The sequence below is a fragment of the Tachypleus tridentatus genome, chromosome 11, assembly GCF_004210375.1.
Source record: "Tachypleus tridentatus isolate NWPU-2018 chromosome 11, ASM421037v1, whole genome shotgun sequence".
Lineage (NCBI taxonomy): Eukaryota > Metazoa > Arthropoda > Merostomata > Xiphosura > Limulidae > Tachypleus > Tachypleus tridentatus.
In genome coordinates, this window is record NC_134835.1 from 57,765,187 (window position 1) to 57,837,275 (window position 72,089).

Here is a 72,089-nt window from a genome sequence, read left to right on the forward strand (position 1 = left end):
TATTAAAATTATAAACAAAACGTTGTGCAATTTAGGTTAAAACTATTAACTTTGAGTTTTTTATTGTTACTGTAAAGTTAATTTTACGTTGCTTGCTTGTTCATCACTCCAAAGTGCCCTATGATCACATAGTGGCCTAGAAATTCACTCTCTGTTGAGTAAAACTCGAATCTTGATGTCATGTGACATCTAGCAACGTGCTCTCTGGTAGCTGAAAACTTCCATCATCAAGTATCATGGCGGCATGAGAACTTCTGGCTATCATGTGTTATTGCATCTTAGTAATATGCCCTCTGTACCATTTCGTGGAAACTATGGATACACTTTAGATTTTATTTAGAAAGGAATTAAAGCAGTGAATCGTAACATTCTGATAAAACTATATTCTAAATACAATCTAAATATTAATATAAGTTAATGAATGATTAATATTTATACTACGTTTTTGCATAATGTCATGTTTGAAAAACAATGTTTGATAAGGATGCATTATTTCTGAGAGAAGTCACAGTTAAGGTAACGTAAAAAACAACAACAATCGTCTTTTAACTATTTTAAACAATACCTTGCAATACTTTTAAGTATCTTAGAGGTACTTTTCAAGAAACTGCAAGTAAAAACTGTCTTTTACGTATAATTTCATTGACAGTGAGAATGTGATTGTTTAAATACTCATTTTTTCAGGATATTATGTGAGTTTATAGACGACTGGTTTCACTTATTCATTTACCCAGACACGATAATCCACATAACTAGTTACACAATAATAGAAACTCAAATTTTAGGATTATTTTATTTTTTTCAAATGTGAACAAGTGTAATTTACTTTAACTTTTTATGCGCTGTATTGTCATATTCTTCAGAATTAGAACATTTCATTGGTTTTCATACAATTCGAACAGGTGAATAGCATATGCAGTATCATTATTATTATTATTACACAGTAAAACTAATGAAATAGTAACTTTCGGGTAAGAAGTGATATAGATTCTGCATGTTTTAGTATATTACCACTAGTTGTCGAGGTTTGTAACAGATAAGGTAATTCTAGTAAAAATAATTGATGCTCTTAACATTAATCGTGCTTTAAGAAATATCTTTTCAGCTAGATTTGAAGTATTATATAATTAATACTTAAAACCGTCCGTATACGATGATGTGTTTACTGCAGAAACTGTGGTTATAATAAATGATATATTTATGAAACGTACAGTTATATTTGTATTCCTCATTTGTGTAGACTAGTATTATTTTTTTATTACGAAATTTACTTCCAAAAATTTACACTTAATACATTTATCATTATTATAAAATGATATTTTCTCGCCAGTTTGAAGTATATGGTTACAAGAAACCACAAAAAAATCCTAAGCGAGTGTCCAGCACGGACAAATATAATTGTTTAATTATTAACTTAATACTATCCTTACATTTAGTGTTATGCTACGCACACACACGTATACATATGTGTATGTGTGTATATTTCTTTTACAATAAAAAAATTAATTAATTATTAATTATTAAATAATTAAGTAATAATGTAGAAAGTCAGTTTATTATATTTTGCTCTTCGTTTCTCGAGAGCAGTCTTATGTCGACCTCCTGATAAGATACAACATGTTTTGTTGTTACAGTTGATCATGATAACTACATTACTACTGACCGTAACTCAGATATTTGTAGCTTCATCTTTTAATCTATTTTAATTGAGTCATTAAGCATTACATATATATATATATATCATAACATTTATAATGTCAATAAAATTCAATATTTCAATATGAATTAAAATTTATAATTGCAGTAATCGGGTAATAATACCATTAAGGTGTAAAAATTTAGATTGTTAAGTTTTAAAGTAGGTCAAATCAATGAATTTACTTTTAGCTACATAAGTGCATTTAGTTTCATTTGCGTAACGTAGTTCACACCATAAAAGGTGTTTTTTCATGTATCTTATCATATAAGTTCATTATTGTGTCTGTAGTATTTCAGTCGTCCTGATAAGCCTTGGTATTAAGAGAAAAGGCCTCGTCAGCACTGAATATGGTAAATACAGAATGATTAACATATTATTAAATATTTCTTTTTGCTTTGCTATTGCTGTCTTTGAACCAACAAAACAATTAGTAAAACAAAACTAGAAAAGACGTAGAGAAATACACACTAGGTATTATCTTTTTGTTGTATAGTAACAACGAAGAAAGCAGAAAATCAAGTTTAGTTTTTGTTTCCTCGTTTTACGCATTACAGTTAGTTTAATATAGAGGGCTCTCAACTTTCTTGATTATCACATATCGTCTGATCCGGTTTTTACCTGCCCTATAGATAGCTTTAGAGCATTTCAGGGAAGAATCACGAAACTGTTAAATATTCTGTTGGTAAATTAAATGTCGAATATTATACATAACTTAATTACTGAAAGCCTCACAAGATGGTTTATTACTCTGGAAGAGCGTTTTGTTGTATTGCCTAAAAAGTTATTAAACTTCAGGTAAATTTGTGCTCTGTAACCAGGCTTGCATTGATAAAAAAAGGCCGAACTGGTACTAATAAAAACCTTATTTTGGAGTATTAGGTTTTACTTGTGCTTTATAAGAAACTAAAGGAGATTTTAAAAATAATTTTTGTCTTCCGCCTAGTTTATGGGCAAATTTAACGGAGTTACAATGTTAAACTCCAGAGTTTGATTCCCCTTGATGGACAAAATCTAACTAAATAAATGACCAGTAGTGCAAGGTTAAGTATGACAGTAGGGGTCTCTGTCGTATAAAATACAAATACATAATAAATATTTTCAATATTCATCTTGTGACGGATTTACCATTATTTTATGTATTTTAACATCGATGTTTGTTTCAGTTAAATATATATATTTAGAAATGCATGTAACTTATATTATTAAATCGTTATTGCGAAATTCCAGCCTATTCACTAAAGCTGTAAAAGAGTCTCTAGTGTAAGAATCAACAATGATATATATGTTACACGCCAGTGATCAACAAGTATTGTTGTTTTAACTGATATTTCTAGGATCTCGCCTAACGCTTATAAACTAGCGCGATACGTCAAGAGACAGTATTCACTAAAGTTGTAGAAGATTCTCGAGTGTAAAAATTAACAATGTACTGTGTGTGTATGTAAATACTAGTGAGTGTGTAATTCTATGCATATTGGCAACAGTTTCGACAAACCAAGACAATTATGTCTAACTGAGGAATTTAAACTTTGTGCAAGTGATGACCTCAAAACTTATTTGGATAAAAGGAAAGTTGAAACACTGCAGTAAACAATTGCTCTTTCCTATTATTACACTTTAACACATAACGCTAATTTCCATAAAGTTTCTGTCATCTCAGCAAAAACCTATATTTATTCAATACATTAAAGTTGAAGGTTCTTTTAAAAAATCCACCTCCTTCAGTTCGAAGTGTTTATACAGTCGGGATAAAACCTCTTTAATATAATTAAGCCTGTTTGCTATTAAAGTAAACATCAAAACAAACCTTGTCATGTTATGTCCGAGTGTCTGATAGTTGGTCTTTGAAAAAGAGAAAAGAAAAGCACACAACACCCAATACCTTTCTGTCCACATATGGTCGTAGTTTCACCAGATCACCCTATGTTGTTGATTTGGCTATCGATAAAAAGACTGACGTAGTTAGAGATGAATTTAGGCCTTTTGTGTCTGTTGGTTATGTGTTTTTGACAAATGACATTGCTAATCCCATACTCATACTATTTTATGCAATACTGGTGCGACTCTATTATTGTTGTCAGATAATGTATTGTCTTTAGATTAGACTTTTCCCACTGATGAGTCTGTTATTGCTCACGATATTGAGGGTGACTTTGTTAATGTTTCTCTTCATAACATTTATTTAACATTAGATTTAGTTTCAGGACCAATTGTGGTTGGAGTAAGACCTACTTTGCTAATTAAGGATCTATCATTATTGTTGGAAAATTATATGGCTGGGGGAGAAGTTGTTGCCAAACCCAAGACGGTTATTGATGCTGTTGTTGAAAAGAATCCAGACGTGTTTCTCTCGTGTGCTGTGACTCGAATTCAGGCTAAGAAATTAAGCCAAATATAAATGATATTATAGATCTTTTTCAAACATTTTTTGAACCATGGGAATAACTGTCTTACTGGCAATTCTTTGGGCAGTGGCAATGATGGACATGGTTCAGCTGGTGAAGAAGTGAACTGGTCGCCGAAAAAGAAAATGATCCGCAGATCTCTTCACTATTTAAATATGCATTCCCATAAAATGAAATTTAGAAATTTCTAAATGATCATTTATCAAAAATAGTGTTCTTATGAGAAAATGAAGACCACCAGATGTACCATTTTCAGAAGACTGGGTTACAGTTTGCTGAATAGTTGTTCCCAAAGCATATCGTACTGAAATATTTTAAAAGTTGCCCATGAACTCCCCATGATAAGTCATACAGGTGTTAACAAAACATGTGAGAGAATTATAAGACATTTCTTTTGGCCAAAAATTAGGAAAAATGTTTCTCAGTTTTGTAAAACTTGTCAAAGGTGTCAATTGATCAAAAACCTAATGAGAAAATTCCTGTTGCTCATTTGAAATTTATTCCATCTTTCGAAGAACCCTTCAATCGTGTGATTTTTTGACTGTGTTGATGCACTTCAACGTGCTATGTAATTTTATGATTATAAGGTTATTTGTATTGATTGTTTTTTATACTTTCATGATTATTGAAGTGGTAAAATCCTTTGATAATAAATTATATTTACTATATTGTTATCAATGTATGTATATATATATGTATATATATATAATATCTTAGTTAAAACTTGTCCAACTCCAATTTTTAATTCTCTAAGGAAGAAGGTGCGATAGATTTGTCATTATATATTTAATATCGATGTTTGTTTCAGTTAAATATTCATTTAGAAATGCACGTAGCTTATACTCTTAAATCGGTATTGGAAAATTCCAGTCTATTCACTAAAACTGTGAAAGATTCTCTATTGTAAGAATCAACAATGTACTATATGCGTATGTAAATACTACTGATTGTTAATATTGTTGTCAACTGAAATTTTGAGAACCTTGCCTAACGTTTATAAACCGACTCGCCAAGAGACAAAATATATTGTTAGTTTGCTACAGTTGTTATACCATAAACCTCGAAAACTACAACTGTGATTAACGCTTAATCGTGATTTTCAGATATTTAACGAGGAAAGTTTATAGATTTTGAACATAACAAACACTTTAATTTCAATATATATTACCATCAGATATTATAATTTCTACTAAAACTTTATATTGCTTCAACGGTAAAAAATGTGCGTGTAATAAGCGAAGAGGTAGCTAGCTACCCGTTAAGTGAACTGTACCCATATCAACTCGAAATTAATTTGCTCATCGTGAACCATCAAAAAGATATTTAGTTACAGAGCACATAGAAGACTTAATATTGTTTGCAAAACTTTTGTATGTAAATCATTATTTGTAATAACCATTATTATAAATTGTATTAGTATATTAAAATATATTTGTATTAAGAAAGAAAGCCGTGTATATAAATATTGTTAGCAAATATAAATTTGACGCACTTCTACATTTGATTAATTTATAAATTTAAATTACAGTTTAACTCAGTTTCCTGCTATTTGAAATCTTAATACATAACATAATAAATTGAAGACTCGTATATGATAAATTATAACAAATGTGCTACTTCCCACAAATATATCTTGAACGTAATAGGATTGAAAAACAAAGGAACAAGGATTAACATGGGATTGGGGACAATCCAGAGAGAGACTTTTGGTAAGTCGTACCACAGCCGTGGTAAGGAAGGTGTGGCAATGTTTAACAGTTGCTCATTCACATGCCTCAAGCAACATCATCAATAAGTATCTCCATCTGGCAACAAGGCCAAAACAGTATGGGCTCACTATGACAATCTCACTTTCAGCCATCACATACCTCAAGCAGATGTGTGTTCATGCTATTCCACGTGAAGATATACATGTTTACCCACCTGATACAGCACCCATGGATTTCTGTGCGATTTAACTTTCGAAAAGGAAACTAGGAAGCTTCGCCACGATACATAGTATGGACTATGGAAACCACAGAGAAGAGTGGTATGCTTTAAACAGGACAGCCTCATGACGAAGTATTTTCAATGGAAACTGTGTTGCAGGGCTATTGTCGACATGTACGCTGCAAGGCTCTAAAATTGTTTTAATATAACGTACTCAATTCTTTGCAGTTGGACCAATAAAGGTACGCATGAACTAAAAACAGATCACTGCACACACAATACGTGATAACCGTGCCTATTAATTCTCATGATCTAATATAGACCATCTATTTCAAACTGACCAATGATATAGCACAGAGCATCTAGATTAGTACCGAGCGCAGAGGGGCTATGCTACATATCAGGAATAACAGACTTTCTGGTTTTCAAGAAAAGTATAATAATAATATAACTTTAGCTAACATTTACAGAAAGTCAGAGTTTATGATTTAAATAGTTATGTTTGTAAAGTTACATAATATTTAATTGAAAGATGAACAATATTTTGCTTCGCTGCTGGCACATAGTATCTGGTATAGATATACAGGCTGTGTAAATATTCTAATTAATATTCCATAAAGTTTTTCCTTTACTTTTGAATTTTTCTCCTTCATCTCTTTCCTGCAATTGTATTCAAAGATATAATTCGCTCATTGTCATATAACTGCGATACTAGTAATCATAATTATTCCTGACCAAGAGAGTCAACTAACAACAATTATAGGACCAGTATATTTCTACTTATTTTATCCTGCATATTCAAAGATTCCATAAGATTTACGTAACACTACGAAAACATTGAACCCTAATTAAACACTGGGTTCACACATATACAATGAACTTATTATTCCATGCATCGTGATACCCACTTATGTAAAGATCAAGGCGATCAAGCGCTTAAACTGTCGGAGCAGTCTGAGGATAAATTTTAAAATAACACATAATTCTAGAAAAATATTTCTCCTTTTAAAAATATATTGAAGTATTTAAAGAAACAAATGGTGAAATTTTATAAAGTAGATTTTACTACGCTCAGAAGAGAGACCATAAATAAAGATTACAATATTAGGTGATCTTTAATTGGTTATTGATTTTATCCAAGTTCTGTAAACCTTCATTTAATTGGTAAGATAAAGTTAATATCAATAGGAAAGTATCTCAGATGATCTAATTATTAAAACTTTCACAGATTCTGTTTAAGTGTATGAAATTTCTACTTATTATAGCTAAGAATTATTGACCAAAGAATCTAAACTGTAAACTGCACAAACAATTGAATAATAACTTACTATACTTTAGATATAAGTTCATCACTTATCTAACTCAGTTTTTTTAATGTCAATGAAGCAGTTGATGATCAAGCATTCGCCTCATCACATTACATTTCATTACAAAGGACAGCGAGAGAAGAGTGTTTATAGGTTCTTCGGTATCAATGACCATTGCTCTAAGAGGGATGTTTTCAGGCTAAGTTTGGCATCGTTGGATGTGATGCACCCCTAAGAGCATTTTATGCAGGATTGATTGGATTGACATCCAGTGAAGTCGAAGTTCATCTCTTTTTTGTCAGTATCCTCTTCTCGAAATAATATGTCAATCCAAAAGTAATTAGGAAGCATATTTTATCAAATATAAGGATCAAGTTAGGGCTAGTTGTACTGGAATATAACATCAAAAATGTGATCTATAAAATAGATAATTACTAATAATATCATTTCATAAGATATCAAGATAAGTATGTCCACTATTACTTATTCCTTCTCACACAACACTTCTACTATCATTATCAATGTTACGAACTTCTTTGGAAGTATTCTGGAGCCGGTTGGAAATATCTGGTTGAATTGTAACTGAACAATTAAAACAATATTGCTCCATATGTAGTTAGATCTTTGAAAACGTCATAGATATCATTTCACTGGGAGACGGTTTGTGCGTTACTGTGAGTGAAAGGTACCTCACTAGGAACGTGTTACATAGCCTAGCTTTTTGAAGTATTTTCTAGCCACCTAGCGTTCACTTAAAGCTGAGAACATCTAATTCAGACTCGGAAAAGGTTTCTAAAATTGCGACAGACCATATAGACAAATAACAGTTATTTACTTTCGTCTTGGATTATAAGACAATAATTGAGATATTGTAGCCGATCTCTAGAAATGTGCTGTAACTAATTAGTTTCCACTTTCTCAGTAGCTCTCCAAATGGATGATATACACAAATGTATATTTTGACGTTGATGAATAGTTTGGAACACTTTAGTTTCTATAGTTCATTTGAAAGTGATAAATGAAACACGATTGTGCGAAACCACTATGTATATAGAATATATTTGCTGAGAGACCAATGGTTTACAGTTAAGGTACATGAATGATCATCGGACTTGCATAACAATGAACTTAGGTCGTGCTTAACACCTTTATATAAATGTATTTTCGCTTTGATCCATATTATTCTTTAATAGTTTTTGTATATGCAACTAAGAGAACAGTATTTAATCTTTCTCTGCAAAAGTTTACATACACTGAGCAGAAAACAACTCATTATGCAAGATATATTTAAACAATCATATGAAAATGATGTTAAACAATGTTAAATGAAAGCAATAATGAAAAAAGAATAAGACTGTAACACTTTATTTTTAAAAATAACTTACATGACATATTGTGTAGTGACAACATGTAATTTACCTGTTTAATTTTTTTCTTTTATATCTTCTCTCAGTCTGAACGCTCCTGTACTAACCTCTAACCTCGTCTGAAAACGTACCAAATGAATCTATTATTATCTCTGGTGAATTCAAGTTAATTTTCAAAGCGAACGAAAAAAAACTGAGCACTTAGACAACATATTTATGTATGCGCAGGCGTTTCACAGAATAGCATATACAATCTATAAAAAAAAGGAGCAAAAAGTAAATTATACAATGATTGTAACATATATAGGAACACATTTGTTTATGAGAGAATGACTTGTTTAAGGCTTGTTTATGAAGTATTACTCTGCCCAATAAAAGCCACAAACCGCATATTTTTAAGTAGTAATGATGGATTTTTTTGTCCACGTTTTATATTGTCAGATATTATACTACTTATTATACCTTAAACAACGGTTGTGTATATGATCGAAGTCGTTAAACAAAGTGTTGAGTAACTACACGCTTGGTAAGTTCAAGTTATCAACATATTCAACATGTTCTCTCATGCTTATATCTAACGAGCGGTGTGTTTATTCAGTGTAATTTCGGAAGCAAGTACTGCATTTTACCGAATTTTAGAGTTCTTCACTAGTAAACAAAGAAAGGATGTGTTGTGTTGTTACAGTGTTAACTTTGAGTAACATGCTTGGTTTTTCAGTCACATAACTGAGAAGCGACTTTGATAACTCGTTTAAGTTTCCAAGATACACTGGGATTGATAGATATGGTGTAATTAAATCGTACAAAGTAGAAAGTTCGCCCCTTTCGTCCGTTCATTTTATTAGGTCCGAATTTAAATTTATATCTTGGAAACATATTATTCACTTTCTATGTTTTTCAGAACAGCATTTACTATGAAACAGATGTTTTTATTTCATCACAAATTTCCACAGAGATATTTGTACTTTGTCTGCTGCCGAAATCGAATCCCGAATTCTAATGCAATAATATACTAAGCGGAACCACCAGGAGACATATGAACATATTATTTAAGTGAAATGAGACAGGCCATATTTAGTCATTTAGGAGCTAAGGATCGTAAACTACTTGAAGGTAATATGACACATTGGTTAAGTTCGTAGAAAATCACTGCCATTAGTTATCATAGCTTATCATTAAAATATTGTCTAGAAAGTTAATCTAGTAGTTACGACTAGAATTTTCTATACTTATTTGTTAAACATTGTTGAAGCAAATTAGAAAAATAAAGAATATAGTTTGTTCTCTAAACCCTAGAGGTTTCATCTATAACTCCGGGTGTATATTAGTGGTTAGCGTTTCCATATTTTGGAGCCGTAGATGGTCTATAAGGGTTGCAGCCAAATCTTATTATTCTATCAGTGAAGAATAGTTCAAGAGTTGTTCGTAGACGCTATGAAGTAGTCGACTTCCCTGTAGTCTATCGGTTAAAAATTGATTAAAGACAACTGTGTGTAACAGATCTTATGCAGATATTTCTGATGACAAGTAAACACAATTTATCTTTAAACCTATATTACGAAGGTTGTCCATCCTGAGTTCTAAACCACTATTAGTTTAATACTTGTTAATTAAGAAAGAAATAGAGAAAACTGATAAGAAAAGCTACGCTGAATTTATCGCCTACATTACACCTTTAGTTAAACTGGCAAGATATAATGGTTCAGTTTAACAGGTAACATGTTAAAGAGATGATTGATGCGACTTCATAACAAAACTGATTAAATACATCTAAACCTGTGGTTATTATTTTACTATTTCTAAGCATTGTTATGACAAGAAACGTACCCTATCTAAATGTGGATTACATTTCCTTTGTTACAGAAATAAACAACAACAACCAGAAAGTAGTGCTTCGAATTATTCAGTGAAGAAACAAAATAATGTCTAAAAATGACCAATAAAACTATTCCTGATGTTAAGGTGTGAAGTAGATTCTGCCATCTTCTACATACTTCTAGTTTTCTGTATCAATGTTTTCCAGCTTTTGCCATATATTTCAAATAAATATGTATATATATATATACTAAAGTCATTTCATAAGGTATGTGTCATGTTTGGCAATATATTCATGAAAGTTGCTATTAATCTTTGATATGAACTATTTTAGGCAGCTACCGATTCCCTTCAATTAGAAACAATTTATTTTAAAGATATTTAAATAGTTTTGTCATTTACGTGAAATTTTGCAAACCTACAAAACTAAGGTTCTGTTATCAAATACAAAGTTCAACTTTAAAGTTTAGTTTAATTTAACATGTTAGAGGGCCCTCGGTTATCACAAAAAATCGATCTCCGTACTTTGGATCGTGCTAGTCAAATCACATTATTTCGTTTAAGTTGGCGGTGGGTGCTGTTAACTAGATGTCTTATTATTCGTCTATCAACTGAAAATTAAGGAAGGCTAGTATAAACAGAGTATAAATTTGATCGAATATTCGAAAAATATTATATTTTAATTTAGATATTCACTCGGTCTCCATTTTGAACTTTTAAGTTATTCTGGTGTGCTAGTCTAATAAATAACTAAATCGCTTGAACAAGTACATAAAGATGAAATACATATGGGGAGCATGATGACAATATATCACATGATATTTTGTTGACAGGACAACAGTGGTGTGTTTTGCAATTTGTTCTTTTTCAATTTCGCGCAAAGCTACACGAGGACTATCTGCGCTAGCTGTCAATAATTTAGCAGTGTAAGATTAGAGGTAAGGCAGCTAGTCATCAAAATTCACCGCCAACTCTTAGGCTGTTATTTTACCTACGAATAATGGGATTGAACGTTACATAATAACGTCCCCAAGGCTGAAAGGATGAGCATGTTTGGTGTGACGGGGATTCAAACGCGCGACCTTCAGATTACGAGTCGAGTGCCTTAATCATCTGGCCATGCCGGAACCCGGATTTTAGGCCACAAGTTTCTAAATCAGAATATTTGTAATAGAATTCTGGTTGGACGAACAGTGTCAGTGAGTTTGATTACGTTTTTAGTTTACGCACTCACTTATTTAAAAAGAAACGTAACAGTTACAAGTATATATATAGAATATATAATTTAGATTAAATAATAAAACATGGAAAATTATGAACCTACAAGGAAACTAAAAACCAGAAAAATTAGAATGTATTTTTTCGTCAGTTGAGGATCTCGACTTTACGTTTTTTATTTGTATCGAGAAAAGGTAACGTCAGCTCTTGAACTTATAGTATTTGTATACCGGGCAACATCATCCAAAGTTATGACGAATGATAGAAAACATAATTGTTTCAAAGGGTAACTAACATCGAATAGAGGGTTTACATTTTTTTATTAATAGTATAAAGAAGCATATGAAAAGCTTATTTTGCATCATACATGCTCTTATTCACTATTCTTGTTTGAAAAGTTGTGGTCTTTCCTTCAAGTCTTGTTTGCAAATATCCTTATTCGTTTTCCTTTTCATTGGTGTTTAAAAATAAACCATAGACCCACTTTCCGTGTAATATTTTGAACAAATAACACCTATTGATATACAGTGACAAACAAACAATAAGGTCCTACTTATGTCTTTGACCTCAAAAACACAAAGAAAATTATTTGCTAAGATTGTTGATCTCAATGCTTTAACAGATGAGATTCAGAGGAAGTGACTACAAGTATGAACAGCTTAGAAACCAAATGTAAACAGAAGGACATAAGACAGCTAAATCTTGTTTGAACGAATCTTCAGAAAGTTACCATGAAATATTATACTCAGTTAACACTCCTAGCCTTGCTCCCCTCTAAAAGCTAAGTCACGCCTTGACAGGATTAGGCAGTATGTCGCTATTACAATAACTCCTCTTCACAGCGCCCTCTACACTGCCACGCGACATTGCAGCACGCGTAACGAACCGTTTCTGATACGTCACAGAGTTCCCACGTATTTAAACGTTTAATACAAAAAACAAGGAAAGAGTGGTCATACTAAAGTCTGCGCGGAATAAAAAAACAAACAAACAAACAGTTTCATTCTTTTATGATTAGATGAAACGTGTTATAATTATTGTGTGAGACGATTACGTATGCTTGCTCTATAATGCAACGATAATGTATAATGCCGAGCTGGGCTAATTTTTAACAATATTACACAACTTATCAAAAGCAAATTACCAGAATACGGTCAGTAGTTTCGGACGACGTTAAACCCAAACTAACAGTGACTGAACGTCGTTCGTATTAGATGCAGCTTAGTTTCGTAACTAGCCAAACAAAAAAAAAAAAGGAAAAGTATTGTCCCGATAACTATTACTGGGGTCAGGAATAAATACACATACGGTGAAAGTTTTAATGAAGACAAGAAAAGGCTGTTTCTGTCCTGTTGTAGATAATTAAATATCGAAAAGATTAATCTTCCTTATTTCACTTGATGCTCACGTTCATTCACAATGGCCAGCTCACTTATTTTATTCCTGTAGAGTTCACGAATGCATTAACTTGTTGGTGACTTCTGAACCCAAATAACCAAACGCATAAAAGTTCGATTTTATGCTGCCGCATTCTGTAGCTTAAAATCTTCCAAATACCTCTTTATTGTTTATATCATCAACACATCAGATTCCTGGAAAGCAATGTGACTATTCTAAAATTCCTTCGTTTTGTATAGTGCACCCTAACAAGTTAAAACTACTACTGAATGAAAGAGAATCTGTGAGTAAGTGCATTACAGGATGCTCCTACATCATGAAAGGCCAGATATTTATATATAAGTGTGTAGGTGACAGAACGACCATGCTCTGAAATAAAACTGAGTACCTTTTGAAAATCAGAAGATCATTTTATCATTTGATCTAAAGGACTAGCTCTTAAATACTACTAAAAAGCTTTTTTGAACAACTGACACTACCAAGCTACTGTATGGAGTTGCATGCATGCCTTAATAATCTTTTTTCTAAATCTTTTTTGTTCTATATTAGTGTTGAATTCCATATCACCTTGTGTTGTTAAAATTAAGATATGCAACTAAGAAATTATATGAAAGAAATATGTTCCCATATAAATATTTCCAATGGTTAAATATTTGTCTGTACTCGATGACTTCGAGTGTATGCTTTGTTACAGTGGAGAGGTGATCATGTACGTGTGACTTTGAAAGGTAGGTCGCTACTTAACACTTTTATGTAAGTCTAGCTTAAAACACAGTTCATTAACAAGGAAATAAGTAATAGTTCGTAAGCTTTCATAAATCTTACATTTTGCTAGAGATTATTATTTCCAACATTGAAAGAATTTGACATTTTAAAATTATAACCGTATATTAGTCTTTTTTCAAATACTGTTCAGTACTTATGTTACATCAAATTGTTTGCTTGTTTTTGAATTTCGCGCAAAGCTACAGGAGAGCTATCTGCGCTGGTCGTCCCTAATTTAGCAGTGTAAGACTAGAGGGAAGGCAGCTAGTCATCAACACCCATTACCAAATCTTGGGCTATTCTTTTACCAACGAATAGTGTGACTGACCATCATATTATAACGCTCCCACGGCTGAAAGGGCAAGTATATTTGGTGTGAAGGAGATTTGAAATTATTTAATCAAATTTAAAATGTGGTGCTTTCTGTCGTTCCGTTACATCGTCAGAAACCATAAGATATTGAACTGGAAGTTCTTTCTTACAGCAATTTAACATCTAATGTTAATGTTGTGTTACAAATGTATTATAAGTTTTACAAATTATTTTATGGCCTTGAAGTCACTTCCAATTTTTGAGATTTGAATTTTGCATCTCTCAATATCTCTTTGTGAAACTTTCAAGGTATCCACACTTACTAATGTCACAAATCAATAGATTCTTCTCTATATATAAACACAAAGTTTCACTTAAGATTACGAAGAGCTGTACTACCAGTTCATGTTATGAAAATATAATCAACATGTTTTTGTATTTAGGGGGAAAACTAACTGGATCGCAAGAAAATCAACCTTAAGAATGTTTATTTTTATTTCTTTAAAATCGTAGTAAACACAAACAAACGCGCGGCCAAACAAGAAATATGAGGAAAGTTTGTTACGTTGTTATGAGTATTGTTAGAGCAGCTATGTGAAGTTCCTAAGAGAAAAATATAAAGGTAAATGGGAATAAAATAGCAGTTGATCAATTAGGCATGAAAATACTATACATTCTGAAAAATCACCTGTTTAGAATAAGCGTTCCTGAATACTACTTTTTATTTAGAGATCAGGATATCATAAAAATTAATGTAAATGGAAAGTGAGTATATAGAGGTTGACTATAACCCACAGAAGGTTAACCGTGCTTCACGAGGATGTTTTGACACAGTTTCTCTACGGGCTCAAGGCATGACGCTACAAGCGAGATATTTAGCACCTATATATATATACGATTATAAGAAATTGTTGTTCACTCGACACTTGTGCGCCCCCATAGTTATATTTTAGCTGGGGTATCTATCTGTCACAGTCCTTGTTCAGAAAGCTTTCATCCTTGTCATAATGTTAAATGATTTAGAAAAAAAGGGCATGAAACTAAAAAAAAACAAAAGAAGAAAAAGAATAGAGAAGTGTCCACTTTCTGAATTGAAACGGAAAAGATCGCACAGTAAAGGCATATAGAACATAAATTAGTCCTGAAAACATGCTCTAACTGAGTACAAAACTTGGAGAAATGATAATAAAATAAACTGATACATCTAAATGAAAAAAAATGTTCAAGTTCATTTCGGGCAGCGTGTAGAGTTAAAACTGTTTTTAGTGCGTGCTCGAAACGTCACACGAAAACTGGAAAAGTTGCTAGTTTATTTTTTATTATAATTTATTCACATTTTCTTCTCACGTCTTGTTGAATAATATCCATGTAAATCAGTGCAAAATAACGCCTTTCTTCACAAAATAAAGGGTATGGTTATGAAAGAGAACCTTTCAACCCCAAAACTTACTACAAAAAAAGTGAGTGCATTTCATGACACTGTTAACAACATAAAAAAAGAGAGACCGACAGATGCTCACAAACCAAAAGATCAAAAGCTGCCAGTCACACCTCAAAATCAACAGTTTTAATGAGAAAGAAAATACAAAAGAAATTGAAACACAGCTATTGCACTTTCCCACATCTGTTAAGTCCCTTGAAACAACTGTACAAGAAATGTGTCTTTGAGTTGATAAATTAGCCAGGATGCATAATTTTGTTTTTCTCAGAGACACGTAGCAAATCCAGTAATAGGTTTACATTTTAAATATTTTTTTCACCGTCATACAGGTTTGACAATATAAAAACTACATAGTGAAATTATGCCTAACTGTTTATATGAATAAAACAAAAACATGATGCATATTAGTTATTTTGTTAAGAGTCATCCACTTACAAACAATATGAAGTTTTGAAACGACTATTTGTGGGATAATAGATTTGTTTCTGTAGAACGTTTCGTGTCTAACTGGCGAGAAAGATATAGAAATTAAACAATCGACAAGTTTTTATTTTTACTTTGTTTTAAGAGGAAGTCGTTTTGAGCTACTTATAAGCTGTTTGTATAGAAAAGTGAAACAGATCACATACACCATTTAAGGTGTCAGTCTAATATCCCACAAACAGCAGTTTCAAAAGTTCAGAATGAATATTACTTTGTTGTATATATTGAAAAATAACATTAGTGAGAGGGTATTAAATTATTCTATAAATTTCGCTGATAAAAAAGGGAAAATGCTTTTCATACAACCTTTATGCACATAGAACAGCGAACTACAGAGATTGTTTCATTGCTCTTTTAATAGAATCGATTTTTACCGTTAGTGAAAGGATTCTAGTTCATTATCTAAATTAACCCATTAACAAAGAAAGAATATTAGTTTGTTGTGTAAATTAACCTATTAAGAGAGAAAGGAAATTAGTTTGTTACATAAATTGAACTATTAATGAATAAAGGAGATTAGTATGTTGCTTAAATTAAACTATGAACGAATAAAGGAGATTAGCTTGTTGTTTAAAAGTAACTGTTAAAAAACAGTGAGATAATTATTTAGTTTCTGTAGCGCGTATTGAAGTATAAAAGACATCTTTATTCTATAAATAAACAACCATATATTATCAGTTATATTTTCGCATATATTTAATTTAAGACAAATAAAAAACAATAGTAACAGAATAAGCTATTGTACGGTAGTTTATTTCTAGAATATATGTATATTTATATATAGAAAGAGAGGAAAAGTGAGATAGTTAAATAAACTATTTATAACTTGTGGATATGTTCGGTTAAATAATTGGAAGTATTAACAGTAAGAGAGGATGTTAATTTGTTGTGGGAATGAAACTACTTCCAATAGATAATGTTAATTTTTGTATAGATGCAACTGTTAACGATGAATATTTATAATAAGATCCAGTGGGCCTGTGTCTATGTATCACTTAACTTCTTAACTATTGTTCGCAACTACTTCTAAATGATACCGAAGAACGAATTATTTCGATTTAGAAGTTTGCACAAAGGTAACATTTTTTCCTCACCTCTTGCGGATCTCGAAAGTTTCCTGAAAGCCCTTTCTCTCAAACTTCTGAGTTCACCAATTTTTAAATGGTGCGAAACGAATTGTCTCTCGGCCTTGAATTTTTTTACAAAGGTAAAACATTTAAATCACTTTCTCATAAAACATGGATATTTCATAAAAACCCTTTTACAGAGATTCCCCTAAAGCGGACCCCAAATTTGATACTGATTTACATTACAGCATGGAAATAAATAAACTAACTAAATACTGTTTGTAGCTTGGTAAAGGAAATAAAATTTCAATCGTAGTGACAATGACCATAAAACTAAAAAAGTGCAAAATAGCACTTCAAGGATTAAATATGCATTATAGCGACCCTTTAAATGTGGTCATAGACCTATGGGTTCCCTAGAAAGGAAATGTAGTATAAGTGGAAGAGTTTTGACAAATACAAGAGTGTTTGTCTGTTATGCTGATTAAGCTATATTAGTTTTTATATAAATAGAGGCAGATGGATATGATTAAGCTGTTCAAAGCAAGCTCTCACACACACACACCTGTCGCTGGGCATTCTGGGACACAACGTAATCATTCTCTAACGTCACAGACAAGAAATACGCCCAACATTCCCGAGGCTAGAGGCCGAGCCGCCCGACATGGTAATCGCCGGTTTCCTGTTCGCCGAAGCTGTGAGTAAACGATTACTGTCAGCCCAATAGGAGCTGCTAGCCATAGCGAAGCCTTCGCGCGTGGCTCAAGAACTAGATTTGTTGTTGCCGCGGTGAGTGAAACATCACAGACGGAATCCAACATGCTCCCTTTTGAGACTCCAAGCATTTATGACCACCTTCCTCGGTTTGTTTTCAAAATGCCTCGAGTCGTGGCCGATCAGAAGGCAAAATTTGAATCGGATGAACTGTTCCGGAAGCTCAGTCGCGAAAGTGAGGTAAATATTTATTATTTTCCATGAATTTAATACAATGTCTTCTAAACCAGCCCTTAATCTTTGAAGGTGTTTTACCCGGAAGTTATGCGGACAGGTAACACTAGTCTTGCACAGGTGTATCGGCCTTCTCAACTCGTGTGTCGAGGTGAATTCAGGACACACATAATCTTCTGGACCGTTCACAATTATTATTGTTAGAAATTATCAAATATTGCTTGTTAAAGGTGGGTTCATATAGAAGCAAGAATCTGTTTGATAAATTACGTACAAAAATTGCCAGTTATTGAACTTTTTATATTTTTCTTAACAATGCCTTTCCTTTCTTAAACCACACCAATTTTTATACTTCAACACTTTTATGTTTAGTGAAAGTGGTATCTGTGTGTCTGAAAGTATTCAACAATGTTGGATCATTTTGAATAATAATAACTGTGAAAGGTATCTTAATTGCTGGCTCCCAGAAACCTAGAACGGCAGGTAAATTTACATTGTTCAGTACATATCTCAGGGAAAATAAGAGCATCGGATTGTTGGTCAGGATGGGGAGGAATGTCGCTGAAATATTTTTTTTTAATATCACGGAACATGAAATATAGAGCAATAAAGACTATGTGGTACAAAATTTAAATATAAAATCTTATGATCACACGAAAGAGGAAAACGTCAGAAAATATTTTAAATTAGAGCATCTGTTACTTTAAAGGTTGGCTCATCTTGAAAACGTAAGTGTTTTGTAATGTACAACGTAAACAAAAACAGCTTTTAGCAACGTAGAGCAAGGTCCGATGACCCTGGTCATTAGGATATGTAAGATAAAAGTTATTTCATGCGAGTGAGACAGTTTAAGATCATTTTTGTTAGAGAAAGTCATGGAAATTAATACAAAAATTTGTTGGAAACCATGTAGTCGATCACTGTCTTTTTTTTGTACCCTTTAGGTGAAGTATACAGGCTACAGAGACAGATCTCAAGAAGACAGACAGATTCGGTTTCAGAGCGGGTGTAGAGAAGGGCATATAGAAGTGGTAAGAGATTCAAAGTTGATTTTATTATATTTTTAACTCTTTAAAGATATGAAAAATATAGTTTGTAAAATATAGTATAAAGTATTCTCAAATGTACTCTGCATAAAGCAGCTATGTTATAAACAATCATATACGTTTATTAAATGTAACAAAATTAAAAACAAGTGATCTACAATATCAGGAAAAAGTGGAGAATAAAACTGTTAGATTCAGACCATTCAAAACCAAGTGTCTCATTAATGTTCGTTCTCAGTCTTTGGCAATTCGAATAACATTTTTCAACATTTTTATTGCATTATTAACGTTATATAGGTTATTATTCTTGCAATTTATTTTGCATATAGCAGTTTATTAACTCGCGATCTCTGCTATGTTCTCTAGTGTTAAGCGCGAAACTTTCAAGAAGTAACCGGAAATTTCCGAACGGTTCTCTATGTGTAATTGGCGAACAAGGTACTTCGACGACTAAACGTTACACTAAGAATTTTTGTTAACTCCGTCGTCGAGGTAAAACACTTTCTTTTGTTACGATCAATTCCATTTTTCTGAATGCGAAACAATTTTGAGATCTGGTTAACATAAGTATTCATATTCGATACCGAAACTGTCCTCTTATATTTAATACTCCAATTTGTATATACTTTCTTAATCTGTCTTTCTAGTAATAATACACTTGAAACACCTTACAGTTTCATAGACTTACTTATTTTAGTAACACAGTAAACATTTTATTTTCAGTATGAACACACTTCAACACTTTAATTTACATATTGTTAAAGTTATATAGACTGCACAACCCATTCACTTTTGTGTATTACGTGAAGTTTTAAATCTCAGGGATATTTATATATACAAGATAAACTACTCTTATGATACAGACATCAAATCATATTTAATACTCTAACTAATTGACAACTTAATGAACATAAACTAAAATGCTATACCCACCATACATTGTTTACTCACAAACTGAGATTCTGTGTTATTTTGGGAAGATGAGAAAAAATTCCCATGGAATGAAACACAAGAAAAAGAATAACATGCTCTGAAATAACTAAAACTATCACAATTAGAATTAAAACTACTTGACCAGCTCTCTCATGGACTTGTAGTTGCTGTTAACTTAGTTATATTTGTCATGAGTGAGATTATTACATATGCCATCACTTGATACTCAAGAACGAAAGTAACAACCTTTAGGGTACTTACATAATGCACATTCATATTTTGACACTGAAACCCCTTAATGATATATATAGAAGAGTACCTTTTCAAAGATTACGATGTAAGTAAATAGTCCGTCTTCAATTAGAGAAAAAACGAAATAGTCTTCATATACAAATATATGTTTTTCTAAACTTAGCTAGACTGGTTTCATAACTAATGAATTACTCTTCAACCTACAATTGTTCTTTTTGACATCAAAAACGGTTTCTATAGGAGTAGTGGCGTTTTTATCTAACCTTATATATCATTTAAATGTTCTAATCTCTTTAGATGTATCGATCTTTAAAAACAGTCATTTTTTAAAAAAACCTGATGTTTTTTTGCGAAAGCGAATTTCTGCTTCAACTGAAAATCACCTGGAAACAGTGGTATCTGTAAAACAGCTTACACAGCAAGAACTTTGGTAGCAGTGGTCCAAGCATTCTGGTTGTTGTTCTGTTTACTTGTGCAGGTGTTGGGAACGCCTGGTCTAGATTTTAAATTGTTATTATTGCTGTAATTTTCAACTTCCTCCACCCTCTGCTTAAGTGTAATTTTACGGAAGTATCTTGTGACCTTTGACCATTCTTCCCCTACAGGCTTTCACGACAACGGGAACGAATCTACAGCTTGTTTTTAGCCCTTGTACCAATGGTTACAGTGACGGCTGTGATTTTGAGAAAGAACAAGGGAAGGTAAGATTTGTCTTTAACTTTTATGTTTCGATAATTTCCGAGTTAGGTGCTTACTAGTTATTTTGATATAAATGAGCATACAGTGTTCATTTATATATATATATATGTGTGTGTGTACATTACAGACGTATAGGCTTGCCACAGAGAATTGACTTCAAGAATGCGAAAGTTTAACATACATAGTCTTTTGAAGCCAAATACTCCAAGTCAACAGTATTATGTATAAACAAGTTAAATAACGTTTCTTTATCTTGTTTTGTTCCTTTGGCAGCAAACCGTTATTGATATTAATTTCACTCTCTCTAACACTCACTGTTATTTTTACCAATCTTACTGGTTGGATAAAGTCCACGAGCCCCCCATCCAACCTTCCCAGCCGTTTAGGATTCCGTAATAGGTATTACAGTGGTCAAGGCTTCAAGGACCTCCTTGTAATTTTGTTTCACAAGGCTTAGTTGAGGCGCTATTGATAACACTATGTAACAAAATTTTTAATTTTTCTTGTTCCTTGGCAGAAAGTGTTATTTCCCAACTGCTTATGCCTAAAGTAAATGGAAAAGACCTATTTTTCTCTTCAAACTTTGCTTTTGTGACCCGGGAGCGTATACTGAAAACATGATGGGAGACTATATCTGGGGGCTGATACGTGAAAGTGATTTACATTACAGTCGCAAATCTTGAAAAACTACTCACTTCTAAACATTTTTGCATAACTTTAGTATAAATACATGTATATCTTGATTCATATGTTGTTTTATTCAGACCTTACGTGAATGAAAATGTGCAAATTTGCCTGTTTTTACCTAGAAAATACGCTAATTTGAAATTTCATTATCCGGGTCACAAAAGCAAAGTTTGAAGGAAATAATGGCCATTTTCTGTACTTTTACAACATTAGCAATTAAGAAATAACACAAACTATCCAGAAACAAAATTTGTTTTACATAGTGTAATATTACGTTGTAGGTAGTGCATTATAGATTGTGCTACTTTTTGTTAATTTATTTGTGTTTAAATACAAAGTGATTACATATATACAATCGCCCTACGAAAACGATCTCACTAGAAACACATCGAGTGCCATTAATTTTGTTCAGGAAAATTTGGAGATAATGCAAAATGTATTCTAGGTGCTCAATACGTTAATGTTCACCAATTTATTAAGCCTGTTCCTAAATAAATTATCTTCAAACATCGTCTATTCTGAACAGTATTTCTCGATCTTCACAATATTCTGATCCTGACAAACAATCTTGTTTTTAATTCAAATATCACCAGTTTCATTTTTCTGAAGAGAGAGAGAAGCAGTACTAGTTTATAAACAACAACAACAAACGATTTAAGTAGATAGTATATATTAATTTTGATCCTTACAATACAATTGTCAAATGTTTGTGAATAACGCGATTCTCAATGTGTCTTTGGTGAAATTTTGCTTCACTAAAACAAGTAGTTTTAAAAATACAAACATTTTTGAAGATGTAGTTTTCTTTATAGTTACAACTATATATTGAGAAACTTATTGCTTCAAATGAAGAGTTTTTAACATACATTTATGATCGTGATACTTATTGATTTGCACACGACTCTACAAGCTTTTATTTTCTCCTATTCAAACAAAAGAACTGTTGAATTTTCCCTGTTTGATTGATTTTGTTACAGAAAATTTTGTCTGTGTGGGGAAATTTATAACTTTCGTACATTCCTACATGAATTCCAAGAATGAGAATATAAAGGTGCTCTAGAGTTCAATACAAAAAGAAACTTTTTGGAAGAAAAGAAAATTTAAGCAGCGTTATTTAACCAGCTGATAATAATACCCACAATACACAATTTATTAGTCGTGAGGTTATCACGTTTTTATCTTGTACTAAACTATAAACTTGTGAGATCTAGCAGAGAGTGTATTCACTAGATATATATATGTAACTTTTGTTTGTTTGTAACTAAGCATAAATCTACGCAGTGAGCCATCAGTACTGTGCACACCACGGGGTATCGAAATCCGGTTTCTAGCATTGTATGTTCACATATATATATGCGTTTGCTTTTGAAGACTGACTTTAAGTTGCAGTTTGTTGGAACGATATGAATGTCATAGAATTTGTTACTGATACGTCATCATTTCCTTACGGAATAAAGAATATAAATGAATTCATGCAAAAATATATAGAAGTTTCTTCATAGGTTTTCAAGTCGCCAAAAATTAAGAGCTACAAAAATAACCGATGTAATAAAATTCTATATAGATATAAATAAGAACCATATCTGTATCTATGTGTAATGCATTTATAAAACAACATAAATAATTTCATCTGGTTATTTTTTTATAGAAAATGACAATTAAAAACTATATATTTCAGAACTAAATACTCTTGAGATATTTTGGTAGTTTTCTAAATAAATTTAGGAGACAAAAGGTCAAATTCATTCTTAAATTCATCCAATATTAAAAGCGTGTATATTTGCAGCGGATCATATCTTGTCATCTGTTCGCTGTACAAATGTAGTATACCAAATTAATTTATGAATTCCATGTGTGTATTTTTGAATAAACGTATTTTTTTAATGGATAAAGCAATGGAAGCTATCGCTTACTAAAGTGAAGAAAAAATAGGCGTTATTACATAATGCGCCTTGAATAGTTTTGTACTTAGGAAGATTTTTAACCCTAAATTTTCTTACTTTTTACTTATACTTGTTAAAACTCTTGTTAAATTAACTTGAATGCGAATAAAGAAGTGTTTTCAAGGTTTCATCGAATGAGAAATAGAACAAAAGTTGAATGGGTTTGGTTTGAATTTCGGGCAAAGCTGAACGAGGGCTATCTTCGCTAGCCGTCCCTAATTTAGCAGTGTAAGACTAGAGGGAAGGCAGCTAGTCATCCCCACCCACCGCCAACTCTTGGGCTACTCTTCACCAACAACTAATGAGATTGACCGTCTAACGCCCCCATGGCTAAAAGGGCGAGTATGTTTGGTGTGACGAGGATTTAAACCCGCGATCCTCGGATTATTAGTCGGATGTCTTAACCACCTGGCCATGCCGGGCCAAGTTGAATGGGAAGTCAAAGTGTAAATGTCAATACCAATGTATATTAAAAACACTGTTGTACAAATTTATTTATTTATTTTTATCTTGCAAACAAAGCTACTTAAAAAAAAACAAATTATTCTGAATGTGTTACTGGTTTGATAGCCGAAATGGAGGGAGATTCTTTTGAAAACCAAACTTGCGATATTGAATCTACCTTTGCTTGCGGGTTAAATGGGAGGTATCTACGTTGTACTGTACTAATTATGTTCATATATTTTATCTTGAAAAACAAACAACGTTTATAAAGTGGAAGCATCACAATTCTTTCTTTCTTGAGATATGAAAACCAAATAAGGCTCATCAACTACTCTTATTTGTACTGTGTGCTTCAGGAAAGACAAACGAAAACGTGGTAACAATCAGTGTAAACAATGCACTTTTTTTTAATACATTAACTACTCAGAATTAGTCTGATATATTTCAAATTATGATTCTGTTTCACTCAAATTATCGGTATTTCTAATGTTCATCTTCCGAGAAAGGTGTGATTCGGTCAAGGTTCGACCCTACTCAGACGTCTCGTTTATGTACGAGGCGCACCGGCTACACGGTTGATGTCGCAAGGAGACACATCACGCGTCACACTTGAGCTAAGAGATAACCACATTTTTTTACAGGTGAACTGTGTGTTTCTAAAACATGTTTATGAGAGTTCATCATCTTTTTTTTTCAGTGGAAAACAGCAATCATTTTTAGAACTTTAAACAATTTAATTTTAGCATCCGTGCTATTTTCCATTGTCTACGAAGCATTCAAAACGGGACCCAGAGAACATGGATGATGAGCATGTTCTGTACTTTAGTGTTTATAACTTTCTAAACACATAATTTTGCAGTGTAAGTCAATACAACTCATTGAGTTATATTCAGCTGTTAACCTCATTCTAGTATTATTGAATGTCAAGTGTGAAATCCACATTTTGGAGATTTTTTTCCACTATGAAATGTTTGTAGGAGAAGAAATACATATATAGGTGGAAAATATTAATTATTTCACAGTTTGATTGGAGTCAAATTACACACATATATTAAAAAACATATATATAGAAATAAAACTTTCTCATAATTCCTGTATAATTGTTTCTAGAAGTTCCATCAATAAGTTAAAAGTTTTGTCTTTATAGAATTTAGTTATCAAATGTTTATGGAGTCAAGTGTTTTTTACAACGTGTCTGTCCTTATTGATTGAACGGGTTTTATTTTATACCTTTATGCCTCTGGTTTAAAGAGAGATACTTTCAACTGTCATTTACTTTTCTCGCCGGTAGAGAGGCGGTAAACCAAGATTGGAGGTAAAGGTAACACTGTTCTAAGCAAGATACAGCCATTTATAATAAAATCAAGAGGATAGATTCAAAGATGGATATCCATTTGCTAAGTTTGTCGACCGCATGAGCTCTGTTCTAGCCATTAGTTACATTTGTAATGCCAAAGTGCTATCAACCTGTACTAAATAGGTGCCCGTGGGTCCCACTCCTCCTCGCTGATAACTGTGGAACTAAAAGTTGATCACCCGATCGCTGGCGGCAACGTTTAAACTACACGTTGCTTCCATTCCGAAGTCGTACAAATTAGTCCACACAGTATAATCTACTAGGCTTTCTTTGTGGTGAATTCTACATTCTAGCCATAAACCAAGATTGCTCCAAAAGGGGGAGTTGCTACTCTTTTTCTCCTGTATTGCTGTGTGTTATAGGCTAGTGAGGTGCAATTAAGAGAACGTGCTACCCCAGGTGGTCCTTGCCAAAATGTCAGCATGATGTCTTCAAAGTTTTAAAACCACGCTTTCCTCCTCTTTTACAATGTTTGCTCTTCTTTAGGCCATCTGTGAAACTGCTCTTAAGCGTTGAGAAGGCAGTCAACATAGGCTAGCAGCAACTTCATTGAATATAATGCTAAATCAAACTGCTGAGCTTATTTCACTAAAGAGCACGAGTAATCACTTGAGGGTTTCGAAGGGTGTTGTGGCGCTCAAAAAATTAAAGAGAAATAACAATTTTCTTCTGAAGTTTTGAGGATGTTAAATTTCAATACTGCTATTTCTTACTTATATATAACCAGTGTTGGGTAAAAGAAGACAATAGTTACAAAATATGAAATTAGTACGTTATGGCTGTTATGTAAGATTATATTTCATTATAAAACTAATTATATGTAAGGTTTCTGTGCTGGATCAAAATAGAATATTTCAATACTGACGATATTTTGATGAACTACAAAAACTTTCAGAGACCAAAGGAGAAACATTTTTTGAAAATATTGTTTTACAGTTTATATAAGCAAGTTTTTTAATAGAAAAAGAACGAATGAAAAATTCAGATATGTGTGTTTTTTCTTATAGAAACTTCAAAGCGGACTACCTGCTGTGTTTACCAAGGGGAATCGGATTCCCGATTTTAGCATCGTAAATCTGAAAACTTACTGTTGTCCCAGCAGGGACAATTAAAGTGCTTCAGATTTCACGAACATTTGTAAATATACCTGTCTACAATACTGGGAAGCTTGAAATAAATAAAAGCTTAAGTACAAGTTAAATATTGTCTATTCAACAGTATTTTCATTAAGTGTTTGTACTGTTTGTCGAGAACTCTTGGTATTTTAATAAATAGCTACAGCATTACTGAAAAACAGAAGTCAACAAATGACAAAGTATCTTTTATTTTCACTAGAACTGATTTTAGTTCATGAGCTACGTGTTTGTAGACATTTTATTTTTGTTTTCCATTTAAAAGCCATTTATGTGCTGCAAAACTGATGGTTTTCCAACATAGCTTTACTATTGATATTAAAGTGTTTTTTCCAGTGGAAAGAATAAAAGTGCTTTAACGCCACAGATTTATAATATTTATAATGATGATAAATATTTTCGATATAGATTGATTCCATTACCATGCAAGTAAGGCTTAATCACTTGTACTTTGTTTGGAATTAAACACAACACCACACAAAGGACAATCTGTGCACCGCTCACCACATATATCGAAACTCGGTTTTTAGCGGTGTGAGTCCGTACACATTCCGTTGTGCCATTGGGAGGCGTTGTACTTTCTAGTTCGGTTATTTGCACTGGGGATTGCGAAACTCTTCAACGAACTAAGTCCACAAAGATGAGTAATTTGTAGAGTATCTTAATCTGTGGGGGCTTCAAAGTCAAAAGTAAATTTTATGTAAAGACCTTTAAAAGAGCTATAAAGTAAACAATTGTCGCAAAATCAGTAAATACTTTCTACAATGAAGTTTTAGATATAGAAATACATTTGCTGGTTGATTTTGCATAAAGAGGTTAAAAGCTATTGATAATTTACAATAGTAGATCTGTTTGAATCCTTTTTTGATATGAAATTTGTTGGTTAAGTCTTTACCTGTGTAGATAGCTCAGACAGGTAATATAAAACGTGAGAAGAAAATGTATTTATAATTAAAAACCAATAACAGATATTCCTTTTTTTAAATTCAATTTATAACGGCGGAAATTCAAATAAAAATAGAAGAGAAAATAGAACCACCATACAGTACAGTGCGCCTTCTTGCTGTAAATTGTGCAAATAGAATAACTTGAAGTTAGTATGAATGTTTTTGACGAACTTGAATGCTATTTGTAGCCTGGATAATTCATATGAATAGATTACTTGATGTTTAATTTTAAACTTATAGTTTCACTTATCTGTATTTTAAATTTACTTACTCGTTTCCGATATATTACATGTCAAAAATTAACAGGGATAGTTTAGGCCTTCTACTTCACCACAATCAATTTGTTTCTACAAAGAATAGTAGGTTCCAATCTCCTTGGATTTATATCAAGTCTATCATCTTTCATTTCTTAAAAAAAATTGCTACATTTCTTACATTAATTGCTCATTTTTAATTATTATTAACATTCTTATAGTAACAGGAACTAGCTGCACTAACGAAAACATTTTGGGAACAATTGTTAATAAATCTTTTAGTACTACTTACCTTTAAGGAGACTCTGCTTGGTGGTGTATGGCGCTGCCTCTTTCTGGGAACTAATTTAAAAACTTAGCGTATTTATAAAATAATTCAGTATCTAGAGACTGTCGATTCATACTAGTCTCTCTTTTCTATTTTACCTATGCTATTGTGATATAAGAGGTTATTTTACTTTAGCACAGAAGTATATAAGCATACTTTTAAAAGACCATGCCATATTGTTTCTTGACATTAAAATAATAAATTATTTCCTATCAATCGGATTAGTGCAGTTTAGTCATTCATGAGGATAAGGATAACGATAAACAAGTTTGTTTCAACGATCGTCCTAAAGTGAACTGATAAAACCTTTGTAAACTGAGTAATTGACGGTTTCTGAAAACAAACCAAACAAATATATCTTAAAATGTCTCGAATTCATGTGGTCACTTTTCAGGGAGCACGTGGTTAATTTGTAATATTATATAATCGAGTCCACTTTATGTAATTTTTATATCTGTTATATGTACATATCATCTGCAGATACACATACTAAAACACAGTACTTGAGGACTGTCTTTTACCTTTGTTATTTCATGACTTCTTATGATATGACTTGGAAATAAAGCAAATACATGTGTAAAAAACAAATATGTATACACTATCAAAATAAAGTTCTTGTGTAAATTAAATACATTCAAGTATGTTGAAAAAGAAATTAGTTTGATCTTATAAAATGTTCATTTCCTTCTTTTTTCCATCTTTTTATTTTATAATTTTTCTTTTGATTTAAACTCTACTTCGGTTTTATATACTTTCTCTTGTTATTATAGAAAATATGTTTACTCATTTATTATTTAAAATTTGAATGAAAGTACATCTTTCTCACTTAATTGTCTTACCTTTGATTCCTAATAAAATTTGTAACTGTTGCTCATTTCAAACTAACCTATTGTTTAATTCTGCTTTACTATCTCTATCTATTTAGTGGTGCTATATGAAGTTATGAGCTATTTTATACATTTGATTATAAGATACATCTTTCTTACTCGTCTTTTTGATTCCTGATATTTGTAACTGTTGTGCATTTCAAATTAACCTATAGTTAATTATGCCTTATTCTTTCTACCTATATAAAGTAGTAGCAAAGGAATTTATGAAATATATTATTGTAAATTACATCTTTCTCAATTAATTGTCTTATCTTTGATTCGTAATAATATTTATAACTTTTACGCATTTCAAACTAACCTACTGCTAATTCTGTCCTATTATCTCTACCTATTTAAAGTGACGCCCGAAACATTTATGAAATATTATATATATATGATTATTTTCCAGGAGTAGCAACTTGAGAATTAGCTTTGGTGTAATTATAATACAATAAGAGTAAACACTTGAAAACGATTCGACACAAAGATACATTTCCCAGTTTCGAAGGATGATATCCCACGCCTTGGTCCTTCAAACAACGAGACTAGATCACACACTAGTCTTTCACTTGGGTCACAAAACTGAAAGCTCAAGTAACACACTCAAAGTAATATAAATGACCAACGGCTAACTTTCAGATTAAGTTTATTAATTGATTGTGCACATACGATTTTCATCAATTCAACCTCGCACCACAGTTTTTCTAGGTTTCTGAGGCACTAATACAGGGGTGAGGTGAAACATTTAAGGTATATTACGAAAGTTGTATGATAGTACTGGATATCTGAAGTCGTAAAATGAAAGAATCATTTACTGTTAATTTAACATTATATATACATTCGTATATATTACAAGAAGTGTCATTTCAGTTTTTACTACTTAAATATTTTAACGTTAACGTCAGATACATCCAAAGTTATATTTTGTGTTTTACGTTCCAGGTAACACCTTTAAGATTATACTTTTGAACATGATGTAAAAACTGTCTTCCATACTAGTTTTGGCAATTATTCCAGTTTTATTACATGTGATAATGAGCTTAATAGAAATTTTTGTTTTGTAACTTAATTTTAAACGATGCTTTAAATATTCAATTTTGTCCGTCGTCAGAGTTTGTATGTTTGTTCATTTTCGCTAACCGTTTCTTATTTAAAAGCGGCATAATAAATGGAATGCAGTTATTTAACACTATCCACCTCCATCAGCAAGTCTTGGGATAACGTAATTGAAAAGTGGGATTGAACGTGCCATTATAACACTTCACAGATGAATGCCAAGCGTGTTTGGTGATGGGATTTAAATACGCGGCACGCAGATTGCGAGCCGAGCGCGCTAACCATCAGAACATGGCAGGCCTCTATCTTTAAAGGAAACATATAACATGCGACAACACAGAACGCCATTGCTCGAGTCACTATCACTACCAAACTGTATGTTCAGTGAAAGTGATATGTAAGAATTGTATTTATAATTTTTTCTATATGTTTTATATAAAGGATTTATTTTTTCTTATTGATACATCTAATACTAGATGTAATATTATGTACAATAATAATAAAAAAAATCCAAAACGAGTAGAAATGAACAAACATTTAAAGTTCATGTCCAGTGCCTTTGGAACAGATAGACTGGATTTATATTTACGTTGTGTTTGGGAGTAAACGTAAAAGAAAACCAAAACAAAGTCGAGATCAGTCCACGAATGTAGAGCATTAGATACATTTAATTACTAAACTTTGAAACTATTCATGTAATTTCTTGAGCATCCACGTCTAGAACAAAATTTTTGTTTGACCTGCGTTATATGTATCTGTGATAAGGAACTAGTTTTTTTCTGACAGGTTCATTTTCTTAATGCGTTTTTACTTTGAAACTGTTTGTGTTAACCTACTAGCTAGCAAACATAGTTGGATTACAAACAGTTTCTTTGTTTGTTTTGAATTTCACGCAAAGCTACACGAGGGATATCTGCGCTAGCCATCCCTAACTTAACAGTGTAAGACCAGAGGGAAGACAGCTAATCATCACCACTCACCGCCAACTCTTGGGCTTCTCTTTTACGAACAAATAGTGGGATTGACCGCACATTATAACGCCTACACGGCTGAAAGGCCGAGCATGTACAGTGTGACAGGGATTCGAACACACGACCATCAGATTACGATTCGAGTGCCCTAACTGCCTGACCATGGCGGGCCTCAGAATACAGACAGAGAAATATTTAGATGTCCCCCTGGGAAGCTTTGTTAACAAGTGTAATTGTGCTGTGAGTGAGCTTAAACAAGTCTTCATTATGTATTCTACTAAATTGGATACACAACTACAACGAAAATAAGTGGTCGGTAGACCTAACTGTGATAAATGTCTACATAACCAATTTGATTACGTAGAAAACAAATAGAGATGAAACACTAAGGTTGAGAAACAGAGACCAATCTATGAAAGTTGTTCTTAACGAAACTTGTAAAGAACATATCTGTTGATCAGTAAGGCCTGTCAAAACTATTCTTTTCCTTATCAGAGAATGCAGTTGTTTACCATCTGTGATGAAGATAACGATAGGGACTTAGTGCCAAATATTAATAATCAAAATTCTTATACTACAAGGAACAGTACAGGTTTCAGTTTCAGCTGCATAGCACAAATTACGGAGATACAAAATTATTACAATAAAGAACAACCAAATTTCCATTTCTAACGTTAATAGGCTACCATTCAATTCAGAGTCCTACAATATCTTGCTATGAGAGATTTTGTTATCAGAATGCTATGTCATTTTCCAAGTTGTAAAAACATATACATGCCAGAATAAAAGTACTTGACGAAATTATAAAGTACAGGATATGAAGAGTTGCTGCTTTTGATAGTTAAAATTCCGTATTAGGATAGTTTCTGAGGTGTACATTATAATTGCAAGTCTCTAACATATAATTGCGATCATAATAAACTGTTATCGTTTGTTTGTCGATAAGCTCAAAACTATAGCATGGGCTTATTTCTTTGTTTTTTTCAAAGTTCGCGCAAAGCTACACGAGAGCATCTGCGCTAGCCGTCTCTAATTTAGCAGTGTAAGACTAGAGGGAAGGAAGCTAGTCATCACCACCCACGGTCAACTCTTTGGCCACCCTTTTACCAACAAATAGTGGGATTGACTGTCATATTATAACGTCCACATAGCTGAAAGGGCGAGCATGTTTGGTGTTACGGAGATTCGAATTCGCGACCCTCAGATTACGAGTAGAATGCCCTAACCAATTGGCCATGTCTAGCCATCATAATGGGCTATCTATACTGTTTCCATCCGAAACCGAATGTCGAAACCCAGTCCTTAGAGTTAAAAGCTGAATCACTAAACCACTGGTAGGCTCATCACAACTCTCAGGACTTTGGTCGAGTGGAAATATGATAATGAAGTACGAATATTTTATTATCATTGAGCTTGGCTAGATGGTGAAAAAATAGGACCTTATTGTGTGGTAATTGTCTTTTGTAAACTGTTATCTACACTTCCCTGGATTCGATCAGATATTGCATGAAAACATCTACAACTGGATTACACACACCTGGTAGTTTAACGTATTATCAATGAAACTATTTGTACATAGGTTTCTAGCAAAGATGCTATCTTTGTTTTCTAAATTTTAAATCACAATGACCCGTTAAATGATATTTAGGTAACAGGGTTTTAAGTTTCATTGTGCAAATTATCGTTGCAAGAACTATTTCACAACCATATATATATATATCTATACTAACGCAAGAAAATCTTAAAGATAACAAGTATTCTTGATATATGTACACAAACACACACACATATATGTGGGGCTTATAAAATAATTCAAAATACATATCAGTAATTGTTTCGTGAAAAACACTCCAGTTAATTTCTAATTTAGTTATATTGATATCACATTCTATTTTTGGAAAATTACTGTTTTTTTTTTAAAATAAAATCTGTAACACAAAGGAAAACAATGAATAAAAAGAATTTACAATATATATTGCGCTTAAGTTGTTTGACACCTACACTTTAGCAGGTTTCCGAATATCTACCAAAGTGACGAAATTATGTCGATTCAATATGTAAATCCTAACCACAAGCAAAAAAAGTAACAATTGTCTGTGAAGCACGAGGTGATTAGAAATACCACCCTACAATTTTATTCCATACTTCCAAGAGTTGTATGTGTGTATATATACATTTCATGATTCTAAGTACTTTAAATCCTCCATTAAAACTCTTTTTATTGTTGTTGTTTTATTGATCGTAAAAAAATAGTTCGATAGAGCGAGATAATTTGTTTGTAATTAAGCACAAAGCTACATAATAGGCTATCTGTGCTCTGTCCACCACGTGTATGTATGGAACCCGGCTTTTAGCGCTGTGAGTCCGCAGACATGCTGCTGTGCCACTGGAGGGCAACGTAAGAGAAGTCTTTATTTAACAACCTAGTGCTGGTTAGCTAAAGAGATACTTTTAACTTGTTATATAAAGAAATTAATAACGTAGTAGATGAAATTAGAATCAACGATGTATCGAAAATAAAACGTGAATCAAGACGATAATGAGAAAACATAACATAAAACTGAATGAATAATAAAAAAACTGTATGTGTGTGTGTGTGTGTGTGTGTGACAGCGCCTTAGAAAGCATCTGTATTAACAAAGTCAATAAAAAGTGACAAGGTGAGAAAGAATAGTGGTTATAAGCCTTCAGGCATTGGGTGTTTGATTACAAAAGAAAATTGTTTACGCTTACCTTGGTGTGACCTTGACACTGAGAAAACAACAATAAAAACTGGTTATAAATGAAAGGTGTGTTACAGTACAATTCTACATTGTGATAATAACTGAATTTGTTAGGATGATATCTTGGAACAGAATATTTAGTTCAATAAGTTGAAAATTTTCCATAATTTTAAAGGATTAGAAATGAGTCAGTAGCATGGCTATTTCACAATAATGTCGACGTATTTAACGATTTTTCTTGAAAGATTTTGATCTTTTAAAAATTGTGTAACTTTACCATATTTGAAGCTCAAAGTGGAAGCGAAATGTAAAGGTGTCTGAAATGACACAAAAATATTTAGATACTTATTAATTGAAATGGAAAATGTAAGGTATAAATTTACAAATTTGTATAATTTATTTTTAAATTCGAACATCTTAATTAGAACTGAAAAACAAAAAATAACTTTTTCTTGGAAACTTACATTTTCGATAAGTGTAAACTTTACTGAAGGCTCCCTGTATGCCAAGATTCTCTAGCTATTTTAGAAATTCCTGTCTCCATATTTTTATGAGGGATGGTAACCAACATAAATAATGTTTGTTTATAGTTAAGCACAAAGTTAAACAATGGATTATCTGTGTTGTGCTCATCACGGATATCGAAACACGGTTTCTGGCTTTTTAAGTCCGAAGACATTCCACTGTGCTACTGGAGGATTATAAATAATAGAGACTGGAGATGGTATAATAAAACATCTTAGGTCTGCTATACGTGTATGGATACATAAATAGATAATATACACCGTTAGTACGTTTTTACTACAACAATTTATTTACTATGGATGATTTAACGATTACAAATTTACAATATTGTGAATTGGATAGTTTGTGAAGGTTATTTACTTATAGCTGAAAATATCGGATTGTTGCGAATAAAATTAATAATTATATTTAACAACTTGAGTTAAACTATTTCATAAATTGGAATTAACATAAAAAATTAAGAGGACAATAACAAATTTATAAGAATTCTTAATAGTAAAATAATACTGTACGAAAAGAGATAAAAAGTAGAAGAAATTGAACTAGTTTTAAAACTAGTTGTGGTATTTTTATCACAAAACCAGCCACCTGGTGGGACAACGGTAACTTGACGAATTTAAAACGCTAAGATATTGGGTTTGAATTTCCGTGATGGACATAGTAAATAGAAACTCACAAAACACGGAGGTTTAAAATACATCATTTATGTGTAGAATATTAGTGAAATCAGTGTTCACATACACACAAAAATAGATAGACGTTTGTCTTAGCATAAAAGATACACAATAGGTTACTATATGCCCTCTTTGCACCACAGGAAGTCGAATTCCAGATTTCAGTTTCTTATTCCGTAAACTTACGGATGACTCATTGGGGCTTACATTAAGTTATCATCGTTGTTTATGCTTAGAAAAGATAGTCACAATAATATCATAAAATGTGAAAAAGTATTTTAAAATATAAAATGTAACGTTTAACACCATATACTAATGGTAAAATTGGCATTTTAGTCATCTTACTATTTTCTATTACTTTATTCAGAACTATTATAATACAATTTTGAAGTGCAGTTGAAAGAGATTTTTACTTTATAGTGGATTTGTCTCTCGAAAACAACAAAAGCTGTGAGTGTGTGTGAATATACATATATAAAGATAATTGGTTAACTTGTTTGAGTGTGTCGATAATTTTGGATACCAAAAATATGATAACAGATTGGTCCCAAACACTTTCCACACTCCTATGACGCATTATGCCATCCTGAGTTGACGTCGTTGGTTGATAAATTCTTAACCTGAGTTTCCGTGAAAAGAAGCTAAACAATATTTTATTAAATAAATAGGAGTAATACGATTATTATCATTGTTTGGAAACTGAACTAAATATTGGATATCAATTAAATTTCTTTCTATTCAAGTTCTTGTAACATAATTTACGTATGGAAATATCTTATGTGGCTTTTGCATGTGTGCATCTTCTTATAAATGTATATTGAGGTATGTAGATAAATTTTAACTTTAACCTGATTTTAAATTACAACAGAATTGTAAAGTGACTACATTATCAGTTACAAAAAAAAATCATAATTTAATTTTATAGTCAAACTATAGTATTTATTTTCTTACGAAAACTAATATTGGTTAGAAATTAACAAAGTACACAAGTATAATTTATATTTCCTTTTATATGTATTCACCTACTTTTAAGTCGAAAGAAACTGAAAAAAGCAAATATACCTTAATGTGATAAATATCTCAATTGGGCTAATCTGTTGAAAGAGTAAGGTTTATATTTATATTTATAACTCTTCTGACATTTCCCAGGACACAACCAACATCATACTCACTAAAAACTCCATTATTCTAAATAAAATCAGGTGTTATAATAGCAGCGTGATTGTCCGCGTCCACGTACCATGACCACTATATTGGGAAGCTCCAGGAATCAGACGATTTGTGTTACATTGCTTGAGTACCGGAACTCTGGAATCAAGATTTGTTTGGTGTTGAATGGTCCAACTTGTCTCTTCGCTTCGCTGAAAACAACACCCACGCGTAACCGCTAGCACGATCATATTCCACACTCGAAGCAAAAGATACTTTTTCTGAGCTCTAAGAAACGTTCTGTGTCTGGCGTGAGGGTAGAACGAATCAACAAATAAGCCGCAGAACGACTTTGTATTTTTATGCCTGTTTATTACAAATACTAATGCTTTATACCTGATCCTCAAAAGCTTTCCAGTTTCACAGTTTTTTTGTTAATAGAAAACATACAAAGGTGGTATGAATTTTGCAATTATAGACAACAACAACAAATGAACAGATCATTCATCAGTGTCATAGGTTTAGAAATGACAAGATACCACAAAAATATTATTATATTATATGCATAAAAAATGTTTTTGTACTTGATGTTACGATTTATCAGACAGGAAACTTGAGGTAAGATATTTCTAGGATGAAAATTCTGAGTTGTCTCGGATATGCTATCCGGTTAGACAGAAATTATATTTGACAGTGAAAGAATAATAAAAAGTGTACAAATTGTTAATGTATATTTTAATTTTTGTTAAATATTGCTGTCGGGAAACATTTTCGTCTTTTTAAGAATGTAACTGGCTCCCAGGCACAAGTTATAGGAGTGAATTATAAATTTAGAAATAGCTAATGAAAAACTAGAACAGTAATTTTGTTAAATAATTGTTAGATTAATGGAAGTGGAACGTTATAAGTAATGAAACTCTAATATTATTGAAGTTTTAGACTTTAATGATATTAGTTACTGATATATGATTTTGGTTTTGAGTTTCGCGCAAAGCTACATGATAGCTATCTGTGCTAGCCGTCCCTAATTTAGCAGTGTAAGATTAGAAGGAAGGCAGCTAGTCATCACCACCCACTACCAACTATTGGGCTACTCTTTTACCAATGAATAGTTGGATTGACCGTCACATTAAGACGCCCCCACAGCTGAAACGGTGAGCATGTTTGGTGTGACAGGGATTCGAACCCGCAACCCTCGGATTACAAGTCGAGTGCCTATAGACGATTAAATAAACAGAACAAGATTAAAAAGAACAAAGTAAATTAGCTAAAGGTTTATTCCAACATGCAGCAAATTTTCCTATTGTCATTTTTTGTTTTGATTGATTTAAAGAATCATGTATATAACTTACAAGTACCAATTATAACATCAGCGAAATGTCAAGGAATAGCGTTTCCAGTGTAGAAGACTATAGAAACAGTAACTATATCAAATGGTTATTTTCTGAATAAAGCGGGTTTTCTCACTAATTAATGTCACTGTTTGTTAATGATATTTAAAGCCTAAAACTATATGTATGTACATATATATGTATATAAAGGAATTATGTGTGAAAACTAGTCCTAGATGACTGTGTGCCATACCTGTAGGACAGTGTGATGACAGGTTAAATTTATCTCAGCTCGCGATTCGTGTGAACCTAACGTTTGATGTATTGGCCGCGCATGGATCTTTTATACTTCCCGCACGATTTTCAGCTGAGCTGGGGCAGGATATTCGTATACCATAAACTGACAGTGAAAAACCGGATCTTTGACAGTGTGTTCTTGTTTTCGTCAAAGCAAATCTCAAAAACTACATTTAAAGTATGTGATACTGATTAAGCCTTTATGTACTACAATTTTCCAAACGTTCTATCACTTGCAGATGCACTTACACCTACGGTAAACTGTTTTACAGTTTTCTGCTCTGTGATAATCTCAGATAATTTTTTGGTAGTTTTTACCAAAATATCTAACTAATACCAAAACTGATAGGCATACAAAGCCTCCTAATGTACTCACCTCGTTTTTTTGAAATAGAACTGAGTTTTTATATATAGTTATGACAGATCTATCTTCTTGAAGACTGTATGCACAGTAAAGAAGGTAACCAAGATATTGACATTCAAATGTTGTAATTTTTATCATGGTTATTTATTCCTGTGTTATGTATGTTTGTGTATAAAGCTCTTCTGTGGTTCAGTAAGAAGTCTGAAAGATTAAAGCAATAAAATCTGATTTCAATACACCCTGTCGCTTGTTGCTTAGCACAACAAACAAACTCTATATCAATGTATTTGTGCGAGTAGGCCTTTTTTAACATTAAGTTTCTAAAGTTTTGCTTTTAAACTTTAGCAACAAGCAGAATAACAAATCAGGAAATACCTTAACTGGCTTATTATTACGAAGAATGTGTGTGCGTCTTCATTTATCAAAGCCACCTCCGGCTATCTACTGAGTCTACCGAGGGGAATCGAACCCCCGATTACGCAGAGATGAGTTTATAAAGTTTACTTAATAGTTTAGTTCGTGGACATTTGTGAGGAGTTTTTCAGTGTTGATTAATTAAAAACTGATAATACAGAAAGACTGTTTGAATTTCTTTTTGTATTTGAGTTTGAACTTTATTTCTGATGTATTTTGCGATAAAGCATGGTGGATCAGACAATTATTACCTAAAATTCCTTTTTTAATGTATCTCGTTTTTTCGTACGGAACGGCTCAACTTTTGCCGCTACAACTCGGCTTGGCTTCAATTTTGAAGAATTAAGAGCTATACATGGCCGTGGATCGCCCAGTAACGTTACATGTTTGCCAGTTTCGTCTTCTTCTGTTGCTGGGTAACCTGAATCTAGCAGGTAGCTAGGGATGGATACTTTATATATGATCATAATAAAGTTGCGTTATTTGTAAGTATTGAGACATCAAAGGTATTCTGATTTATTCCTAAAAATAAAATAAAAAACAATAAACAATTTTAATGAACGTTTGATTAACATACTTCCATATGGGAAGAGCTATAATTTCTGTATAAATTAATGATTTGAGCGCTATATGTTCAATTAGTAGACTATTTTATCAGCGCATGCGCAGAATTATCAACCTATTTGTAAATATATCAAAATATGTAATATTAGAGATGCGAGGAACGTACTTTTGTTAAAAACGTCCATTACGACAAGAAATATATATGAGAGAAAGAAGAAAGGTTTAACAAGACAACAGAGTGAAAGGAAGTAAGTGGAAATTCTTAAACTACAAAAATGAAATGTACTAATTAGAAATATTTTTAAAAATTGAACTAATTAACACCTATAGTTAATAGTATACATTTTTAATTTGAGTAGCTTCCTGAGCGTAAATGGGTTAAACACCTAGGTCAGAAAATACTGTAAAACAATGTATATTTTATGTGTTAAAGATTTATTTTAGCTTTAACCAAAGGTGAAACTGAAAAGAAAGTATGTGACGTAGAAGCCCAATGCATTATTTGTTTGGATATAAACTTGTTGTGAACCACAGTTTGGCATATTCAAGGCTCACTAGCACAGTTTGGGTGAACAAGCCAAAGAAACACCATTAGGCTTCTTATAATGGTAAAAAGTATAGAATATCTATGGGGTTTTGGGTCTTTAGATTAAAACGGACTCAAAATACCATATAAATAATGTATAATTTAGGACTACTGACAAGAGAGAAAGCGAACAGCTAGCAGTAACCGTCATCACAAGAACTTGTCAGATTCTCTAAACCGAATAGGTCCGGCATGGCGAGGTAGGTTAAGGCGTTCGACTCGTAATCTCAGGGAAGTGAGGGCGTTAAAATTTGACGGTCAATCCCACTATTTGTTGGTAAAACAGTAACCCAAGAGTTGGCGCTGGGTGGTGATGACTAGCTGCCTTTCCTCTAGTCTTAAACTGCTAAATTATGGACGGCTAGCGCAGATAGCCCTTGAGCAGCTTAGCCTGAAATTCAAAAAACAAACAAACCGAATAACAGGAATAGCAGACTTATAGCTTGCTTAAAACCGAAACTGAGGGACATGCTCATTGGCATTACGTTTTCATCTTTTTCTGGCTCTTAGTTCTGTAGACTTACGTGTTAGATCATTTTTAGGTTCAGTGATATTAAGATAAATAGCGAAAAGAAATACCTAATTCAAACCAAGAACATTACATTACCTTTAAAAGCCAGTACGAATGATATTAGTTTATATGCAAAAACGGCTCGTTTGGGTTGAGAAAATATTTTACATAGAAGAGCGAACCCAAACGAGCCGTTTTTGCATATAAATTTCTCAACAAGTGGGTTTCTCGACATCACTGAATGATATTAGTGTTTACTTACTTCAAAAGAGGAGGAATGATTGCAAAAATATTGAATATGGTGGAGAGAATGATATTTCATTTAATATGGATCCGTACTGATAAAAAGTATAATTAAATGGTACCATTCCTACTGTTTTTTTGTGTGTTTTTTGCGGAATTTGAATATTTTGATCAATATTTGGACATGTTGTGTGGATATGTGTGTCAAGATACAAAAACTTCTCTATGAACTTAAAAAGCATAAAGTTAAGTGATATTATAGTAATGTGTGTATAGTGATAAATAAAAATTATGTACCACATAACACACTTCACGTAGTGCTTCATAAAATTATAATCATAGAGAAACTCCCAGTAATATTTACCTACTTCTGTATCTCATAACGGCTGTTAACACTTTTATTGATAAGGAAAGAACAACGTTTCAACTTTTCTAGATAATCTTCAGGTTAAGAAAGAGAGAATTTGAATTTGACCGTTGACCAGTTTCGATGTAATCTCCCTCTTCACAGAAGTCATTACAGAATTCACTACCACCAAAACTGATTTTATGTTCAATAACCAAAACTACCTACAAATAAATGGCCTAAGTATGGGGAATCCCCTGCCATCAGTTCTAACTAACATTTTTATGACACAGATTGAATCACAAGCGATCAATTCAGCCTTATGCCCACCGCTATACTGATACAGGTATGCTGATGATACAATTGTTGGATTCACATCTACAGAACACACTCATAGTATTTTCAGTCACGTTAACTCGATACACCCTAACATTAAGTTTACCTGTGAACAGCAGAAACTAACCAAATAGCATTTCTTAACCTCAAAATATCTAAAACTGATACACAATTCAAAACAGAAATTCACAGGAAAATCACCCATACTGGATTATACATTCCCTGGGACTCAGCACATGAAACAAAAAACTCAACATATTAAAAAACCAAATAAGCACAGCCACAAAACTATATTCACCTGATAAAATAAACGATGAAATCAACAAAATAAAGCAACACTTCATCAACATCAACAAATTACCTCAAAAAATTGTAGACAAAATTATACACACACACCTAGAACAACAACAAACAAACAATAATAAATCTCAATATACAACAAACTACAAAACCTTATACTTCTGCATACCCTATGTTCCCGACATCAGCGAAAAAATAACCAACACTTGGAAAATAAAACTTATAACAAAACACAACATTCCAGTAAACACCAAATTTATTCAAAAACCAGGTACAAAACTAAAGTCTATAATATGCAAAAACTACACTGGCAACAACTGCCATGACTTCTATATTGGAGAAATAAAACAGGAAAATGTAAACAAGATAAAAAAAGAACAACAACAACACCGCCACACATTTTTGAACACTGCAAATCAAATAAACACAACATATCCATAGAAAACACCCAGATACTAAGTAGGAAAACAAATATAAACAAAGGCAAAATTAAAGAACCCCTACTTATACAACAACTAAAACTAAAATTAAACCAATATAAAGGAACATCTTTATTCCTGTACTAATTAATAAACTAATATCCACCTGCAACGCCTCCTATAATCCCGTACACGTTTACACTCTTGTCCCTAAGACATGTGTCGTCAACGATCACATTCAAATTCTCTGTTTCTTAACCTGAAGATGATCTAAGAAGGTCGAAACGTTGTTCTCTCCTTATCAATAAAAGTGTAAATACCCATAACATCCGTTCTGAGATACAATTTTATTTCAAGTGGCTTTCTCATCATCAAGATTTCCCAACTTCTGTAAGTTGAGGATACGTGATGGTTATGACAGTGAAAATATAATATATATCAACACAAAATTAAGGAAGTTTTAAGTTAAAGGTTGAAATAAATGTAAAGTTTCTAGTAACTAAAATTAAGTAGTTTAGTTTGTTTTATTTTGGAATAATTTGACAATACTCTATTGCAGAAAAATTTACCTCAAAAACAAAAATTTTACGTTTTAAAAAAAATGTACATATATAATTAGGATGTTAATAGTGATTAACATAAGTTGCATTTTAAAGAGCATATTGAAGACATGGGAAACTGTAGTCTTGACATTAGCCATAACATAAAAGTAATGTTTTAATAAACCTATTACATGCATAAAATCTGAAAATACAGAATAAAGATGTGGTGAAGTCGTCATAGTAATATTTCCAAAGTTACGCCTGCTTGATGCTGTTGTTTCTATCTATTGGCATTAATCGAATGTCGTTAATATTACTCAACTGTATCGGGTATGTCTTATTCACAGTAAGTATAGTTATAATTTTGTTGGATTACATTTTTTACGCAAGCCAGAAAGATTTAAATAACCAAAACTGATACACAATTCAAAACAATTCAGAGAGTGTACATTTCTAAGTATGGGTATACCGCTTTATTTATTCAAATAACATTTTTTTCACGTTAAGAAGTATTATTATACCAGTTTTACTTTACATTTCTGGTAACAGTTTTGACTTTTCTTAATGAGTTAGTAACTTTTAGGGTTTAGACAGTAGGTGGTATTTCATAGTACATGGTAGTTTAGTTTTAACGGATATCGAGAGTAGAGGACACGTGTCTGCCGCTCAGGAACACGGTCCAGACCAGGCGGGAAATGTAGAGGAAGTGACCCCATCAACATGTGACTGACACGGTATAAGCAATTTGCATGAAGAATAGCGCTTACTCGCTCACGACATTCGAACATTTGTTGGTACAAAGGTCTAGCTCATTCAACCATTAACTACGCACTCATCAGTAATTTACTTGATTTACTTGCATGCAGTTTCTAATGGGAGTAACTGAATCGTTTTTCATGAGTGAACCCTAAAACGACCATACTAAATGTTTAATTACTGAGGGTTAGAGTGGAATGTTCTTCTTTAGTTATTGATAGGTTAACGCGATATAAGTCTAGACGTAACAAATCTGTTAAGTTAGAGCGTTTATTCGTATAGGTTACATTTTGATTGACGTTGCCGTTTTAGTCTATTGCTATTTATCTGATGTCGCTCACCTTGTCGTTATCTCAAAACATTAGCTACTTCTGCGTTTTTCACATTGTACAAAAACAATTTAACGTCACTGTTTGACGGACGAAACTTGATATCTATAATCAACTGTTTTTGTTTTTCGTTTTTTCTTGTTTATGATATAATTCTCTTTCCGTTTCTCACGAGCTTACCACTGCTAAATCAATAATTCACTTCATTAATCCTATTCACAGTAAGCTAAAGTGGCCGTTTTACACACACAAACATGTTATGTCAGTTTGTTGAAACATTGGTCTAGCTCTCATATTTGTTTGAAGAAATACAAACTATCTTAAAGTATTACTGATAAGTATACAAATATGCTCAGTCTATATGTTTGTGATTATATGTATATTCATTAAATCATTAGCATTTATAATTTTAAAAAGTATTTTAACAGAAATAACAGCTAATCACATGTGTAAATTCTGAAACTCAGAGTGAATATGTGGTCAGGCTTAGGATATACGATATTCATTAATGTTAATAAGAATGAGAAATTGTGCTTTGTAGGTCTCTTTTAATCACAACATTTTACATGATTCTCAAAATATCATATGAAGCTCTTTGCTTGCGGGCTGTTATTATGAATCTTAGGTAGAATGTGTAAATACAGTTTACTTTTAATGAGCATTACATTGTATTTATTCGACATATTTGTTTGAACATTGAATTAAAATTTCTTTCCGATAAATGATTCTAAACAAAACATTTCTAAATATTATTCCATATATCGGTATTACAACGTATTTCTTCTAAATCCAGTCAACATTACGTTTGACTTCCAAACCATTTTTTTTTATTTTCATAAAGTATTTTTTCTAGATAAAATAACTTTGGATGCTAAATATATTTTAGTCTTTGTAATCTAAACCATTATTCAGGAATCTCATATATCAGTACCTAAAATAACTGTCATCGGATTTCAATATGTGCATAAAGTGCTCTAACGACATCAACAGTTATGATCCAGTATGTGACTTGAGTATATGCGAGTGTAGGACTAATATGATACTACCTGTTAAGAAATAAATACTGCGCTAGGGCGTGTAACCAAAATCATGAAAACTGTCTTTATCCTTGACGGAGTCGAAGATGTACCTGACCCTCTGGAGTCCAACAAAATCAGACCTAAAAATCCGATCCAGCGGATGACTTGACATTCGTTATTCGTGATGGTATTTTTATCCATATGGACAGTTAATCATTTCGTATTATGAAATGGTGTATACTTTAAAAAAAAATATATATTTTCCTTTCAATTAAATACCTAATTGTTGTTCTATTTAAAATTACATTTTAAGTTTTTATACGTTTAGCAGTGCTTGTTAAACTTGGGCGTTGATTAAGTAGAAAACTGCTGAGTTTGTGTGAGGTTTGTATATAGTTATTTCATGTTCAGTGGAGGTACATGCAGGTGTTACAACAGAGAGACAGAGTATAAGGATCTGTTCCCGTACTGCCAAAGGCAACTCAAATTACGTGGTCTAAAGGCATGACCACCCCAGAAAATTAATATCATAATATACGTAATTTACAGTTGCTTTATAAGTCAGAAATGTTACAGTAGAGGTGCTGTATCACCCCCAGTTCTGACGCTTCTGATGTTACATACTTTTTCAATTTTATAAAGTTTTTCAAAACTGATATTGTGTAATAATTCAACACTATAATATTAGTTTGAATAATTTAATCTTATAGTTGTTATATAAATGGTCTTATCTGACTATAGTGACACTTTTAACTTATCGGTTCCATGGCCTTATAGTTATTTAAGCATTTCGTGCTAGGAACCCATCTCATATTTTCCGGTACATATCCTTCCATCAATGGTATACGACAGAAGATAAATAGGTCACACTAACTGCAATTACACTTCTCATGAAAAACACGTTTGGGTTTGTTAAATGAAATATTCTGCAGTGGTATGATTAGTTCTGATAGTTACAGGCGTACTTCTTAAGGTTCCTCAAAAATGTTACAAAAAAAAAACTCTTCATTAAATTTATGGACCAAGTTTGCTATACACAACGTGAAATTTAGACATTTGGACAGAGTCCTTTACTCATTACACGTAAATATTAGAATAACATGTAGTATTAATGCAACCAATTTGTTCCTCTGAAAGTTTTCGTGGATAAGCAACATGAGATACATCTTTTCTCTCCAAGTTCAAAATTGGTATCTTCAACAAAAAAGAAACGTGAGATTAACTCCACTCTTGTACTCTCTATTTGCCAGATAAGTCTATTCTTATATTCATTGTTTTCCATTAAGTTATAGCAATTTCTAAGAGTTTTACCTTTCATATATACATATAAAGACATATATTATCTTGCATTCAGAACAATAAATTAGTAGGATTAACATTGCACACAAACACACACTGTGAAATATCACTCAGAGGCTTAGTTCTTCCCCACGTTTCTCTTCATAGATGTCAACATTTTGTTGTTGGTTAGAAACTCAATAAATTCCTTATCTAATCACATTTCTATACACTATAAGATTTATCTTGAAACTATCCCTGTTTTCGTAAGTCATTTCACGACAGCTTATGTCTTATAGAATGAGTCCTCAGAACTACCATATAAAAGCGATACCAACGGTCTAATAATAAGTTAACAAACAGTGATTTATAAGAATAATAGATTGATTTAATTACTGACCAACATACTAGATGTTTTTCAGAACATTGATTCATCTTCTTTAGGTATAACAAATATCAAAATTGCTATATTATAGCCACTTCATAACAACAATTTTTACATTAGTTTTCTTATTAATTAATTCATAATAACTATTACATTTACTATCGAATTAGACCAAGAATAGCAACAAGTAGTTATCAAATTATACACTTCAAAATACATAATATAGTATATTGATAATGATTGTTAGAATATAACTATAGAATTCGCTCAAATTAGTAAATATTTTACTACCTATCGAAGATGGACACTTTTAAAGTGGTTTTTATACATTACTGTATTTTCTATTTGCTATCCAAAGGACACTTTTAAAGAAATTTATAGTATTTTTTTTTTGCATTTGAATTACTCATGTATTGTATATAAGATTTACAGCCAAAGAGAATATTTAAGGATGAATGCTTTATTCGACCAATTTTAAACTGAACGTTCATATTAAAAACAAACAAACATTATTGTGGTTGAGTTATCTCAAATTGTTTTGGTATTTTTGTTCCATTAACGACAATAATAGTGATATTACTTATCTACAACAATTAAGATGTTTGGTGTTGAGGAGTTTCAGGCGTATTTATATTATTAGACTAAATGTTACATAATTACTCATTACGTGTATGCAAAGCTGGTTATGCTGAAAATAAATTTAATGCAACGGAAATACAGATTTTTGTATCTGTAAATTTATTTCAGAAGCAACGCAAATGCTGAATTTTGTTTTCGAAAGTCTTCGGAGAGTAGCATTAAGTAGCAAGTTCAAGTTCATTAGTACATACGGTTTTACTAAGAAACGATATACGTACCAAACTGCTAGGGTTAGCTTTCTTTCTGTTAAAGGGGAGAACGCTGGTATTAAAAATTTGCACATGCGCAGCAACAATCCGTTACGCTTGTTGACCAAACCCTTCATTGGTCTTAACCTGGAAGTAGTTATTAGAGTGGGCAATAATCACCTTTGAAATCGATTCCACCTAATGTTAATGATACTAGTTTTATTCAAATCATGGACCCATTATTACACTAACTGTTTAAGCTGCATTCTATAGCCTGTATGAAACGTAATACTACCTCAAAAATGAACATATAACGCTCTGTTTGAAACGAGTGAATCCGTCATAATTAAGTAAAGCATAAAAGTAAAACATGTTAGTTTACGTGAATGAAATAAATTTCAGATGCAGAAAAAAATAAACATTATTTGGATAAGTTTGTTTGGATATGTCGCTTATTCAAACAAATGTACAAATGTTAACTGATAAACTAGAGAGAATGCAGCTAGCGAACAGCATCCACCACAAATTAAATAGTGGGATTTCACTGTTGCTCTTGTAATACATCTATAGTCTCAAGATGCGGTAGGCAATACTGCGGTAACATGACGAAAATCGCAGGTTCTCGAATGTATAGTTCGGCGTGTTAATTACTAGGTGACGCTCGATCCATCAAAATAGTATGAAAATCACGTTTATTTTATCGATCGTTTTGCATATTTTCTTTTTCATTCTAAAATGTTTCCCAGTTGTGCTGTTTATCTTAATTAAAATGTGTAATGGCCAGGTAATTTAATTTACATAATCAGAACAAATAAAACCGAGGTAGAACACGTTATATTAAAATGATTTTGGAACTTCATCCTATTAGATCGTGCTGTATCCGACGGCTTTATATCTTGATATATATATATATGTGTACACTGCTGGCCAAAATCTTAAGGCCAATAAACATAAAGAAAAAATATGTATCTTTCGTTGTTAAACCCAACCACTTATTTGAGTGGAGCTTCGAAAAATGAAAATAAGAAAAGGGAAAATAAAAATTAAAAACTTCTTTAGCATTTGATAGGGAAAATGTAAACACTAATAAATTAGCCTAAATACTAGCTGATCAAAAGTTTAAGACCACACTGAAACAAAGTGTTAATCGGTAAACACGTAACGAAATTTAGTCATTTGTGTTCAAGCATTTGCGTTGTCAACATTTCCCACTGACATCTCCTGTGTTACACTGGGTAAAAACATGGCAAAGGTTAAAAAGCTGACAGAATTTGTACGTGGCAGAATTGTCGAGCTGCAAACGCAAGATCTCTCTCAACGTGCCATGCTGGTGAGATTGGGCGAAGTAAAACTGCTGTTGCAAATTTCTTAAAGGACTCTGAGAGATACGGAACGAGAATTTCAAGTGGTCGGCCCAAGAAAATTTGCCGGCGTTGAGAAGGAGGATTTGACGGGTTGTTTGACAAGACACCAGCTGATCGTCGAACCAGATTAAAGCCCTTACGGACGCAGAATGCAGCTTAAGAACAATAAGACGGCATCTACGAGAGAAAGGCTTTAAAAACCGTAAACGTCTTCAAAGGCCACGCCTCCTTCCACATCACGAAACAGCTCGGTTAAACTTTGCTGAGAAGCACCAAACATGGGACGTAGAAAAGTGGACGAAAGTTTTGTTCCCTGATGAGTAAAAAGTTAACCTGGATGGTCCAGATGGGTTTCAACGTTACTGGCACGATAAGGATATCCCACCGGAGACATTTTCTACACGACACAGTGGAGGAGGTTCCATCATGATCTGGGGTGCTTTCTTTTTCCATGGAACAATAAAGCTTCAGGTTATACAGGAACGTCAAACAGCAGCTGGCTACATTGGAATTTTGGAGAGAGCATCGTTATTGACTGAAGGCCCTCGCTTGTGTGGAAATGATTGGATCTTTCAGCAGGACAACGCTGCAATTCACAATGCCCGCAGGACAAAAGACTTTTCCATGGCGAATAACATAATTCTTTTGGGCCATCCAACGTGTTTGCCCAAACTGAACCCCATTGAAAATGTTTGGGGTGGATGGCAAGGGAAGTCTACAGAAATGGACGTCAATTCCAAACAGTGCATGATCTTCGTGAAGCCGTCTTCACCACTTGGAATAACATTCCAGCCAGCTTTCTGCAAATGCTTATATTGACCATGCCAAAGCGAATGCTTGCAGTTATTCGCAATGACGGCCGTGCAACTCACTATTGAGACCTCTTATTGGGTATTTCCTACCCTGTTTAGGACTTTTTTTTTGGTATGGTCTTAAACTTTTGCCCAGCTAGTATTTAGTCTAATTTCATAGTGTTCACAATTTCCCAATTAAATGCTAAAAAAAGTTTTTTATTTATATTTTCCCTTAACTTATTTTTATCTTTTACAAATGACTAAATCTCGTTACGTGTTTACCGATTAACGCTTCGTTTCAGTATGGTCTTAAACTTTTGACCAGCTAGTTTTTTATTTTTATTTTCCCTTTTCTTATTTTCATCTTTCGAAGCTTTACTCAAATAAGTGGTTGAGTCTAACAACGCAAAATGCATATTTTTTTCTTTATGTTCATTGGCCTTAAGGTTTTGGCCAGCAGTGTATATCTTTGTAGCATAGTTTCCATTGCAACAAGCTCTGTTGTAAGGCTATTACATCCAACGTACATCATCACTTCCTGCCTTCTTCTACAATCTATCTAGTGTTTGAGGATCAAGGGTTTCTAGCACCCTTTTCAATAGTCGGATAGTTTAGAAATTCAGAAGTGCTGCTTCCGTTGACGTGACCAGTAGGTCTTGTTATTCGACTTTCTATAGCTGCTTGAGATACGTATCTGATGAACTGATATGTTGTGGAATCATTTTGTGTACACGTTACTTGCGTCATTTCTCCAAACAGAAATTCTTCTTGATTATGTTGCTGTCTTTTGTCTGGATCAGGTGGACGAATTTTGCCACTGATCTTTGTGACCATGAATTCTCACTTATTGTAAGCTATTGCACTTCACTTACCTCAAATGAGGTATGATTTATTTCTGGATGACTTGGTATGCCAAGGTGGTTCACACTCCTTTTGTTTTCCAGTACTGTTAAATACAAGGGAAGTCTGTATCCCTTATCTGAACACATCTTTATGATTTTACTTTATGAATATTTGATGTCGGCAAGGGTGTTATGTACCTTTCCCAAAACTTTAAAATGTAGTTCTGATACATTCTGTTTCTCTACGATTTTAAATAATTGGCGGTTGTCACATGACTTACTGATTTACATGTTTGTAATGGTTTTAATATAACGTATCCAACACTATGTAGATTTTGGAAGCAGCAGTTTGAATGCTTTCAACTGTGGTTTTCGTTAGTTAAGGCGCAGATAGCCAAGTTGCTTTGCACCAAAAAACTCCAACCAACCAACAAACAATCGTTCGTTCAAAACGTTATACATGTAGGCATGCTATGAAAATGAAAGCAAGTAATTATTTTTTTTGTTTTCGTTTTAATAAGGCCCGGATAGAGCTGCAATTATAATTTGGTATAACAATGTCACAATACAAGTAAGCACAAAGTATGACCAGAGTTTATTTGAATATACGAGCAAGGTGCTCTCGTTTTGATCAGAGGAGCTGTTTATTTTCCTCTGGCCATATTTTTTTATTATTTACATCAAATTTTCAAGATAAGAACTTCTTGTAGCTTTCTTTATTTCATTTTATAGACATAACGTATATCTATGCTGTTATTTATTTAACATCCTGCGGTGCCGCTTGTGCAGAATTGAAAACTACCAGGTAATTAGAGCCGAACTCCTTTTCTCAAGGCACTGACATATTTTCTTGCCATAGTTTGCAGAAAACATCTCAGCACGAGGTAAACGTAGTTATTTTTACAGTTCTAAAAATCAAGTTTCTGGTTTTAATAAAACTCACCAGCTAGAGTTTTGTTACCCCCTACATCTGAAACCACCATGATTATCTATAATCACAACATGGTAACTAACAAGATGAGGAATAACAATGTTCGTGAATCTATTGCTGGTTGTTTAATGTCACTTCGTGCTCTAGGCGGCACTCTTTCATCGTAACAAGTAAAACAAAATATGCGAACTAAGGCAAGTAGACCCGAAAGAAGAAATTTAAATAAGCTTTGACTTCTTAAAAGTAGAATACCGCCACATCAAAGTATGATAAATTATGTTTCAGGAAAATCCAGAGTTTGGTAGGAACCACATTAGACTTCCGCAAATAACAAAAAGTCCAAACAATAACAGAAGTAATCATAATGTTGAGAAATTTAGCCTCTGCTAACCCGTTTTCAATAAACAATGAGTAGGACAGTTTGGAAACCAATGTGTTTAAGTCTCTTTATTTTTTCCGAGGCATGATTATTTACAAGAAATTTATTCAGTTACTCATGATACAGACACCTAACTCTGTTTGTGTTGTATACACACTCTCTCTTTTTTTTTTTTGACCAGCTAAAACCCATATCAAGTTTGTATAGCTTTTCTTACGATGCCCCCACTTAAAAATGATTATTATATTATCCCAGTGCTATCGTAGCATAGCTTCAGGCCTGATAACACTAACACTCTAGTTTCAACTCAGTTGTCACAGCAGATATAATCTGTTGGGAAGTTTTACAAATACAAATACAAACACAGATAATCACTTAGGAAATTATATGGAAAATAGTATTTTGTTAGTTAACCTTTTGTACCAAGAGCGCTTGAACTCGATGTTCAGATAGATATTCAGGAATTGCTCACATATATTAGTATTAATATTGAATAGTTCGATTAAACTCTTGTTTATAGAAACGTAACTGTGCTTGTAGTTCATTACAATGTTATACTTCACTAAAGGTGGTGATAAAGAAAGGTTAAAATACTTTTTCGTAATGAAATGTAAATACAAAAACTCAGTTCAAAGAGTTTAGTCTTTGATTTTTTTTATGAGACCAGAATTCTTTTTGTTCCAGGTTCACATAACGTCTAGTTTTATAATGAATGGTGTGTGTGTGAGATGGAGAGGATGGATCGACATGGAAAGACTAGACGGAGCTGGATGTCTAGAATATGACGAGGAACGAGCACAGGTAAAAGCTTACACTATAACTTATTCCCTTAGGAACGAATTTGTTTCTTTAATCTTATGCAAGCACTCAGTTCTGAAAGTCCAATATCAGGGATGAATAAGTTATTATATTATAAATTATTAGTCTCTGTTTTATATAATATTTTAAGCCCGAGAAAGCTCTTTTTTATTTCGCATAACTCACATTAACACGTTAATTATTATGGATAACCTCTAACTTTACTTGCTTTTTTTACCCCGTCTGAGAGTCCCATATGATTTTTCAGGTTGAAGATGCTATACTCAGGGAACAAATTGATAGATACAACCAGAGACTGCGGGATTTCGAAGAGAAACAGAGAGCTTATAGAGCTCAGCAGGAGCGTCACGAGGAGGCGGAGACCGAGGTGAGTGAAAACGGTTGGCGGTGCTCCAGGGCGATGGATCCATCAAATTCACTAGATCATCAGCCAACTGATACCTTTATTTATGCCTTAGGTGTGCACGAAGTTTTTTTTTAGCTGTGTTTATTCTTTCACGTTTCTAGTTTTTACTTTCTCTAGATTCAGTTGTATATATATACACATAAACAGGAAGCTAGAGAAGAGTTAGTGGGATACCTTACAGATGCATAGTAGGTGAACACATCCATGGTAGTGATATATGGCTTCTTTGTTTTGTTATGTTGATTGAAAACCTGAGAACACATATGAGAAACATAATGAAGCCTTGCTCTGAACGTTTACATCTTAAACTTCCGTTTTTTGACTAGTTTGTCATAATATCAATAACAATTATCAAACTTGAGAAAGTAAAAACTATTTTATTGAATGTTTGGTCTTACGTGAAAATTATTTTGGTAGGAGTGTGGTGAATACAGTGATGAAAATGAGAAAAAATGATTGGATGGGTATATTATTAATGAGATAAAATAAACAAAAACGAGTTACATATTAACTAACTTTCGTCATCACTAAACTTACAGAGATTCAAAATTTTAAACTAAATTGATACTAATAAAAAATAAAATCCCTATACTTTAATTTATAAAGCTACATATCTTGTGTGTTTAATTTAAGGAAAGAATTTACTGGTATTTTGCAGCTTTCAAATTTTACATTATTTATATCATTTAATAAACCTGATTAAATATCCATTTATTTGTACTTAGTGCCCCTTTCAGTCGAGCCCTAGCTTTGGTAGCGTGTTTGTATTGTTGGAGTGTAATGAACCAAAACGTATCAGAAGGCATATGTTTCTTTCATGAATCATTTTAAGGCTTTTATGGAAAGCGTTTGGACAGACGCATCTATTCCCACAAAGCTTAAACAGTGCTGATTCGAGCTTAACACTTTAGTACGAAACAATCAAATTGGCACGAAATGTTTGATCCTCTTAGGAACTGTTTGAAAAGATGAGATTTACCACTAGGTCAATGGGAGAAGGAAGAAGAGAAATGGCTTAATCCCCACGTTCAAACATTCCTATTTTAGACACAAAAAACCGGAGTGACTGAGAAACACGTGCCTGAGTAGAAAGCGAAAAGGCTCCACATCCAGGCTATTAGTTGTTGGACATTATTCTTTGCTTACGGTTTAAGCTTTTCTTAAATTATATACTGTTTCTTGAAACCTTGTTAATGCACGAAAAATTGTTACTTATACAAAACGACGTTATGTTACGCTAAGCGATTATCTGCATGTTTAATGTGTGTAATACAGTCAATGACATACAACGATAAGAAAAAAAACAATCAGCATACGATTTCATATGATTTTTTTCTTCTAATCATTAAGAAACTGACAAGTGCACGTGAATATAAGAATAAATATAACATAAAACATCAACATAGGAAAATTTACCAAGTATCATTGTTTCATTGACGAAATAAACTGCTTAAAGAAGAAAGTTATTTAGTTAGTGTTTTTCTTTACTCGTATTGAGAAGATCGTTTTGTAAGAAATAAACTTTTGCAGTATCTACTTAAAATACCATAGTTTCATGTGTAAAGGAATAACAATAATAATTAAATAATACATTAACGATATTTCTGTTTCTTAAATTATTTCTATAGACAAAGAGGAAAAGAACTGATCTTAGTCCCGAGCACACAAGTTCCACAAGCAACTGAATAAGCAATCAGTTATCTATTTTGAAGCAACCTCCTCCCCCGGTGACCTACCAGGAATCGCCCCCTGGTAACAGTGGAACTGACCAGAAAAAAGTTTGTGGTGTTTACGTAAACAGGAAAGATAACACAACCTGCTTATGTGGGATTGAAAATTCTAGTTGAGTCTACGAATCACTGTGTTAAGTGATGGAAATTGAAAACTAAAATGTTTAGCATTTATGATAATATGATTTAAACAATGTATGTGAATGAATTAGGTTTTATTTTTCAAACCGCTTGGATAGGTTATGCACTACTTTATATTGGGTGTTGTTACAGTTGTTATTGGATTTTTATTTATTTTTATTAAGTCTAAAACTAAAGCATGAGTTTTTTTCACCCCTTTTTGCAACATTTCAAGCATAATTAATAACATAAATAAGAGATATAATTTTAAATTTAACAAGTAGTTGGTTAAACATGTAATATGTTCTACTCTTAGTTATCAGATTGGTTGGCGGTTGCTCTGTGTATGAAAAGAAATGTCCGTACTCTCTAGTTTAGAACGCATTCTTTCTGAAAGAACTAAGCAATATTTGGCGCGATAATACATTTATATGTACATTTAATAAAAGTTTATATAAAGTAATTGCACCTTGTATGTGTGTGCAGACTGTACATTAACTTTTTTTTTCTATAATGCCATATAGTATCGAGAATATTATTCAAATATATCGTTTTATTGGAAATCTTTAAAATAATTGGAATTTTCCTGTACTGTTTATTGAGTTGGTCTCAGCAATTGGTCCAAAACATTCTACAACTTTATACACATTTCCTCACGCCTAAAGCTCATTAAAATCTTTGATTTTTATAAGATGTTTTATAAGAAGTTTATCAAAGCGGCACCAAACGATTCAATTTTAAGTTGTAAAATTGTACAAGTTTAATACTGATTATGTTTACACAGAATAAAGATCTGATGACTCTCATTATGTGTGAAAAACAATTAATACGGTGTTAAACCTGGATTTGAGTATTTGTTAGCTAAATTGATAAAGTTGTGAAACTGCCTTTAACACTCTAAGAAAAAGCAGCCAGTATTCTTACAAATATTGTAAATATTGTAAAAAGATATTTGGAGAATAGATTTGTGTGTTTCCGTGTTTTGTTTCTCTTACAGATTGCCTGATATTCTTGCCTTCTAAAAAATATTTTATTGATTTGTTTCTTTGGTGTTATTAATGCTTTGTATATAAAACTGTTTAAGATAAAGTTTGAGTTTATTCATTTTTCTCTATTTTTTATAACTGTTCATGAGTATTAAAATTGCCATTGTTCCGTGAACCAGTACTTTTCCATTCTGAAACAGCTTGTACCTTCTTAGAAAGTGTAGCGTATTTGAAATTTAATAAAAGTTATCGTTGAACGTACTTTGTAATTTTAAAGCAATTAAGAAAACTAGAATATATATGTAAATTCTAAAGAGTTAAAATAATGGTGCAGTTCGGTAAATATTATCTGGCTCATTAATTGTTTTTACTTATATTATAGGGGAAGAAACAAATTGCTCATAACCAACTGGTAACATGTCGATTTAACCTTTAATGCAGATTGAAACTTTACCTCGGTGTCTATTTTTTCTAAAACTTTGATTATATAATAAATATTGAAATTAATTTCTGGTGATATCAGCCTAGTTCTGTATTTGTGTATATATATATATATATATATATATGTATCTGTTTGTATATGGTAAATACATGGTTGTATGCATGTTAAGGTTCGTTCAAAAAGTTATGATGTTAACACTTGTACATATACACTTCTGTGGAATACAAGCAGTAATGGAAATAATGGATATTTTTATGTTTTTATGTTTAATGACTAACTATTCACGTAATTTCATAGCTTTACTAGTCCTTATGATGAGACAAAGAGTGAAAAGTTATTTTGTAAAAATAGTATTGGACACATGCTTTGGAGTAGGTTCTCCTAGGTTGATTTTGAATAAAGATGTAATTATTTAATAGGTTTAAGTGTGTTGACTGAATTAGAAACACCTATAGATTTTTCTCATTATTTGAATCTTGAGAATTACAATATTTCGTCATATTTTTTCAGTCTAAAATCTCGGACAAGATGATACGAACCTTTGCGTACTTATTAGCGAGTTGAATTTATGAAAATAAACAAAGGTGTTGAACTTACCGAAAACTCTATGATGGTACGAAACGTTTAGACCGAAAGTGTTTTTTTTTTTTTTTTTTTTTCATTTGTGGCTCAACGCAGAGTATCTTTCTTATTGTGTCCCTCCAGTGGTCCAGCAGTGAGTTTACCATAGCACAGATAGGCCATTATGTAGCTTTGTGCTTAACAAAAAATAAAACTTTTCTGCTGTATGGATCCTTTATGTACAACAGTAATTAATTTGCTACGTTTGATTTATGTAATGAACATGTATTGCTTGTTAATCCACATTTTAAAAATAGTCCAGTAAACAAGAGATATATATGAAATGGCCATTAACCAGATTAGTTTAGAAGATGCTTTGTTCATATACTGTCCCAAGTTTAATAACTTATAGTACAATACTTGTGATAAATTTATTATTTAAAGGAAAGCTTTTTGTTTGGAAATTTCGCACAAAGCTACTCGAGGGCTATCTGTGCTAGCCGTCCCTAATTTAGCAGTGTAAGACTAGAGGGAAGGCAGCTAGTCATCACCACCCACCGCCAACTCTTGGGCTACTCTTTACCAACGAATAGTTGGATTGACCGTCACATTATACACCCCCACGGCTGGGAGGGCGAGTATGTTTAGCGCGACGCGGGCGCGAACCCGCGACTCTCGGATTACGAGTCGCACGCCTTACGCGCTAGGCCATGCCGGGCCTTAAAGGAAAGCAAATGTAATGTAACAGTATTACCACTCGCAGTATGTACAAGGTGGTGTTAATCAGTGTATAGCTAATACATCAGTTTTTGTGTGTATATGTGATAAAATGTCCCACTAGCTTTCTCTTGTAAAAGTAACACAGAAGTGAAGTCAAAGAATTCCTAGCCCTTCGGTGACATGAGATTTACTTCGCCAGTTGACACAGATTTTAGTTTCACGTTGTCATATTGTGCACGCCTGTAAGACGCGATGCATAAAAAAGTTTAAACATTTTTATAAATATAAAATAATATTAATATCTGAAACCCATTTCTAACTTTTCTTAAATTTAACTTCAAACTGATTGGCCAAATTCATTGATAATTTGCTCGAGAGTTTTACAAAACAACTTATCACAGGCAGGCTTTTTAAAAGTTGGACTTTTCATAAATGTAACAATAAAAAGTGGGTCTTGTTATAGGTTTCTATTGTGATATCTCAAGTTAATAAGAGTTTCTTCTATTGCTTAGGTTTCCAATATTTTAAACTGCTGATTTGTGACTAAATTGTTTACATCAAAGGTTGAGCTCGGCCAAAAACACGGATAATACTTAGCGTTTTCATTTAGTTAATGAGTTTGTTTTCTTTGAGCGTTAAGCAATTCTCTGATAATGCTTTATTGACCTTTATTAAGTTCATGTTAAGTATGTTACTTTTATGCTTTAAACCTTGTGCTTTAAGCAGCAAAAATTGTTACAGAAATAAACATTGAATTACTTTAAATAGAAATAAATTATTTTATTTTTCAGCGTAAAATAGGTGGATAAAAATTGTCTGGCAATTACGACAAATTTATTCTAAAGACCCACCCAGTGTTAAGAGGTGTAATCTCAGAGAAACTTAATCTTTTGTCTAGTGGGTGTTCCAGTGTGTTGAATAAAATTGCTTGGTGATTGCAAATAAAATGTTTTAAAGATTCACCTGATAGCGGTAGGATTTAATTACCATAATAAACTAGTAGCAGTTGGCTTTTCCGTACCCTAATAAACATAAGTAGGTGGATTGGCAACATTTTTATATAAATGGCTCAATTATGCACGGCATTTAAGATATTTTGGTATGCTTGTTTTCCTCATAGTCACTAACATAATCCTTTATCTGTACATGTTTAGAAAATCTGTACGGCTTCGTAAAGGGTTGCGTGTAAATTAGTGGGCGAAAGAATTCATTATAGAGGTAAAGCTTTAGCTAGTACCACCCAAATATATATATAAAATTATTGAGGCTTTCTAAAGCAAACGTTTATTGTTTCCAAGCTGATTTCTTTCTTCTTTTTTGTAAGGATTTTCCTGAAAAATATGTTTATTATTTTCTTATTTCCTAGTTTGGTAAACTCAAATAATTTACTTTTACGTGATGAAATATTTCTATTTTGTTTTATATAATTATTTGAGTCAAGGTTATTAATCTAGGATCATACGTATGACGTGTACAATGTGAACTGTATTTACTTCTTACCACTATGTGATCACGCATGCATACAATTTTCGAAGGACTAAGCTAATTTCATATGTCATTGTATATAAAATCTAATAAGGACAGTCGTTGAACAGGCCTAAAAATATTCCGCGTTGTAGTTTTCATCTAACTCTCAATAATTACGAAGTTTTAGCTCAACCAACAGCATGAGCTTTGTAACAATCACGAATAAAGAATGTTTACTTTCAGAAATACATGTTTACATTATGAAATAATACTCAGTTGTTTAGTCAAATAACAGAGTTAAATTTTATTTTACTTTAGATATTATAATAGCCATGAATTTTGGAAACATTGTTTTTAAAACACATAAAAGAGGAGTTTATTTTCCCACTTAAATGACTTTTCTAAATGTTCACCCGAAAATATATGTAGACCATATACTAAGAAGACGAGAAGTTGGCTAGTAAATTTCACGTCTATGTCAGTTATATATCTTTAGAAACACAGTAGAAAAAATGTCTTTAAAATAATAGTGTATTGCCGCTAATTATTAACGAATATCTTTGTTTAGGCATGAGGCTACACAATGGGCTATATGTGCTCTGAACAGCAAGGGTATCGAAACTTGAGAGAGCTAAGAAACATGATATATTTTCACTTAACTAGTGCTTTGAAGGAAAGTTTCATTTGTTCAAACCTAAAAGTCTTTATGAAATATCTAATAACCGCAATATGTTTTTATTCTAAGTAATAACATAATATACGTTATGTCTCTAAAATTTTAAACTGTCCAAAATATCAAATTACAGTGAACGTTTTATATAGTTCTCTTTGGATGGTGTGTGAAAGAATCTTAGTAATATCAGTTTATATACGATACATGTTCTTTTTCTGTCAGTGATCAATCAACAGAAAATTAAACTCCCAGCAAAAAAATTAAAAAGTTGCGCTCATTCGTGTGTTTCAGCGAAACGACACACAATAGAATACTTGCATTTTCCTGCTATGGAGAACCGAACTCCAAATTTTAACTTTGTTAGTCCGTAAGATTAACGTTGACGCATCAGAGACTCAAAGTCTCTTTCTAAAAGATACGCCTGATCACCGACTAAAACGTTTGTTCTATAACTGGAACAGAAAGGTTGCACAAATTAGATAATTAAAGGTCACGTGAGTTATATAATAAGGGCTTTTCTTTTATTTCATGACGTCGATCTAGCAAAATGTCGTAATATTTATTTAAGGATATATCGCACAATTGAAAAATATGTGGTAAACAGTAACTTCGGTCTTGATGTTTCAAGCAAAGTAAAAGCAATAATAATTATTAATTAAAGGTTATTTATTTCTAAACAAACTTGTGAAAAGTTATCAAGTAAATAAAAAACCTGGTGAGAAAAAATTAAACTAAACTTTACTTTCCAAACTTTTTAACTTGGTGTCTTCTCGAAATCAACTAAAATCGTAAAACAACGTTTATAACAACGAACTAGACCATTACATTCCTACAATACACTATATTTCTACTGATTGCAATCATGAGTACATACATATTAAGCAAAGGAATTACTATTTAAAATCAAAAAAACGTTTTACAGTGGATAGTTAGTATTTGAATAACATCATAATAAAATGTATTATTATATACTAGCATAATATATGTTGCAAAATAAATTCCTGTGGTGCAAAAGTAAAGATAATAATGAATACTCAAATATACAGCATCTTTATCGTCTAAAAATACTTGTTAGTGCTATTCTTTTCTGTTGTACTTTCAATGGATTGAATTGTGAATGATGAATGAAAAATTAACTTTCAACTTGTCGACTTGTTTTTATGTCATTCAGTTCCACATATTGCACTGTATTAAGTATATTTTTATGTTTGTTACATTACTCAGCACTGACCAAACAAATCCGTTGAAATCATAAATTTTTCTATGTATAAATTAGTGGAATTCTAATATTAATGATCGTTTGTTTAGATTTTCATGTGTTATATAGGCACTCTGTAACCAACATGATCAGGAGCTCATAAACAATTTAGTTTATGAGTTAAGTAGTTACAAAAATGATTAAAAATTTAGTCACGCAAGTATTTCACTAAATACTTGTTATAAGTAAATCTTAAAGATAAAAGCTACAAAAATATTGAAATAGAAGAAAGAATTTATGGTTTATTAAATTTACTACATCACTTAACATTTAATGGCTCATTCACACTTGTCTTGTTTATGCAATATAAATAGCTTGTGGGTTACCTAATCTACAGATTCAAATGAATACATTATTAGTTCACTATTATCAAAATACAGACGCATGTTTACTAAAGCGATTAGACATTTAAGAAATTCTTTAGCAGTCCCCACTATCCATTGCCTGACACTTACGTATGTTTACTTACGTGTGTTTACTTAAGTAACGGACATTAACGAACCAAAACTTTTGAAAGTGTAACATATAATTCCAAAACAAACTCTATAGTGCCTAAAATGAGCAACAACATATAGAGGTATATATAAACGTCTTACATAACATATATACACCCACATAATATATATTATACATACTGTTTAAATATTATTAACACCACATAGTTAGGTATATGTTAAAATACGAGTTATCTATTTATGATAACTTATTTACATCCAGCTATCTTATATTATACAAATTATTAAATAGCTATCGCCTAATAACATTCAGCTATCTGTTAAATACAAAGTTTTAGCTTATTCTCATAAGCATATTTATTTTAAATAATTATAAGTGAAAGTTACCCAGTGTGTGTAAAACTTCTCTCTAAGTTAAATACGATGCAGCTCTACTCATTCTATAAAAACAAACAAACGATGTCGCACCCAAAAAGAAGGTCATCGTAAAAACCTAGTAATTAGGAGTAAAACTCAACAGATTATGTTAATGGCAAAATTTTATTTTTTTATAATGTAGAGTCAGAGAACGCTAACATATAATTTATAATTAAAATAAATAACCACATGATTTATTAGTTTCTGCATGTAGTGCGATAGTACTATAAAAGTACAAGTTTACCAAACGAAACACACAAACATTTCCTGATGAAATGTAAAATAAAAAGATAAAGTTTATTATACATAGTTAAAACTGAATATAAATAATTGAATCAACTCTTATTATTGCTACCAACTTTATCGTCACAACCTGACTAGGCATAACTAAATATTTTTACAAGTATTTCATTGATAAGACCCGGCATGGCCGGGTGGGTAGGACTCTCGACTCACAATCTGAGGGTTACGGGTTCGAATCCCATGTCACACTATACATGCTCGCTCCTTAGGCCGTGGAGGCGTTATAATGTAATGGTTAATCCCACTATTCGTTGGCAAAAAAGTAGTACAATAATAGGTGGTGATGTCTAGTTGCCTTCCCTCTAGTCTTACATTGCTAAATTAGAGACAGCTAGCTCAGATATCCCTAGTGTAGCTTTGCACGAAATTCAAAAACAAACAAGATCCACTGATAAAATTATACGAAATAATTATTCCTCTCACGAATAAAAGAAACATTCGAGTTTGGATTAGTTTAATATTAAAAGCAATAGAAATTCATGTATGTAAGAAAAATCTTTCATTTATTATAGTTTTCCTCGAAACACATGAAATGTCAGAGGTATAAAAATGTTCCACGCAACCATTCTTATTACTGGGGAATTTAAATTTGACTCTAGATGAAAAAGTATACAATAAAAAGATTTCTTTAGAACATTTAAAATGTGTAATCGTGTCACTCTAGTGACAGAACTTCTGAACGATGTGTCTATACAAAGTGTGTCAGGGGCTGTATTATTTTATTCTTGATAACATTAAAAGCAAAACTATACAATTACTGAGCGGTAGAAAAAATGAAGAAATTCCAATAAAATCATTCAAATAAACACTAATAAACGTTGCTGGTCACCCATTAGCTATGACAATGACTATTTGAAATGAAAATCGTAGCTGTGTTATGCATATAGTGATGAAACACTAGTTACACTTCACTTTTAAGCATATCATTATATCATGGTTCTTTGTGGTTTAGTCTTCATTCGTACATGATTTTCTTAGCCATTACAATATACTTTCACTTTAGCAGTATTATTATAGTAAGTATATTATAACGAGCCAGCCACTTGGCATTTGCGACCTGTCTGAGCACAAAACTTAGTTGTTAATTTTAGCTTTTACCAGTGATTGAAAAAGTAGAAAAAAATCATATCCGTATGTTTACAGGATAGTTCTTTCATTTGTTAGTTTTACATTTGCACAATAGGTTATAATTTTAATTTCTTATTTAGCCGTTCTAAAAAAAAAAGACAGCAAGTTTCATTGTATTTGAAATATTAAGTTTATTTCTAGAATTTATCTTTGCACGTTACTATATGTTGTGTAAAATATAGTGACGCTTGTCATGAAAATAACGTTACTGTTTCATTTTATGTATATATTGCCAAAATTAAAAAGATTCGCAAAATACAAAAACTTATATATGATTAGGTAAAAAAGAACAAATACAAAAAAATCCAGTTCATTGAAGAATAGATAAGAGAAACAATCAGCAACGTTTAAAACATAAAAAAATAATGTATTTTACAGGTTTTCGGTTGTTTCTCTCGCTGTTTTCCCATATTGTTTATTTCTATAACTTCTCTTCGCCTCACCGCCGTTCTGTTTTGACTGATGTCTTGCCTTACGTATTACTTTCTCCAAGGGAGAGTTTGACTAAACGAATACTGTCGCTGCAGACTTCACAAAACTGGCAGCTTTTATTCACTTCAAAAACTGATCACAAAGGCAAATCAGTCCCGGTCCTTACAGGAAAATACCCGTTTGGCATGAGACCCTCCCTGTTTTGTAAAGGGTAGTTGTATCTGGGGCTTGACTGTATATATGACCTCTGCATCAGACCTTCAAAAGATCCAAAGAAAAGTTATCATGGGTGGAAAATATCTTTGTCAATGAAACTTGTGAGACTATACGTTACTGGCAGTAGAGATAACATTCTTTATTTCTTGACAGGTAATTCACAGGGTTAAAAATGATATGGCTATGCATATATAAGCTTATATTATTATTTGGCATATACGGTGTATGACACTTTCAATGTGTTCTAGCCAGAACAACACAAAACATATAACGCTACGAAAGTTATCCTACTCAGAAAGTAGAACAAGGCACACTTTGGCATCAAAATAAGTAATTCAAATGCATGATACTAATTGAATACGACTGTGATGTATTAATTGCACTAACATTTTAATAACCTGCTGTGAAGAACACTAAAAGTACGGAGTAGTTGTCTAGTTAGGGCGTCGTAATCTTAGCGCCATGCAATTTATATGGATAACTTGATTTAATTATTATGCATAGTGCTTAACTGTTTTAACAATATAAAAGAAGGGAACTACAAAATGGAATAAATTCATAAGATTCCTTGTACAAGAGACCTGAAATGCATATTATAAAATGTTTTAAATTAGTTGTTTTAAACAGGTAATTTAGCCAAAATCTGTACGATATTGACGAAAAAATGGTCAAATTTTGTTTATATAATTTTATATTACATTTATTTTATTTCGTAAGGGTTATTAAAAATTTTGAATGAATGCCTTTGAAATTATAAAATTTTCTTATCAAAAGGAGAGAGAATAGAAATCCTCTTTAACTTTGTTAATATATTCAGTGAAGTTATAAACTTGTTTTGTGCATAAAGTTTTCGTACTTGATTCCTTTACCCAAAATTTCCTGCTCTTTATATTCTGTGTAAATTTTTTTTCCATATATAAAATATATAGTTTGTTGTTATATATATAATTATACAATACACACAGGCTCGGCATGGCCAGATGGTTAAGGCATATGACTCGTAATCCGAAGGTAGCGGGTTCGAATCTCCATCACACCAAACATGCTCGCCCTTACAGCCGAGGGGGCGTTATAATGTAATGGTCAAAAGAGTAGCCCAAGAGCTGGAGGTGGGTGGTGATGATTAGCTGTTTTCTCTATAGTCTTAGACTACTAGATTATGGACGGCTAGCGCAGATAGCCCTCGTGTAGCTTTGCGCGAAATTCAAATACTACATACGAACGTTTTGTAAAAACATTTTAGATTGCTGATGTTGAAACGTGTAAATTTCGAAACGATCGAAAGTTAAATATGAATCATAAAATGGAATATATTAATGAAATTCCTTGAACATGAACCACAATAAACGAGGTGATTCTATGTAATCATTACTGCATCTTTTAAAAGTTCTTCACACACACACAAGCTATGTATAAATACAAGGCACCATCTTTACTTGTAGCAAAACCTTTAGTTGGTATGAGCGATCTTTTTTTATACGTTCATGTATAATTAGTTTTCATTTTATAGTATATTCTCTTATATTCACATGAGATATATGTTATCTATCGGTGCTGCTTTATAAAACTAGTAAAATGCAATGTCTCTGTTAAATTATTAGCTTTTTAAACGTAATTTATAGAATTTTGTACATAAATCAAGTAGTTCATGGGCCACAAGAAGCTTTACATTGCTGTTTTAGTGTTTTTTCTATGCTGTTTGATTTGCTACCAAACGTTTCGAAACGTATTCGTCCCGGAAACTTGCTCGAGATGATGTATTTCATGACTAAAATAGAAATTACACTAGGCATTCCAAAAAGCAGATGAATCATGCTTGAAAATACGTATTGTAGATGCTTTATTCTACTGTCTCTATTCAATTACTCAAATGTAAAAACGATATTCTGAAACAACAAATACAAAATTACAAGACGACCAAATCCAAAATAGGTATATTCTGTTTAGCGATATGTATAGGTTTACTATTTTATCTGCCATTTATTACAGAGCAGTTTTTGTGAGACTTCTTTTAGAAGATTTTATAATATCTCGTTATTTCTCTTTGTAATATATATATATAACGTATGCTATTTCTACTAATATTTTGTATATTTCAAAGACAAAGTGTTGTTTACAACTTTAAATAAAAAAATGGAGAAAAAATTACTCACAACAAATAAACACTTCAAGCTCCGAAGTTCAAGATCTGGGTCTCGAGAAGTTCTTACAATAGAATGAAACTTGTGAGCCACAGATATGACATCCCGCGACAAAATGGACAATAATTTCTTGGGTTGAAGAACCTTTTGAGCCGGTGAGTGGACAAAATCAGCAGACTTGAACAAGGGTACTTTACACCAATGTTATGCATCATTAGATGAAAACAGCTGCCATTTTGAAGCGATGGGGTCGAAGCCCAGGAAACTGTTTACTGCATAACTTGCTGCTATTGTTATGAAAAGAAATATTTCTTGTCATTCAGAGGACTGAAGTGAAGAGCCCTGTGTACGTTGAAATGAAACATCGAGGTTCTCAAAACTCAAACTTATTTGTCAACACATTCTTAGAATTTTGAATCAGTGTAATGAGGAAGGCACCCTCTACAAAAACACCTTAAATGAGAAAAAGTATTGAGAAACCAGGTGTGAAATAACATACGTGTTTTCTAATCTGAAAACAAACACCATCGTGCATTTGTTTGCTAAAATATTTTTTTTTTTTTGTGTGGTTCTGTAGGCAAGTAAATTTTCTGAAATTTCTATTGTGTGAAAAACAAAAACATTTCAAGACAAATCTGGAAAATTTTCAGAAAAGAGTAATGTGTATACCTTGCGTGAAAGGACGAGACAAAATCTGGTCATTAAATTTTTGCTTCTGTATTTCTTTATATTTCGTATCACGATCAAACGTGATACAGGTTTTATTCAAATTAACATTAACATCAGTGAAACACATTAACAAAAACATTATGCAAAACCAAAGAGTTTGTTTGCTTTGAATTTCGCGCTAAACTACACGAGGGCTATCTGCACTAGCTGTCCCTAATTTAGCAGTGTAAGACTAGAGGGAAGGCAGCTGGTCATCACCACCCACGGTTAACTCTTGGGCTACTCTTTTACCAACGAATAATGGGATTGGCCGCACATTATAACGGCCAATCTAGGGCTGTTATAGCTCTAGATAACTCTAGGGCTGAAAGAGCGAGTGTGTTTGGTGCGATGGGGATTCGAACCCGCGACTCTCAGATCACGAGTCGAATGCCTTAACCCACCTGGCCATGCCGGGCCTCAAAACCAAAGAGAGGATCAAATTAGGAAATAATAGGAATACAATAATATTAATATAATCAAATAATAAAATACATCATAAATTATTACAATTATTGTTAATATAATTATAATTGTAGAATCATGATTCTTATGGGTGGAAAGATTTTGTTTCTACTGTTGAATGCAACCTTAATTTGTTTTAAAATTAAAGCCACCTTTTAGATCGTCTCTCAGTGCTCAGTAGGCCAATTTGTTAGGGTGATAGACTCGTCATCTGAGAATCACGGGTTCGAATCCCCGTCTCACTAAATATTCTCGCTCTTTTAGCCGTGCAAACGTTATAACATGACGATCAATCCTACTATTCGTTGCTAAAACAGTATCATAAGTGTTAACGATGGATGAAGATGACTATCTGCCTTCCCTCTAGCTTCTTATTGCTAATTACGGGGGTAGCCCTCCCGTAGTGTAGCTAATCGCAAAATTCAAACCAGTGTTCAGTAAGAAATGGGCAATATAAGTGTATATTTTTTCGCAAGACTATAATTCAAGAGACTTGCAGGATAATATTGTTTTCTTGTTGTTCTCTCCTTTGTACAACTAAAGCTTATCTACTAGAACAAAAGTTTTATATAGACTGTATGAATATTTTCAGTGGTCCATAATCAGAAAGTGTTTAATAATAGGTTATGATCTGTTCTAACCTACACTTGCAGTATTAAGTCGTTCATTCGCAGACAAGAGTTTTCCCCTTGGGAAGGAGTGAGCGTACTCTTTTGAACAGAACTCCGACCTTGGTTTTTTAATGAGCATTCGCTTGATTAAATAGAATTTCTTGAAAAAGATACTCGACAGGATTTTTCTTTCCGTATTTAGTCTCAAAATAATGAAACAAATATTTTTTTATCCACTAAATTAAAACACTTAATGACATTGATATTTCTCACTACTGCGATAAAGCACAGTGTTTTATAAATAACTAATGCGTTTAAAAGTTCAGGTGTCAGAGTTTTAGTATGAATAAACTGATATTTTTCTGGCTCTGATAAGATGTTCATATTAAATAGTAATTATTTTCAGACGTCTTCATTTTGTAAAAAAGAAAGAAAAAGTACGTAAAATAGATTGTGATGTTGACCCTTTGTATATTAAAGTTTTCTGGTAAGTTTTCCGACTTAAAACGCTGAAATTTAAGGTTCGGTTCCCCATTTTGAGCAAAGCTCAGACACCCAATTATGTAGCTTTGCATTGATGAAAAGCAAGCCAACAACAACAGCTATAAAGTTTTTTATTTTGTTTGTTTGATATTAAATACTTTGTAACATCTTCTGACTTAGCAGTAAGTCTGGTGGCTAATAACACTAAACCTTTGGTTTCAATACCAGTAGTGAGCACACTACAGGTAAGCTATTGTACAGCTTCTTACGTAATTACAAACAAATAAATATCGCTTAACTTAATTTTCATTAGTCTCCTTTATGTTGTGCTTAGTTACTACAATTAGTGAAATATGTTATTTTTATTAATTTTGTATTGTACCTCATTTCAAATGCATAGGTTTTAACAATTTTTTGTACTACATCTCAAGATTTTGATCATATGCATGATAAGGCACAACTCTTATATCGGTGTTCTTTCGCTGTGAGTGACGCTTTTGATTTGCATGAGTGGGTTCTTATCTAGAATATTTTCTATAGTTAACAATGATATTCTAGTGCAAGGAAAGTTTAACCTAAACTAACGGTAGTTTGAATGAGAATGCTAACGTTGAACTGAAAGATCTATTCATTTCTTGGCTCTATAGCCACATGACCTGTACAGGAGGTTGTTTGATGTGAGTTGTTGCTCCAACGTCACGCCCAGATGATGGATAACGTAGAGGTCAATGGTGAATTCCGTAATAGAGAAGTCATATGTATCTGGCCAGAAGTAATACGATCGTAAGATCCTCTGTACCAGTAGGACAACAGATCATGCAGATAAACCTGGTTCATTCTTGGTGTCAAATGACCCACTGACCGTGGTGGTCTTGAAATAAATGCGAATGCTACAGTTAAGTGACAATAATATTTGTTGCGATATGTGCTGGTGGTCTTTCATTTTCTTATCACCCCTAATCTGTGCCACGGAAAAATGGCGATGCAGAATACAAAACATCAAAAGGTTTAAGTTTCAATAAAGACATCAACCATTTAGATATACACACAGAAGGCCTTACGGTAAACTAACGTAAGGTATTACGTGTTACTGCACCGGAAACTATTGCTTCTTTTGGAATTTTGGCTGGTTTTCAATCACAATCTGTTAAAACCACGCGACATCTTTTGTCCCAACACATCACCAGTTGACGGATAGTCCTGGAAGGGACATAATGTTAAAAGATGAAGACAGTTTGTTTGTACCTGCACACGTCATAGTTTGACGGATGCAGGAAACATATTACAGCCTCATACCTTTCGTACTCTCCAGCAAATATAAACTACGTTTAAGCCTCATTTATACTAAATAAAGTTTATGTGTTAAACCGATATTAGAAAGAAAAGTCCAGGGTATTTTTATAACTCTATGATAGATATTTAAACCGTGTTTGTTGATGTATATATGGAGTATATTTATAGCTATAATATTTCAACCAGATTAACCCTGTGAAACTTTGTATCAATAAACATTATACCCTGTATATCCAACAATAAACACGTTTTAATATTTACATAACAGAACACTTCTTTTAATTCTGTATTGGTTATTATCATAGGCATATCAATAACGTTGAAATTGGGGGACTGATAGTACCAGTTCACTTACAATGCTGGTAGTTCCATCATAAATAAAGTATGGCAAAAATTAACAATAATTGTTTGTTTGATTTTTGAAATTTCGCGCAAAGCTACTCGAGAGCTATCTGCGTTAACCGTCCATAATTTAGCAGTGTAAGACTAGAGGAAAGGCAGCTAGTCATCACCACCCACCGCCAACTCTTGGGCTACTCTTTTATCAACGAATAGTGGTTTTGATCGAAATATTATAACGCCCCACACGGCTGAAAGAGCGAACATGTTTGGTGCGACCGGGATTCGAACCTGCGACCCTCGGATTACGAGTCGAACGCCTTAACACACTTGGCCATGCCGTTAACAATAATACACGAAAGTTAATTTATTTTATTCAGCAGTATAGATGAAGTAACCAACAAGAACCAACAAAGTTGCCACGAGTTGAAATGATCCTTAACAAATGATGTAAGTAGTGCTTAAAAGAAAACATATGAGATTTCTAGATTTCTGTATCTTTCTTTGCAGGTTAACATTAATCTTAACTTATCTTAGATCGATAGAAATTACAAAATTTGGACAGGGACACATGATTAAAAATAACATTTAAACAACTTAAAGGAACTAAATGCTTTTTAAATATACCTGTTTCTTTTTTTCTCGACCAGGTATCTACGCTACTTAGTTTATCAGACTAACTGATTTATAGCAGTTAAGCTACCCTATAATTTGTGGGGTTATTTCCACCTAGTCCCGGAGGTTCCCATCACATTTATGGTGTAACTGTAGGTAGCGTTCCTTAAGGGCAAACGGAATGATGTAATTAGTGATTGCGTGATGTTAAATATGCAAAATGGTAACTGAAAATTAAAAAAGCTGTTGTGAGAAAGAACCTGTGCGATGCTGTTACAGAAGCTGTAGGTGATGTTATGTTCGTGTTTGGCTTTGACGCAGGTTTCACACAATTTTCATGGCCGCAAAAAAGGGAGCTATACCGATATAGGCTTAACGACTTACCTGATGCATAAAACACCTATTAAGAAACAGCAATACAAGCAATACTGAACAACGTTAATTTGATCAATGAGCTATTTGGTGGACGCAACAATTTATCAATGTGTTTCACACGTCTGTCAACAAACTTAACTCTTTTTCCTTTCAACCGCACGAGTACCAGCTGTTAATTGTATTACTGCTCTAAAAAAACACCAGTACCACTAACAACAAAAAACAGAGAGCGAAAGTTGAAGAATATATGACGTATAGTACGTTGTAAATCTTTCTTAAGTTATACACTATAAACTAGATTAAAGCATAATAATATTTTATTCAATATTATATAGCATTGCCATATTTCTTCCGTTTTCGCAAAATGTAGTTGTAATGTTTCTTTCTTTTAATGAATATTGAATTCCTATAGAATCCTGTGATGTAAAGAGCGTATTTGGGGTTCTTGGAGAGTTGCATCACTACTGCTACCGGCCGTGCTATTGGTGAATGTATTGGTCAAATAGTTTTGAGATATATTTATGGTCACTTATTATGAGCGTTACCCGACGTTTGCTTGTGACATTTAATTTTGGCCCGGCATGGCCAAGCGACTCGTAATCTAAGGGTCGCGGGTTCGCATCCTCATCGCGCCAAACATGCTCGCCCTTTCAGCCGTGGGGGCGTTATAATGTGACGGTCAATCCCACTATTCGTTGGTAAAAGAGTAGCCCAAGAGTTGGCGGTGGGTGGTGATGACTAGCTGCCTTCCCTCTAGTCTTACACTGCTAAATTAGGGACGGCTAGCACACATAGCCCTCGAGTAGCTTTGTGCGAAATTCAAAAACAAAAACAGACATTTAATTTTTTCAGAACACAACGTAGTTTCTTCGGATTTTAATTAGTTTTGTATGCTTTTTCCATTAGACCCAATACCAGAATATTTACCACATTTTTTGTAACTACCCCATGATGGGCCAGCAGTAAGTTTATTGACTTATAACGCTCTTGAAAAAAAAAAACACAAAAACTTGGGTCTTTTTTCTATACACCGATATTAGTGCAAAATTGTCTTTAATTATTCTGCTGTTTTATTTTATTGTAAAAGCAGTTAATTTCACATACCATATGCCAAATTGGAATGACAACATTAAACCATTGTTACTTGTATTAATGGGTAACGTTCATGGACATCTGAAACGAAACTAAATAATGATAATTATCATAATCATACTTGACAAGATGAAAGTCGGTGATTGTATTTGACTATTCTGTGATGACAGATATATCTTTGTGAAATTACGTAGCAAACAGAAGAAAAACTAAAACTGAAATAATTACTGATCTCCAGAACACACAAATGGTCTCAACATTCAGAGGAAAGAAAACCTGACTAGGTAATGGGTTATAAGATAACCTAAAGATAAGATAAGATAATAAAATAGTCTATTAACATTTGATACTGGTACAAGTGTAAAACTTACTTGAAAAGAGCTTATGTTATTCGCATGGTTCAGTATGTCATTGTTTTAATAATCAACCTCACGACTTACCTTAATGGAATAATTCTTTTAAAATAATCAACTACTATTTTGTATATTGAAATGTTTGTATATAATTTTAGTAGATATTACTCTTATAAAGTT

The 72,089-nt window shown here is 32.6% G+C and overlaps 1 protein-coding gene across 2 annotated transcripts; it reads left to right on the forward strand.

Annotated features, from left to right (window-relative positions):
- The first annotated feature begins 17,860 nt into the window (after positions 1 to 17,860).
- On the forward strand, positions 17,861 to 56,216 carry LOC143232222 (protein big brother-like). 2 transcript variants are annotated; one of them, XM_076467383.1, is made up of 6 exons: positions 17,861 to 18,160; positions 19,099 to 19,185; positions 20,991 to 21,086; positions 51,986 to 52,102; positions 52,368 to 52,578; positions 54,155 to 56,216. In XM_076467383.1, the coding sequence occupies exons 1-6, from the start codon at positions 18,026 to 18,028 to the stop codon at positions 54,172 to 54,174; spliced, it is 666 nt and encodes a 221-aa protein (XP_076323498.1). In that variant the 5' UTR covers positions 17,861 to 18,025; the 3' UTR covers positions 54,175 to 56,216. The 2 variants fall into 2 exon arrangements, with proteins under 2 accessions (XP_076323498.1, XP_076323499.1); XM_076467384.1 differs by having other exon boundaries at positions 52,368 to 52,487.
- Positions 56,217 to 72,089: the final 15,873 nt, after the last annotated feature.

Coding starts and splice junctions, on each gene's coding strand:
- LOC143232222 (XM_076467383.1), top strand. CDS start 18,026: ATGCTCCCTTTTGAGACTCCAAGCATTTATGACCACCTTCCTCGGTTT. Junction 18,161..19,098: donor AGCTCAGTCGCGAAAGTGAG/GTAAATATTTAT, acceptor TGTACCCTTTAG/GTGAAGTATACAGGCTACAG. Junction 19,186..20,990: donor GAGAAGGGCATATAGAAGTG/GTAAGAGATTCA, acceptor CTTCCCCTACAG/GCTTTCACGACAACGGGAAC.